The sequence below is a fragment of the Pyrgilauda ruficollis genome, unplaced genomic scaffold (genome assembly GCF_017590135.1).
Source record: "Pyrgilauda ruficollis isolate IOZ18807 unplaced genomic scaffold, ASM1759013v1 scaffold1, whole genome shotgun sequence".
Lineage (NCBI taxonomy): Eukaryota > Metazoa > Chordata > Aves > Passeriformes > Passeridae > Pyrgilauda > Pyrgilauda ruficollis.
This window is the reverse complement of record NW_024508100.1, coordinates 1,193,412-1,249,787: the sequence shown is the minus strand read 5'-3', so window position 1 is coordinate 1,249,787 and position 56,376 is coordinate 1,193,412. Positions and strand designations below refer to the sequence as shown.

Here is a 56,376-nt window from a genome sequence, read left to right as displayed (position 1 = left end):
GGGCGGGGGCGCCGCCCGCGCTGAGGGGATGCGGGAGGGCCGCGGCCCCCGCCCCGCCCCGCTCCGCGGCTTCTGTGCGGTGGCGGGGTTGCTAATAAGCGCTTTCTTCACCTTTTTTCCCTCCCGCAATAAATCGTGGGCTTGGGGGTTTTCCCACCCGCACGCACAGCCCCCCAGCCAAGAGACCCGTGTCCGCCGCCCCCTCTTCGTGTCCGCCGCCTCATCTCGCTGCCGGTGCCTTCGGTCGCCCTCTGTGCAAAAAACGAGGTCGAGCCCCTCAAGTTACAGCGTTTGAGCTGTTTTTATTGTGTCTTACACTCCCAGGAGCTTTGGAGCTTTCAGGCTTCTCCGCAGCTGTTTTAAGGAATCATCATTTTTGTGACCCGACGCGCCACAGAATGTGTAAAAAACCCCAAAAAGTCTGGTGTAGTTGTAGACTCGTGTAAGCGGCTGCTTGCCTTGAAGGGGAGGGGAAACGACCTTGCAAACCCATCTGAGCATGGCCTTAGGAGTCACAAGTTGCATGCCAAATAAAGAGCTGGAAAACCACTGGAGCGAGGAATCGTGGGCACCGGATGAGGGAAAGCTGATGAAGCAGGAAAATGGATTAAGTCATTACAGTCTGTGTGATGCTAGGAATTTAATTTTTTTTTTAGTATCTGACTTATTGCTGTGGTATCTACAAATAGTTCCTTAACCTAGATGCTTGATGCAAAACAATCAGCAATTCCAGGCACAGCAGCTGCTGATTATTAATGCTGGTAGTGCAGTGCATAACACGCTGCAGAGGCCATTCAGGAGAGACAGGGGAAAAGCTTGCCCTTAAAGGAGGTGGGACAAAACTGGCTCTGAGGTGCCATTCTCAATTTAAAAGGAATTATATGGTTCAGCAAAAACAACTGCTGCACAAGGAGATCTGAGAACAACCACCATTTTCTGACTGGTGTTTAAATGTTGCCTCACTGTAAGGGATAGATGAGCGCATGTCCTGAAGCAGGATAGTTTGGATGCTTTCAAATTTCATACAAGATAAACACAGATATGTTTTCTATCCTTAAAACGGTCATTTCTTCACAGTTCCTGTTAAACTACACCTCTTGTTTCCTACAGTGGATTGAGATATTGCTTCTCTGTTTTGTCAGCTGTTTGAGTTGTAGTCGTGGCAGATCCTTGATCACTTTTGGTATGATTCAAGAGAAAACATATACAAGTCAGAAACAAAATATTCCCTCCTCTGTTATTCCAGCTGTTGACACAATTGAGGATTAGCTCTTATCTTTAGTCCTCCTCCATAATTGCAAGCAACTGTTCGTTAGTTTGGACTCTCAGATGAAGCCAGATGTAAATAAAGACCCTGAGTGTACAGCCAGGCACGAACAAGGGTGTCACAGGGCCTGTCACAATGGGCTTTGGCCAGGAGACAATCAGGCTTTGCAAGCAGCTGCAGCAAAGATGCAGCAAAGATGCACTGTGTTCGTATTTTGAAATCTGATGGGAAAGGTGAACAATCAATCTTGATACGTGTGGTATTTTTGAGGCAGGATGAAGCATGGCAGTGGATGAGTGATGCTGTATTTTAAAGAAAGTGTAGAGGATTCTCCAATTAACAGTTAATTCTGTCAGTAAATGAGGTCTCAGTGGATTGAAGTCCCAGAAATAAGTAGCAAAAATGCAGTACGAGGAGTGCATCACTGGTCCAGCTAACAAGGCAGGGAGATCAGAGCCTGAGAGGCAGAAAACACAATCATAAGTGCCTTCAGTAACTTAAATTAAGTTGGATAAATGTCACAGGAGGGAGTAGGGCTGGAGCTAACATTTCATGAAGTAACTGTGACTCCTCATTGGGAAACCAGAAGAGGAAAAGCAATCCCTGGTCTTAAAGAGTGCCATATTATTGACAAAGACCCACGCTGTAGCAGGAGCTGTAGCATCCTTGATTTCGACACCCTTATAGCACCATGACAAAGAAAATCAGCAGTGTTCTGCTTTCTTTTCAAAAACAGAGGAGCAGTATAGAACAAGACACACCTTTCATTAAAGGGGGTAAACGAAAGGACTTGATAGGTTAAGTACAAAATTATGAGAAGGCTACAGAAGGAAGTCTGAGGGTCAGCTTGCAAAAGTTATAAGAAATAATAGCAGGTCTTTCTAGAAAAAAATCAGGGAGCCTGCTGGAGTTTGACAGCTCTGTAAGGCAAATAGATTGTTTCATACACAGAAGAAACATCTGGAGAAGATACAGCCAGGAAAAAAAGGCTGAATTTGTTTTTGCATTTGTGGATGGGATAGATGAGCATGGGTAAGCTCCAATAATGGGAAGCTTCTTTAAGGGGAATAATTAGGAAAACATGTCTTGGATTACAGTGCAAGTATAAAAGATGAAAGAACACATTAACAAGTGAGCAGCAGCCAACTGCTGAGGCCAGATGGTGTTCAACCACGAGTTGTTAAGCAGCTCAAAGTGGTTCAGGTACTAACTGCTCTCTCTGACTTCTCTCTTAAAGTTACCTCGGTGTCAGAGGGGTCTGGAGAGTTGCTCATGTGACAACAGATTTTTTAAAGGATTTTGGAGAAGATTGTAGAAGCTGTAGATGTTGAAGCCCAATCTCCTTGATAGACTAATAAGTAGAAATTATGCTGAAGAACAGAAAAAACTTAGTGGCCACACAGAAAAGATTACACATTAGGGAAAGCCATTATGGCCTTTTTAAAGCAAATTAGTGCCTCAGGAAAGCTTTATTTGAAGAAGTCAAGAAGCTCATGGATCATGAAGATTCAATTAACTGTCTATGATGGTTTCCAAAAGCAATCAGTAAGATTCCCCCCCAAGGGAAGTAAAAAACAAGGCTGCTAATGGGTATGAAACTTGGATAAACAACTGATGGAAATGGAGGCCAGTAGTGAGTTACAAAATATGTTGCTGATAATGAGCTATTCAGGGCAGGGCTAACTGAGAAAAACAGAATGACTTCATGCTATTAACAGAGTTGGTGGCAAAACGGCAGATGAAATTAAATCTGATAAATATGAAAGGCTGACATATGAGAGAAAAAAATCCTGAATTTCACATGTATACTTGGGAACTTTGAGTTGATTTTTACCAGTGAGAAAAAAGGCCTTGAGGTTGTGAAAGCTGGTTCTGTGAGAGCATCAACTCAGGGCTCAGCAGTGATCAAAATGGAAACTGAGAACTGTTAAGATTATTGTTAAAATTTGTTAAGGGAGAAATCAAGATAAAAAGTGCCATTGTATCAATCCCTGTTTGTGCCTTCATCTTTAATTCCCTGTGCAGTTCTAGCTCAAAAACAGTATGGTAGAACTGGAATAGATTAAATAAAAATCAATGCAATTATCAGAAATAGTAGGAGGGCTTTGAAAGGGATCATGGTTGACTCAGCTGGGCTTCTTCAGTCTGCAGGGAAGGGGAGATAATATCAAAGTCTATGTAAAATCTTCAGAGATCCAAATAAGGACCAGGAATCCAGACTGCTCACTGGCTTATCAGACACCAGAACTGAGCTGCAGCAAATGAAAGGAGAACTTGGAAGGTTCAAAACAAACAAGAAAAGATAGTGCTTCATTCAGTCTGTAGTTAAGCCAGAAGTCTTTGCTTTAGGATATAGTGGGCACCAAAACTTTGCATGAGCTTAAAAAGCAACTGGAAAATCATCAAAGACTCTTGATCTAACTCAGCAAGTTCTTGACTTGCAAGTTGCTGGAGCTGGAAATACATTTTGGGGAAGTACAGAACATGTTTTCCCAGTTCTTTCTGTCTTCCTGCTCATATCTGTCTGAAACAGTTGGGCTGGGTAGAGCTTTCAGCCAAGCCAATATCAGTTTTTATAGATTTAGGATTATTTTTACCTCCCAACCCCAGGTCATCCAGCTGTCAACATCTCCCCACACTATTTCTGGTTAAGTAATTGCATAGGGTTTTTTCACTGCCTTCTTGTTTTGCCTTTCCCTGTTCACTGCTTCTAGCATTATATTTAAGCCCACATGGATTTTTGGCACTGCCTACTATTTTGAGAAAAAAAAAAAACCAACTCATTAAAATCTTTAATGTGTTCTTCCCAGAAGCATTAAAAACAAATTATCACTTGTAGGTGTAGTGCCTTCCTCATTTCTGGGATAATGGAAGTTGTCAGCACAATCCCAAATACAACCAACATGGGAGGAGTGATGTTATAGGTAGTGTGCTGCTCTGGAGAAAAACAATACAGTGTATGGTGGAGAAGTCAGTGGTCCAAAGGGGTGGATGTACAGCAGGTTGTTATTCTTCAACCATCTAAGTTGGCTTTGTGAACTAATGTGAAACAGAATAGAAATATTCATACTTCCCATTTCAACTGGTGCAGACAGTGGCTTAGGACTGCTGGAGTGTAGAAGTATCAATATAAATATTTAATTTATAATGATGGTAGACCAGGTATGATTTGTGTCCTTTTGCGTTTCTTTTTCCTAGCAGAAAATATTTTCATGCAGTTCAGTGTTTTAAGTCTATTAATAATTGTACAAAGCCTTAACAGCAGAGATTGTAATGTATATATTAATAATGCATTTGCAGAGAAAAACATATTAATGCTTTTCTAAATGCTCAATTAAGCAATTACCTAATGCTACAAAGCATTAGTAACAGAGTGCAAGTATAATCTTAAAATGTTTTATGATACTGTCTAAGAGTTTTTCTAAGAAATCTAAGAAAGGAGCCAGGAGTGAAGCAGGCTTTGAGGAGAGAAGCATCCAGCCCACTGTGACAAACAGCTTTGGGAGGTTGTCACAGCTCCTCCTCTGTGGCTTGGCTGGCCAAGGACTGAACCATGGCCACAAGACTATCTGTGGTCTGCCACTTCCAGAACTATTAAATCGCAGCAGCCTGAGTCAAAAACACTTTTCTAGCTTCTTTCTTCTCCTTCTTTCTCTGTTGTCCCAGCCCTTCCTGGAAATGTCCACATTAAAGTAGAAAACTGAATCAATCTAAAACATCAAGTAAAAAGAACTGTAGATTTGTTTAGCAAGCTTTCTTTGGTATTTAAGAGAATTTTAGCTTTCTTATTCTAGAACATTACTAATTCCTGTGCAGTTTCTGCAGCAGTTATCTTTAAAATGCAATAAAAATCACTGATACAGTTTGTCAGTTTGTTCCCAAATTTGGTTTAGGCAAATCAGTAGATTTCTTCAGAGTGAAGTGTAAGCACTTATCGCCTGCTGGTTTAAATTTCAACACTGTGATTTTGATCATCCTGTTTGCTGAGTACATCCTCTGTAACCTTTGGTATACATGAAGCAGGGACCTAAAAAAAGAATTGTTGAATAGGAAGTATGTACACACCACAGACCACACTCTGTTTTGTGCCATTCTTTATCAGTTAAGCAAACTTTCAAGGCATGTTGTTTACCATTTAGTAGATAAGCTACTCTGCAGAGAAATGAGGCACATTAGAAGCATATGGTAATTTGGGTTAGAATGGATTTCAGGAGGTCTCTTCTCCAATCTCCTTAAAACAGGGTTGGCTCTGAGGTCAGACCAAGTTACTCAAGATTTTATCCAGCTGGGATTTGAAAATATCCAAGGATGGAGTTTGCACAACCTCCCTGGGCAAGCTGCCCCACTGCTTGACTGTTGTCACAGTAAAAAAGCTTTTCCTTATATCTGGTCAGAATCTCTTGTGTTTCAACTGATGCCCATTGTTTCTTCATCTTCCCACCACTGATCCCCAAGAACAGCCTCCTTCTTTTCAATGACCTCCTCACAGGAGGGCTGCAATCAGATCTCCCAAGCAATCCCTTACTTTCACCTTCATCCTTTCCATTCCTGTGTACATTTAAATGTCATAGGTTAGTATCTTCCAGCTAAGTCATGACAAGCCTGTGTTCATCCATGCCCATGCTCAGACACACAAAACACAGCCAATCTGGGGTACCAAATTCACAGGGCAGAACCATTGTTTTCACTGATTCAGCCTGCTGTGAACTGAAAAGCACTGGTGTGAAAACCATCACTCTAATCTTCACAGCAGCTTTGCTTGCGGTGAACCAGATCTGCAGTGATCGGAGCAGTGAAGAGTCCAGCGAGGCTGTGATTGAAGGAAACCTCCTGTCCCTTCCTCTTGGCAGCCTCCAAGAGCACTGCTGCTGACTGAGCTGTGTTCCAGATGAGCCAGAGGAAACAGACACTTCCTTAGTGTGAGGAGAAGAATGGCAACTTGCTGTGAGTACGGCTGAGCTGCCACAGACAGTGAATGGATAAAACAGAGAACTGCACTGGGGCCACAGCTGCCCTGCACAAACACTGGCGTGCTGAGGTGGATGTAAAGCTGTTGTAGAAGAGGACATTGCTTTTTTAGCTCTGCTTCAGGGCTGGAAGGGCTTCTTTTCAGGCAGTGGTAAGATCTGGAAAACTGAGCAGATGTGCAAGCTGTTGATTGTGTTAGTGTATTCTCTCTCAAAAAAGTTTTTTACATAATATAAATTCTCAGTTAACTCTGGGCATAACATATATCATGCATAACTGGGCAGCAATGCTACAACTGCTGAACTGCAGGTGCATCTGCAGTGCAGGTCCCAGGAGATGTCCTGAGATCGAAGTCTGTGTCTCTGCTTTGGGAAGAAGAGGATTTTTGCTTATGTGAGGCACTGAAGGGTGACCATTGACCTCCAACCAACAGAACACACCCAAACATGTCTGTTTTTGTTGACATGTGTTGCATTTTCTCTGCTTTCTGTAAGCTCAAAGGAGTAATGAGGAGGAGGAAAGAGCTGATTTAGCATTGCCTGACAGATGCAAGAGCAATTACCAGAACCCATCAAGGCTTTTCTCAACTGCAGAAAGCGTGAAGAGCGTATTTTGACAATGTGCCACAGGCAGACAGGGTCCTGCTTTGTGTTACGTTGAATAAATAGTGCCTGGCCGTGTCAAGAGTTTATGCAGGGTTTTCAGGATCTGCTGAGGATCTGTTATTGAAGAGTTTCTTTTATTTCTCTGAACTTTATAACAATTTAAATATAGTATGCTCTGCACAGCACACAGTTTTACTGTTCCATAATAGGAATCAGAGCAGGACAAAACAATTAAAAGGCTTGAAAAACAACAAGCAGATTGGAGACAGTATGAGGAACAAATCAGAACAAACACTGTGGAGACATGAGGCTGCTCTCTGGTGTCCGGAGGTGAAGGACACAAGCTCTGAGAGCATGGGGTTATTGGTGCAGCACTGGGCACTTCTCATATACTAGCCATAGAAATCCCATAAGTGATCCCTCTTCTCCAGAAACAAGGCTATTATCTCAAAGATTTGCCCCAACAAAAGTCTCCATTCTCCCACCTGTGCCAAGCCCAGCAAAGGCAGCATGGTCTGGGACCTACCTGTCTGCCATCATATGGTCAGATCATGCATGTCGAGATCATCTTCTGCTCCAGTCCAAACCATCTTTGTTATTTCTTTCTTTCCCCCCATTCTTATGCTCAGGTTTGCTTTTAAGCGGTACTTATAAAGACAGGCCACTCTAAGTCATTGTTAAATCAGATTATTTTGGCTCAGCAGCTCTGGGGAAAAGAATGTCCACTCACTTCTTCTCTGTAAATCTGGGGAGATGTTACAGCAAGTACCAGTGGGTGCCCATGTCTTGCCCTAAAAACACAGAGGTAGGAGGCAAGGTGTGCATTTACAGCTGGGGGCTCAGCTGTGCTTCCAGGATCCCCCTTCGGAGGCTGGACTCACCCGCCATCCTTTCCACTGCAGTAAGACCACCAACACTTCCTGCATGTGGAAGATATCTTATCCTGAGAGCAGAAATGAAACTGCTCTTCCCAGAGATGTACAAATGTTCAATCATACTCGCTCGCTAAAAACACTGAAGTTGTGCCAGAGTTGTGCCTGCGCCAGGATAAATCAGCACTGAAAGATGAGAGGAGCGTTGTTTGCCAGCTGGGCTGGTGAGCCAGTTCAAAACCAAGTGCCTTGAGCCAACACATGCCAGTTTTACCCTTCCCGCTGCTGCCAAATGACTTGCTTAAGATGTGGCATTTCACATGGAGAAGCAGACTTATGTGGTTTTGATGCTGTAATAGATTTATGAAGAATTCTTCCTGCAAAAGCCTGTAACCTGAAAACCCAGTTGCAGGATTGCTTGGAGGCATCTTTGGCCTTCTCTGTTCTTTGGATTTTCCATCTGTTTGTTTTTACTTTGACTTAAATTTGCATTGTCTATTATTTCTATTTTTGTTTCCCTTTTGTTTTTATTTCTGTTTCTTAAAAAAAAGCATCTTTGGAATGTGTGTTGTTTTCGAACACTCTCTGCTGCAAGGTTTGTTGCTGAGAGATTGTGGCTAAAGGCTGTGAGTTCCTGTGTGTTTAGATGCTGCCTCAGTGAAGCAGCAATGCAAATACAGCTCTGAGGCCAGACCAAGAGAAAATACTGCAGGTTTAGTCTTTGCTTTCAAAGGTGAGCTGAGTGAGAAACCATCAAAATAATTTGTGGGAAGCATGCTGTGTTTTAAAACACAAGCAGAAATGCATTTTGTTGTTTTTGTATTGTTTGCTATCAGAAAAAGGCTGTCATTCACCTCTCTTGAATATTATTTTTAAGCCTTGCATAGTAGCACATGTGATCTCCATGAGCAGACAACTACAGGACACCAGTTCTACGGGAACATGGGGAATACTTAGGATGGACTGACGTACTCTGGAGCAGGTGAATGTGGCAGCAGTTCACACTGCCTTGCTTTGCTGAGAGCTCTCTGCCTTGCAGGTACAGAAGGATGTCACAGAGTCTCTTGTAATGTACCACAAGGGCTGCCCATCCCTGCCCTGCATCACAGCACCAAGTGTGACAGAGGGACCAGAGCTTTTCCTGGCTTTTTCTTTCCCCCCAGCAGTGCTGCAGTATCATCCCCTCCACCAGCATTGCTGTTTCCCTGCTATATTCCCTTTTAGCCCATTATCCCTTCTATCCAAACAGCAATTCCCATCTCTCTGACAGTGCTTGCAGCGCTTCCTTCCGTGGCACTCTGAGCTGAGCCAAGAAATTTCCTTCTCTGGGATGCAACCCGAGGTCAACCCAAGCCCTTTTTATTTTGAGCTGAGACTTTAACTGGCCAGGAATCTGTTTGCTGAGAATGGTAGCAGAAAGAGAAGTCTTTCCAAAATGTATGGGAAATATTAATGCAAAAGAGATACTGGTTGCTAAAAGCCTTTTTACAGACTTCTTTCATTCCTCTGATTAGAGACCAGTGAGCCCTTTATTAGCCCTAAAGTGAGTTATTATAAAGAATTCTTTTTGTAGGCCTAGGGTGGTGTTTAACACTTCAAGCAGAGCAGAGCTAAGGCCTGGCAGCGTCACTACTGCAGCACAACAGGCACCGGAGCAGCTCAGTGACACTGCGGTCGTGCCTCTGAAAGTGCTTCCAGTTCACTTGTCAGGAGGTTTTCTGGCACAGCTGAAAGCAAGGCAACAGGCAGCAAGCTTTATCAGTAGGACTTTAGGGATGTCAGCCTGGCCTTTGGTGTTATAATCCCTTGTAAAGATTATTACTGTTTTAATTAGGGGTATGAACTTTTCTGTTTGCATGAGGTTTTCTTTCGCAGAGGCATCTTACCAGGAAAGCCACAAATATTTTAGTATAAACATCCTGACATCATTATAGTTTATTTCTCTCCCCAAATGGAAGTGCACTTGTGTCACTATTAAAAACTTACTGTCCTGAAGTTTACTAGTTTAAAAGCATTAGAGAAAAAGAATGCATTAACAAGCACAAGGGTGAAGTGGCTTTAAGGGAAATCCAGAATTGCTTTTTATCCTAATTTTCTGTTCCCTAATGAACGGCAGGCACTGAAGACATTTACCACCACTGTGGCCGTAGGGGCCAGGCTCAGTCTTTAAATGAAAGGATGTTTTCTATTAATTACTTTGAGTGAAATATTGGTAGGACACACTCCCAGAGCATTTGCTGTCCCTCAACAGACTGCCCTCGATGTGGTTATGTTGACAAACATGTCTACCACAGCCAGTAACGAAAAGACATTATAAAATCCATTGCAAATGTCCCCCTTGATTTTAGGAGATGTTTGATGCAACACATATGATCCTAATAATAGTGTGGGGTCTTATCACCCTGCTGCAGACCTTGCTACACGAAGGAGAATCAACGCCACCTTAAACATGCCTATTTCTCTTGGCTGCTGCCAAAGGAAGCCCAGAACGCCTGGCTCAAATATCCACATCACTATGGGAGGCCTGGAGGGTAGGTTGGATAAACCTCAAGAGAAAGCAGCATCAAATTTCAGAAAAACAAGGTCAGGCAAGCAGATACACCGACCTCGTCTTAAGCCTTGAGCAAGGTTGAGCAGTATTAAAAGACTAGAATGGAAAACTAGGGGGGAAAAACAAGCTAATTTAACTAGTCATTACAGGAACAGGGATCTGCAGAACTGGAGATGAAAAATGTGATGTTTCAGATGGCTCATGCATGAGTTGGCAGTGAGTCACCTCATCACAGCTTTTCTTCAGCAGCAGCAGCAAGCAGAAATGTAAAAATTAATCTGAGTTCACAGGGAGTCACCAGTTTGCAAACCACACAGAAGAGCCATAGAATATGGCTATTTAAATCCGATTAGATTTATAAAAGGTCACTGATAAAGTAATTGTATTCTCTAGTAATTATATTCATATCTATATATTGCTGATGACTTACCCTCAGTTGGGGAAGGTGTTCCTTGCTTCTGGTGAAAGATATGAAGAGTGAGGTGGATAACTCTCTTGGAAAATGAGGTATTTGGCTTCCTTTCAATCAATATTGCTGCTATTTAATTAAGAAGACAGAGCTCAGTTTACTTACCAGCAACATTTACTTATCCCTACTAAAAAAAGTGGAGTTTTAATACAGCAGAAACTCTTATAAAAGATCTGGTGAAGATATCATCTAATTCAGTGTAAGCACCCTTTGTGCTTCCCATCTTTGCAAATAACACAGTTTCATATTGCTTGTGTCATCCCATTCTTCACTGGGAATGAAGCAGGGACAAAGAGAATTTCTATTAAAGTCCCAGAAGTCTCAAACCATGAAAACTTCTCAGCACCAGCTTCATAACCCCCCAGAAGGGCTGGGTAAAGACCATGGCTGTTGGTATAGGTCTTGTTTTAGCACCTGAGAGGCACAACTTCATTGTCTTTTAAACTTCTAATGGCTACAATTTGTTTTGCACTAAATCTGCCATTGGTTTTCATTAAACAAAAGTCATCTAAGAAAAAAACCCAAAAAAAACAAAGCTTAAAAATTTAATGACCCATTACCATCAGTAACACACTAAAAATGGTATTGCACATGTCCCTTTAAGTGACATTTCTCCAGCCATTCTATAGCAAATTGAGACAAACCAGTGCCTTTCTCCTCTGGCTGTCTGCTTAAAATGACACCACCAAAAATACCTGCAACAACAAGACTTAGCTGGGGGACCAGTTTGTCATCTAATACCAACAATCATGTCATTGTTTTACACTTTTTACACTTGCTTTTACCTGATGCTCTGCATACAGGTAGCCAGATCCTTATTTGTTCCCCATTTTGAGGGCAAGTTGTGGCATCCCTAGGCATCAGTGATGGTCCTTGTGAAATACAGTTGTTCCCCAACAGTTATTGTGGCTTCTGTGGTAATAAAAATAATTCAGAAATAAGCCTTATCTTTAAGGATAGAGTTTACTTTGTTCAGACCTGCCAGGTAGGGCACATGCAGTTCTCTGATGTTCAATTTTGCCTCATCTACAGCTACTTTTTTTTCTCTGTGGGCACTGGAAGAATGAATGAGGAGATTTCAGTATACAACTGCAACAAAGAATCTCACCTTCCTGACATGATTTACTTTCTCCTCGCAGCTTGGCAGCGTCCCTTTGGTTTGACTGCTGTGTGTCTTCTACATTAATCATGCTGCTTCCTAGCCTGCACAGTGTACCCAGCTCTGCTCTGCTCAGACCACCATGCACGCCTGGCCCTGCTTCCAGCAGCTTTCTGGACGTGCCTTCTGTTGGCCTTCAGCCTGCCTGGTGTGTCACCCTGTACAATGGATGCAGCACACAGGTGAAGCAGAAAGTGTTTATTTTCTCTTTCCATGCTTTGGCTGCCAGCCAGGTGTATTGAGCAACCAGACTTGCAGTGAACACCTTGCTCCTTAAATCCCTTGTTCCCAGGCACCATTTCTGGGACTATCACAGCAGCAGTGACTCACTACTACCTTCTTGTCCCTCAGTTCTCTTCGTTCATGAACAAAAAAACCTCCACCAGAACCTGTTTTCTCTGTAGCAGGACCTTGCTCAGCTGACTGCACAGTGACCTGGCACTGCTTCTGCTAACAGCACAAACTGACACATAACCTCATCTCCCTAACAGTGCTGGGTCTGTAAAAGGCTCTGCTGACTCCTATCCTCCCTTAATGGTGTCTCCCAGGTGACCTTTTCCCACGTGGCTTCACAAGGCTGAGGTTTCCTCTCTGCACCTGGAGATGCTCTGCCTGCCATACCACTGGTTCATCACCACGGGCGTGGTCTGCAGCTTGTGGTGGCTGTGGTTTCTGCCCAGGTGCTTTCCTGCCCAGAGCAGCAGCCGACACTTGTCTGTTTGGCATCTGTATGGAGTGGCCCAGTGGTTGTTCCACTCCTCCTCACTCATTGCCTGTTTCTATTTCTCCTGGGGCTTTATCTCCACATGCTTGGCTTCTTAGTAAATTCTTGCTTGCTTTTCTACGTCTCCCTCTCATTTGGGTTTATGTTTAGCTTCCTGATTTCTGGAAGAGAGAGTGGATACTTGGCTGGAAAAAGGTCAGGAGGGAGCTGGAGATGGTGCCTTTATGGACCAGATGGAAAAGAATTCAGTTCATCAAAGGAACAAGGAAGCGATGAGTTACGGAGTCGCCACTTCCAGAGGATCAAGAAACACAACAAGAATTTCCCCATCCCTTCAACCTAATCTTCTGTAAGTCACATGCATCCCTCAGCAAATGTACTTATTAAACCCTAATTAATGGCGTCTTGGTGGTTTGGAAGGCAGTCTCCCATCCAGCCCACTCACTGCCATGTAATGATCATTTTGACTTTACTGATTATGTTTAACAACACCAACTACTAGTCAGGGATGGCAGCATTGCTTAAAATGATAAAAAAGTTGATATACCTTCACACCTTCTCTCCTTTCAGGGAGAAGAGAAATGCAAGTTCTTCATTAAAGTGCTAAAGACCACTTTAGTGATAAAGAGCAGCAGTAGAAATGGGGTGAGCTGAATCTGGACTAACTCAGATGGGAAGCTCAGGTGATATTTGCAGCTATAGCCATGGGTGGTTTGCACCAGTGTGCTCTCCATTCCTCTGAGGTGTTCAACGTACCTGCACTACAAGAGTTCTTAACCTGTTCCAAATCTTCCTTAAATTGTTTGGGCTTTTGCCTGCAAATTACTGAATTCTAGTGTAATTTATTTAAGGAAGGGTTAAATTGGGTTAAGTACATCTCCATTATGTACTCTTCCTGCTTTAATTAGGTCAATTTAAAAACAATTTAGAAAAGTTGCACTGACTGGTTTAGTTAATGTAGATCAGAGTCCAGATAGGATGAAAGACCAAAATAATTCATTCAGTCATCAATTCATCATTTTTTATCGCCAGATATCAGATAGTTTAAATTTATGGTTTTGTTAAGCCCAGCTGTGCTGGAGCATACATATGTGCTGGGAATTTGCTGAGCTGAATTTGAAACCAGCTTTTTCCACCATGCTGCCTTAGACTGCAGCCTGGCTAGGTTTGGTCTCCTCGTTTCTGAGGGAAAGCTTGCTAGATGTGGAATCAGCAGCCTTAGCACCAGCCTGTAACTGTGTAGCCCTCACCTGGCTCCACCAGGACACTTGTTCAAGCAAGAACCACCCTGCTTTGTGCACTGCCAACACCCTGATGGCACAGTTATTTGGTGAGGGTCCGACCTGAAGCCTAAAGCAGCCTTATGGCCTTTGAGACGGGGATGGAGAGGAAAGCACTTCCAGAATCACCTGCACTGCACTGGATGCTGGTGGATCCAGAGGCAGGAAGGACCATCACATAGTGCTTACTCTAAATTCAGCTCTCCACTGCAAGGGATAACCCAGCACCCCAACCATTAAACCTAAACTAGAAGGATTTATTACTGGAAGGAACTATTGTGCAGACTGAAGGAAAGGGAGAGACCCTTTGTTCCACCTCCTGCCTCAAGCCAGGACTAACTATGGCAATGGCATTTCTGAGTAGCTAAACCTGCCAGAAAGGAGATGAAGGTGATGGAAAAGAGAAGCTGTGAGAACCACTGGGCAGGAACTCTGGGGCTCTTCTCTCCCAACGCAGCAGTCTGGACAAAGTCAGTGAAATAACAGGCTGCACTGAACCCTGGGGCAAGGCAAAATCAGAGCGGCAGGCTCAGAAAACCAGGCAAACCCCATGTCTGGCTACAAGGGTCTGTAACATGGTCACGTTCCCCAGAAATAGAAAGGGAGACCAAGGCAGTGCATCACAGCACAGAGACATCCTTCTGAAAGCTCGTCTTCCCCCAGAGCTGTAGCAGTTTGGGAGGCAAAACCACTGAGGAAAGATACAGTTCCTTGTGTTTCAACACTGTCAGTGTCAATGGCGAAAGACTGAAAAAAGATAAAGAAAATATTGAAACAACCTCGTGACTTAAAAGATTTGGTGGTTTTGTGGTGGTGCAAAGCACAGGGACTGCATTTGTCTTGGTTAAGGTGTGGCAGGAGCAGCTCCCTGACACCGCTGTTGTGCAGATGATGTTGTGCAGTGTTATAAAATGGAAACTCTTGTTGGTGTGTATTGGGTGAAATGATATTGCCCAACCAGTTAATTGTGCAAGCATCAAACAACTGTTAAATGCCACCATAAAATCAGCCTGATGTCTCCTCACCACAGCTTCAAACAGCCCCACACAACCGGCTCAGACACAGGGTTTCATCTGGCAACCCCAGAAAAATACCTACCCTGGGTCCATAGCCCAGTAAAACTTTCCAACAGCACCACTAAAAAAACAGGGCAGGGAGAGGGTGATGCTTTCTCTGTTCCTATTTCCCAGACCTTGGCCATAAGTGATGGAAGGATTCCTGAAGCAGAGGCTGAGGTGACCAGGCTTGTGAGCCCCAGAGCTCCTGAGGGCCCTGCCCTCTGTGAACTGGCCTAATCTCTTCTTAAACCCCTGCAGAATTTTCATCACTGACAGAACTTGTGGCAAGGATTTCCTTGGTTTAATGGTTGCTGGGTGTGAAATGGTTTCCTTTTATGTGAGTAAAGCTGTTTCTTGCCAACATCCTCCAAAGGCAAAGCCTGCAGTGTCTGGGTGAGAGCCCTGGTGCTGCTGCTGGGGTGGAGGATGTTCAAACAGCAAGGATCGAGTTCCATGTGCTCAGCAGCTGCTAAAAAATCTGTGTGGGTAAGGAATGGGAATTTGGGAAATCATTCACCTGACATTTGGGCCAAAGTATGAATGAGCTGCAGGGGAAGTGAGAGGTTGCTGCCGTGGTGCACCCATCTGCCTCGGGCTGGGCATTTCATATCAAACCTGGAATTGGGGAGGGAAGCCAGAATATCCCAGGTCAAATTTTGCATGATTTTTCAGGTATGTGTTTGTCCATTGAGTGCAGATACACCAGAGAAGGAGCCTTTCCTTATAGATACTCAATAATTAAACATTACCCCAAAACTGGTAATTTTGAATTCTCAGCCAAATAAGTGTTTGGGAAAAATACTCTGGGTGATTTTTCTCTCTCCTTTCTGGGTGGTTGGATCAACTTGTTCTCCACACTCAGCCAAACTTTCCAGCTGCAATGTTTAAACCTCATCATGAATCACATTTTCCATAGCTTTCTATCACTCAGATGTGTCTTTTCCAATGCAAAGTTCTGATTTTCCATCCTCAGCAGAGCCAGAAAAGACATAGCATTAGATTCTCCCAGGAAATTCCTCCTTTGCCCCGTAGTCAATCTGGATTTAAAGGCATCCACATGTGCAGTGCCATGAGGAAATCACTCTCAGGTGCTTCACAACTGCTCATTCCCAGACTTGCAAAGGCACCATGAATAAACTGTCTTGTTGCACACAGTGTCAAAGCAATTGAGCTGAGAGGTGTTCAGGCAAATTTCAAGATTATTTGCATAGAGTTATTGCTCTGCAAAGAAATCACTGTGATTAACTTCTTCATTACTGGGAAGTAATTTATTTGTATTTATGTGCATAATTGTATGCATGCTCAGAGCTGCACAGTTTGTTTAAAGCTGGATTGCTGGGTCCAACTCTTCTATTCTGATTTCCTCAGGAATATTATTTGTATCTCAGTCTTTCATGAAAAGTTGAAGTGATGCTTCAAAAAATATGTATATTGACATACATATATAAGCACACATACATACATTTAGACCATAGTTTGGAGATAACCTGTTGTGCTTTTGCTAACAAAAAGGGACCACATTGAGAATTTCAAAATAATTCATTTTAAAAAGAGGAAGGATCCATGAGAACACAGTGTCTCTTCTAAAAGCCATAACAAAGGGTTTGTGTCTCAGCTTAGGGGTAGGACTTTTAAAAATAGCACGGTGCAGTACAAATAACCCTTCATTGTCCTCACTGTATTCCTAAGCCTGAGTGCAAACTGCCTGATGTTTCAGAGCTGGCATCTGGCAGAACCCAACCATAAAGTGTCCCTGGAGAAATTCTCATCTGCCTCCTATCTCTCCTACCTGCTGCCTGGAGCAAAACATGGGAGCACAGCATGTTGGAGAGCAAGTAAACAGGTTGGAATAGGAAGGGGATGCAAAGTGCTTGCAAAGCTCTGTGCAATAAGGGACTGGTCCTGAGAAATGAGAAGAGCTTCAAAATCTGCCTGCTCATTTGTGATTTGTTGTCAGCTTTGCATGCAATATTTAATTGAATGTCAGCTACTGGCAGTGTCTCCATTGATAGGGGTAATGGTAATTGTTTTAAACTAAAATAGGGTCAATTTACATTAGACATAAGGAAGAAGTTTTTTACAATGAAGGTGGTAAAACCCTGACACAGATTGCCAAGAAAGGGGATGGATGCCCTATCCTCAGAAACATTCAAGGCCAGGTGGGACTGGGCTCTGAGCAACCTGGCCTAGTTGAGAATATCCCTGCTTATTGTGGGGCTTGAACTAGGTAATCTTTAATGGTCCCTTCCAACCCAAATCTTCCCATGATTCTGGGATTCTTTTTCGTGCTGGGAAGGAGTAGGTTTTATTTAAAAATGTGGAGTCCCTCTCCAAGGAAGCCTGCCAGACATGGGGACACCTCACAGCCACTGTGAGGGTGTGAGCAGCACTGGGGCACTGCTGTCCTGCACACACCTCCACAGAGGGGAAGAGAAGAAGCAGCTCTGCTGCCCTCCTGCCCTTTGCTCTGCTCAGTTGGCACACAGTGCTTGCAGAGCAAGGTGGTGGGTTTGGGCTGGCTCTGATCAACCCCCTGCTCACTGCAGCTGGGTTTAGCAGGGTGAAATCCTGCCTAAGGCACAACTGAAAGAATATTTTTGAATTATGTACATATATATGTATAAATAACTAATATATATATTTATGTTATAAGTATGAAGGTTAACACAGCTGCTTGCGTCGGGATCCAGACCAGCAGTGAGGAAATGGGAGCAGAAAGCCCTTTCTGCCCTTCTGCTTTCCCTTCCTCCTCCCTGCTGAGCACCACCCATGCTGTGCCCTAACTCAGCACTGGCATTTAAGCTCTGGATTAAGTCGGTATCAAATCCTCATCCCATCTTCCCTTTTTTTAAAAAGTTTGATTTGTCTTCAAAAACAGCCTCTGCAAGCCCTGTCCTGTCCCCTGTCCTGGCATGTTTTAGGCCTAGGAGGTGATTTCAGACAGCTCTGACAAAGGAGTGGAGGTTTGAGGGTTTAATTAATGAAAAGCAGTGAGGGCCAAATCAACAGCAGGACAATCAACTGCACATCTGTGATATCCTCAGCATGTGTTGACTCAGAGCCCAGAAATGGGAGACAGGCACCATTGGAGGCGATGCTTGAGTCATGGGTAACCTGCTGAGAGGTGGTGGGAAGGATGGGGATGCAGCCAGAAATGTTTCAAGGGGGACAATAAAGAAGGTGCAGAGGCAGCAGGACTGAAGGTCATTGGGAATTCAGGACATCTCAGCCTTTGCTGACCCCACTCTGATGCTGTGGAGAGCTGTGTTGCCTATCAGCCCTCTCTGACGTTACCAAGGTAAATTTCATGTATTGATTTATCCCAGACAGTAAAACCTGACCTCTGGGTCCCACATTTTGTTCTAGAAAGTAATAATTAACTCACTCATCTCACACTGGGTACAAAGGCCTGGCCACTTTTTGAGGACTGGGGGAGCCAGGCTCACCCAGCAGTGCAGGGGAGTTTGGACAGGGTGGACATTGACCTTCTTCACCACAATGAGCCAGCATTTGCTATTCACATCTTTAGCAAAAGATTTTCCAAGCAGGAAAAAAAGTAATCCTTACCTGGGAAAGGCACTGCCTGGCAGCTCCCACCAAGCCAGAAGAGTGGTGACAGGCTGGGGTGGCTTAGGAAGGCAATGGGTGACAAAACCTCTTTGTCAAAACTGTCAGCAGGAGGTTGTTGGCCACAAAAGTGGCTCAGGACATAGTCTACCTCATACACCCATGGCTACAAACCCACTTGGTTGTTTGAGCTTTTGTGTTTTGAAAGCCTATGGTATCTGGATTTCCATCTTTCCATTGAAAAGAGGTTTTCTGATTTGCCCATCAGAAACTCAGATCATGAGTTGTTCTGTTCATTCACCTGTCCTTTTCAATCTTCCAAGGTCTTTACTACTAATTAAATGTGGTATTTGCTTCTTTTTATTATTAATGATGCCAGATATTTATATTCTGAGGCTACCTGATACCATAATATTTATTAAAGGTAACACATTTGGGTTTACTTTGTTTTCTGCCTTTAATGATCAGAATTCTTATGGTGAAGACCTTAATGGTAACCATCACAGTACAAAACGTCTTTAAAAAAAAAAATCCGAAATGTTTTCAAGGAATTAAAACTCGGAGAGAATTCCCCCAACACCCCATGACATAAAAGACTGTTACCACCACAGGAGTCATCTAAGCTGAGAAAAAATAGAAAAGGTCAAGGGTTGCACTCAATGATCTTGGAGGTCTTGTCCAACCTAAATGATTCTATGAATAATTTTGAACATTTCCTTTAAAAGAATACCCATGAATCCCAGGAGGATAAAATACTTGCCTGACATGGCTTTGTAGGACTGTGTGGAACTAAACCCAGCTGCCAACTTAGAGTCCCAGTCAGAGGGGTCCTGGGAAACACAGACCCCAGGGCTGTAATGTTGGGATTAGCTGCAATGGATGAATCCCAGCCTGGCTTTACACTCCATGGCCTGACCAGGTGCATGTGCCATCAGTCATTCACTCTCCATGCAGGTCTCCCATTTCATCCCCAAAATGAATGAGAGGACTCATTCTCATAAAGAGCTTAGTGTGGAAACAGTTTGGTATGACAGATGTTGGCAGGAAACAGAAAAAAGAAAAACCAAACTAATTTCAGTTCCTTGAATTTGACACAAAGGAAGGGAGGGACAGGTTTCAGTGTTGATAAGAGAGGGAGAAGCTTTTGGGCAGCACAAGGGGAAGGCAGCAGTGACCTGTGCCCTCCCTGGCAGCAGCACAGGGCACCGCGCTCCCCCTGCCCAGAGCACCAGCCCCAGCAGCAGCTTGCACAGGCCAGCATGAATCACAGGAGTGGTAACCCTGTCATGGCCTTCTGGAAAGGATTATCACCACCAAGCAAGGGCGAGGCTTTTGGGAAACTGGGGTGCCAGGAATACAGCAGAGAAATGCAGTTAAGCTGGACATGGTTAAGTTTGACCTGGCTGGAGATGCAAGAGCTGTTTGTCCAAGCCAAAGCCACACCTATGAAACCTCTGCAAGTGGAAGGTAATGCTGAGAGAGAGACTCTAAAAGCACTGCCTGGGGAGGACTTGGCTTCCAGGGGCCAATAGAGAGACCTGAAGCCCCTTGATGACAGAGTTGGGTCAATGAGAGCCCTGTGGTGGGGGTAAAGGGGTAGATCCTCTCTGTGCTCCCACCACATGCTTTGTTTCACCCAGTTGCTGCTGGCCTGTTCAGCTGGAGCACATCCATGGGCATGATCTGTCTCTGATGGAGGAAGATGAGTTTGTTGTGATTTGGGTGTACCAGAGATAACTGAGCAGATCTGCATCATGGTAGGTGAAGGTGTGGAAGCATCAGCACCTTAAAAGAGCTGTTTCAGCAGCTCTTTCCTGCTCAGAGCTCTGGACCAGTCCCAAAACATGAGGCAAAGCCAAAAGCTTCTGCCTGAGCTTTGGTGTGGAAACCCAGAGCACTGGGAATATTTCTCTGTCTGCTCTGGGGTGCCCTGATCCCCAGGGGAGCACTGACTTTGCCCCTCATTCATGGAGAAAGTTTCCCACACTTCAAGATAGACTGGAATCCACTAAAGTGTGAAATAGATTATAGAGAGTAGTGTAGCTGTATGACTTGGTGACAAATTTAGCTTTTGGGATTTTTGCTATGTTGTGGATGGAAGCAAGATGGAGGCACAGGGTGTCATCCTGGGTTTCTTCTTCATGCTTCTTAATGGGTTTGGGTGGCATTTTGTAATTGGGCAGAAAAGTCTGCATTGTGGGCTCTGTGGGATCAGTTATTGGGTTAAAAGGGAAAATAATAGGTGTCAGTTCTTAATGGGATAGTTCAGCCTTAAAAGACCTTGTAACAAGAGATTGTGGCCATTTTGTGCCTTCTAATGAAAAGCTGCAGAACTCATGGCTGTGAGACTGTTTTACTGATAATAAATACTGAGTCCGAACATGAACTATCATCTCAAATGCCTTCAATCCAGACCCAGAGAAACTGATACTTCAGTTACTATAAAATTACATAAATTTGTCCCCAGTGCTGGTGTTTATGCAAAGAGGGGATGAAACTGTTCCTGCCCCTCTTGGTACCAGTCTGGGTCCAGCCTCAAACTCCTGCCTGAGCTTTTAAAAAGCAGTAATTCAGACTCTGCTGTCTTTCCACTCCTGTAAAATCCAGTTCTGTAGCTTAACCCAAAATTAAAGATCCATTAAGTCACAGTTGATTGCAGTGGCAGGCTGAGGGCACTGCTCTGGTTTGTAGCCTTATTTACACTCAGAAGGCTACTGGGGCTAAAATGCATCTCAAATTCTGCATCTTCCAGAAACAACCCCAGCTCCCAGGCAGAACAAATACAGTATAACAGAAAGCAGAAGAACCCTGTATCAAAATGTTGCACAGAGCATTGATTTTTTTTTTTATTTTTATTTTTATTTTTATTTTTATTTTTTTTTTTCCAAGGGACAGCCCTGGGATTTTTCTGCAGAGCTGTTGTGCTGCCAGCATACAATTTGCTCTACTTGCCCTTTTGGTTTTAATGTCCCATTAATAATGCATCTCTGTATTTATTGCAGTTTGCATTACTGTTCCACTGTTACTTCTTGATCACTCATTATTCTGTCTGTAGTGCCAGGCAGGGCTCCAAAACCCAAACAACAGCAGCAGTGTTACTACAGACCAAGCCATGAGCCCCACCAGACCCAAAGCAGCTCCACGGAGGGGGATCATTTATCTTCCCAAAGCTGGCAGGGCACACTGCACCTAGGAAAACAGGAACAGCTCTACATCCTCTCCATCTCTGTGATCAGGCCTAGAACTTTTCCAGGGCAGTTTGGACAGTCAGCTCTGTCGAGGGATCTAAGCCAGGAAACTGTAAAACATCATTAATGAGCAGCTTGCTTAATCCTGGCTGTGTGGCCTCCAGTGTAACAGGAGCAGGAACAGGAGCAGACTGGGGATGGCTCTGGCTGACAGCTCAGCTCAGCAGTGCAGGCCTCTGTGGAGGATGCTCTAATGATGCTTCCCTGATCAATTTTGCATTCTCAAAAATGCTGCTCAGCTGCCCTTTGACCTTGCAGCCAGCAGGGCTCTGTGGGTACCTTCATTTCCCACCCTACAGCCCTCTGAGCACCCCATTGCAACCCCGTGGAGCTCAGCATCCAGGACTGGGTATCACAGTACTGGTGTTCAATTCCCACTGGGAGCATCTTCAGGCCTCCTCAAACCCATATTGCTCTGTAAATCAGAATAAATATGGAAAGGCAATGCTGAAGGAGCTGGGGGGTTGCCTCACAGGGGAGTTACAGTGCTCACAGGGCTTCATAACTCTCTTATCCCTGAGGACTTACCACCTCTGTCATCACAGGAAAATGCCTTAAATCCTGGAAAAGACCTAATTGCAATACTGTTTTGAGGCAGGATTTCTCTCTGCTCTTCTGTATGAGGCTGCACAAACACAAGGAGAAAGGTTTCTCTGGTCTTCCAAGAAAACTCTAGCTTCCCCTCTCTGCCTCTGGGAATGGAGCTGACCTCCTTCTGCCCTTGTCCCTGTGAACAGCATGTTCTTTCCAGCAGCAGCAAGGAGTTTTGGAGCAAGAAAATAGAAATTTTACTGTAATGGTGGTTAGTGCACTCTGGAGGGGGGTTTGAAGCCCCCAGGGCACTGCAGAGAGCCCAGAGCAGGGCTCTCACAGGCATGACCAGACACAGGTCACTGTCTCTTCCCTGGGTGCACTGTCAAAGAACTCACCTTTGCTCTCTCTTAATTGTATTATCCACAAAACAAAGCAAAACTCAGGGGTCTTTAGGTTGAAGCATCACCCATGCTATATAAAACAGCAAAGCAAAGCAGGGACTGATGAGGCACAAAGTTCCTGCTGTTCCCCTCCAGCTGAGGGTTGCCATGCAGGAAGCTGTGGGAAGCAGAGCCAATTCTCCCCCACCCCTTCACATCCACCCCAAAGATCAAGACTGCCACTTTCAGCTCCAAAACCTTCAAAACACTTTTTGGATCTCAGCCCTTAAAGACAGTTCTCACAAGTTCTCCCATCTGACCTAATCCCAGAGAAAGATTTTTGTTCTGGCTTCATCCGCCTGCTGCCAGCCACGTCCTGGAGCATGGCCTGGTCACCACAATCTGACCTTGTGGGAAGCGTCCCTGAGCTGCCACATGCTCTCCCACTTGCCAAATTCCTCAGCAGATGAGGTTGCTTCCAGATTTCAGCACTTACTGGCAAGCATCGAGTGGTTTGTCCAGAAAGGCTCCGAGTGATTAAAGATCTCTGGGAGCTGTGTTGTGGCCACTGCCTGGTTACTGACCTACACAAGCACAGCAACATGGGAACCAGTGACCTGGGAAAACAAACTTTTCTGCTCCCTGGCTTCTAATATTTAGCTTTGCTTTTTGAGATGAAAGAAGAACTAATTCCTATTGGTATCCGTTCTCATTGCCCAATTTAGGAGTTTTTAATCATTTACTGAGAAAAACAAGCCTTCTATTATGATTAATTGGACTTGAACACAGCTTGCATTCCAACTCTTGAGCAAATAGAAGCTGATTCACTGTTACCAGGACACTGAAAACATTTGTTATCTCTGTCTTGAAGGTAACAAATCTGCATCAGCAAGTGGGTGTGAACCACAGAATCGTTTGGGTTGGGAGGAACCTTAAAGCTCATGTCACTCCAGCCCTTTGCCATGGGCAGGGACACCTTCCACTAGACCAGGTTGCTCAGAGCCCCATCCAGCCTGGCCTTGAGCATTTCCATGGATGGGGCAGCCACAGCTTCTTTGGACAGCCTGGTCCAGTGCCTGACCATCTTCATGGGGAATTTCTCCCTTACATTTAATGAAAATCTCTTTTAGTTTAAAACTGTGCCCTCTTATCCCATCTCTATTTGCTCAAACATCCCTCTCCCTTATTTATACTCCCTGTTAAGTATTGGAAAGCTGCTGTAAGGTCTCCCCAAAGCTACCTGCTCTACAGACTAACAGTCCCAGCTCTCTCAGCCTGTCTTCATAGGACACACAGGCACATCTGTACAAGCAGGACAGAACCCACAGCTTATGCCCTGCTTGCCAAAGCACACGGGACCAGATGGGGATCACTGCTTCCTCTTTCTGGCTGAGAAACTCCGAGTTCTCCTAATTACAGCTTTCAAAAATTCACTTCCCCAGCTTTCATATCTTCATACACTCAGCAGCCCATCCCTGGAGTGCACATTCAGTCAAGCTTATACCCTTTAGTTTTCAGACAGACTGACCACTGTTATTAATGGACAAAAAGAAAGGGAGAAAATTTGGAAGTTGCTTTTTCTTCCCTCATTCCTCCCGTGTTTTCACAGCATTGGGATATCCTGGCACCCTGAAGTGCAGCAGGCAGCCAAGAGAAGGGATGGTTCCCTTCTTCCAGCTTTTCAATTGTGATCTCCTCCTCTCTACAAAAATCATATCTACTGCTCACTCTTTGGGGTCCTTTATGCCAAAAGTGACTCTCATTTGTCTGTTGCAAATAATCACAAAGCAGAAAGAGCCCCAGCCATTACTGCAGCCTTTTTCCACACTATGTTTGGGGGTAGGTAGTTCACACTTCCTCAAAAAGCACTGTACAGTGAGAGCAATGAGTGCCAGGAGGAAAACAGACACTTTAAAATAAAAGATCTAGATGCATCAGAGGTTCATAGGAAGTGAAAAGAAAGTAAAGTTTCCTAACCACATGAAGCAGGACTTTTTTATAGCCGTTTTCTGCACACAGATGAATTCTAAACAAATCCAAATTCCTTTCTCAGAAAGGGCAGTTGAGATGATCCCCAAGCCAATCTGCTCACACCAGGGACTAAGAGCAATTGCTACCTCAGCTGCTTCTCCTTCATAGTATAAAATAAGCCCATTTATATGCCAAAATATGTACCTTTCTCCAGCCTTGGAGATATGGTCTCTCATCTGAGATTGTGTTTCTCCCCTATCACTTTTGTCCATGAACAGGGACAGCCACCCACTTCCTTTTTCTATCTAAGATGTTGTGTTTGAGACTTTCCTACAGTGCCAATTCTTTCAGTACAATCAAAATCAGGTTTTGGATCCTGGTCTATGCCAATATTTTAAAGGCAACTCAACACTGAAAGGGAAAGTTGGATCATCCTGCCATAGCCTGAGTCCATTTTCCAAAAGGATCTAGCTAAAGAACCATCAGTTACTGGGAGCAGCACTGAGTAACCACTTCACTTGAATGAATGAGTTATTTAGATCAAACTGTTCTGAGCACCAAGGGATGCCACATCTCCAGATAGGAAATGTGGCATGGATGCTCTTCACTGCAGGACTGTGAACATTTTTTGTGGATCCCTCAACAAACAGTCTGTAGCAGTACAGATGTAACCTGGAAGTAAAAGCCTTTTTGTACAATGTTTGTTCTTTCCCATCTGTTTGCTGAACTGTACCCAACTCAGTCTCTCATGATTCTCTGCTGAATGAAGTTTTTGACAAGTACAAAGCAGGTGCTAAGACTGGAGAAAGACACAAGGAAATCTTTCACAGGGATTTCCGAAGTGAAACTGGACACCTGCTGAGTTAACCCATTTGTTAAGCTCCAGTGCAATTGGCAGGACATGTGACACAGCTCTGAGAGGCTGAGGCAGAACAGAGTTAGTCAAGAGACTCCACAGAGGCTCTTTCACAATCCTAAATCAACATGTCCCACTATCTGATCTGATCCCCTTCAGTGCACCCCATGGAAGTGGCCTTCCTCTGCAGAGGTACCGGTGAGAATAATCAGGCACTGAGATCTGTTGGAAAACTTGTCTAGATTGCAGTGAGTAAACTCCAAAGAGCTTTTAGCTACTTGTGTGCAGTGCATCCTGATTAAAATAGAATATATAAATGAGTCTGGTTTCTGAGGAGTTGCAAACAGCCCTGGGTCACATGATTTTAACAGCCAGCAGAGTCAAAAGTGAACGCCCCTTGGTAACACAACCACATAATACAGCATTCAGAATATTTCTTCACAATTTATTTTATTAAATAACCTCTTTGATACAGAATATTTAAGCAAAAATAGTTTAAAATTTCTGTTTTGGTAATTCTTACAGGAGTCTTTTGCATAGTCACTCCTACAGCAGCTCATGTTGGCATTTAAGGAATAAAACTTTAGCAAAAATCAAATCTCTCACTGTGTGAGATCTATTCTACCCCAAGAAGTTAAAAGAACATTGGAAAATGCCTATAGAAACTGTGAAAACTCTGAATTCCACTCTTCAGCTAAAAGAAATTTAAGAACTGTGTCACAGACACATTCTTCTTAATAAATGAAGCAGCAGAATAGGAAAATGCATTCTCTGAAGTTTATACAAGTTCATGTCAGTGCATCCCAGGGCAGCAAAAGGAGAGGAAATACCTCGAGCACAATGCTCCAATGCAGTGTTGAGGTTCAGCACAGCAGTGCCCAGCTCCACCTGCCAGTCTGGAATGCTATTTCCAGTACTGGAAATCTGTCATGTTAATGACCACGTGGCAACTGGCACTACCCCACTCTGATGTCAGACAGCCCCACAGAAGTCAGACAGCATAAACAGATTCTGCTTTCACTTCTGCCTGCCAGAACAGCTGCACAGCCCCAGACTAACTCCTGCATTTTATTCTTTTCTATATAAACAACCTCATTTTCCACATTGATGAACTGTAAATAAGTGTATCTTTGGATCAAAAGATAGCTCCTATACTCATTAAATAGATAAGGCTCATTGGGTATCCAGATAAGGAAACCTATTGGCACAGGAAAGGCATCTGGAGACACAGCTCGTGCCCTCACTGCGTAGCTGTGGAGCACGTGCAGCTCTCATGATGAACATTTCAACCAGATCCTCGGGTTCCCACCAGAACTCTATGCCAGGGGCTGCTTGAGGTCAAACAAGCCAGTTCCTCCTTTGACAACCTTTCCAACCACCAGGCAGGCCGAAGGGGATCGCAGCTCATCGTGGGCACCTGCAACAGAATTCACACAAAATCCTATCAGGAGGTTCCCAAATGTTTCTCCAAGGTCAGTGCTGGAAAGAAACCATTTTGGTTCATGTGCAAGAAGCCATCTGGTTCAGCACCCCCAGGTTCAGAAAGGTTCTGCCACCTGCTGTTCACACTGAATTGGGATTTCTGGGAGTTTAGAGGCCAGAATTCTTTCTAACGCTCCTACAGCAACTATTATCTCATTCCCATCTTCGGTCCAAGCAAATAATTAGGCCACACATTACTAAAATCTCCAGATTCCACATGGAAAGACAAAACAGTCTGAATTCTAAGAGAACACAGATTTGACCTTCCAGTGGACACATCCTGGTGACTAAATAGGTCACTAAAAAATACATGTGAGGCAAAACCAGAAAGATTCCCTTGTCATTGCTGCCTTTTTCCTTTGTTAGCATGAATCCCTTTGATGTGTATTTTAAATCCCTCTGGCTAGATATGAAGAGAACTTTTCACTGGAGAGACATTCCCTGAATTCCTCTGATTTTGTGGTTACTCACTGTAGCGAAATAGTGTCACAGAAATTTGGAAGCACTCCAGATGACATGTCTGGCTGGGATTCTTTTACTTCCACTGTTTTTATAAGCATTCAGGCTGGTTTTCATTCATCCTAACTACAGCAAGCTGAAAGTTTATCATTAGAGCAGTAGGAAATCGGAAATAAAACTGTTAAACTTCTGCTAGGTCTGGTTATCTTTCTTCCACTGAGCAAAATGTACCCAACATTGCATCATGCAGAGGGTGGGGGCAGGAGCATAGACAGCACTGTGTATGCCATGTGCTCCCTGCTCTGATCTCAGCCACAGCTGGATAATTAAATAGCTGCTCCTAAATGTGTGTCAGCTGAAGAAAAAAAAAGCCCCTTTGTTAGATGGTTAAACAGGACAGTCCTGCTGCCCTGTTTGCTCATGTGATGTGAACAAAGAGTCATTCTCTGAGCAAACAGCCCAGGGGATCTCTCTGCTGATGCAGTTTGCTCCCTGCACAAGGAGCTCTGCTGAGCAGCCTGTGCTCCAACAGCCCTGCTCACCTCAGCTGTGCACATCCTCACAAGCCTCCTCCTCCTCTCCTTCCTACTGCTCAGGGCTCCTTTCCTTCCACTGCTTCCTACTGCTCAGGGCTCCAGGGCTCCTTTCCTTCCCACTGTTTCCTACTGCTCAGGACATCAGCCCTAGGCACCCTCACAGTGTCTCTTGAACTGTACAGTCAAGTTATCAGTTACATTAAAGCAAATTAGATCCAGGCTGCTGCAATCCCCATTATGACTGATTTCCAGCGTGGTGAAATCATTAACTCCCTCTGCTTGCAATCAGTGCAGTTGCTGCCAAGCCACCCTGCCCTTCTGTCAGCGTGCACTGAATGTCTTCATTCATAATATTATCCATACATTACATTTCACTTGGCAAAAACCTCCTCTGATTTAATTTCTAAGTCACTATGTGATACAACAAAAATCCAGAGGGTGAAACTGAGTGAGAAACATCCTCTTCTCTTTAATTTCACCCTGGATTTACACTTTTCCTTTACAATTTTCAGATTAATTAAGTCAATTGTAACCAATGCTGTTAACTAAAACCCAATTTTTCTTCCCAGAAAAAGTATAAAACAGCATTAGCAAAAAGGAACTCAGTGATAGAAGTATTTCTGATGTCAGTGCAAGGCAGTTTCAGACAGGAGCTGAAGAGATGTTGAGAGCTCTCCCCATTTGTAACTGGAAGGACACAGCACAGCAGCATCTGCAAAGCAAGCATCTGACTGGCAAGTGACAGAAACCAAGTCTGTTTGCAAAAGGGAGATGTAATTAGTATCCAAAGGCTGAGATCATAGAAGCTTTCAAATGACAGACTTAAAGCATGAGGCTTTTTGATAGAAGGCCTTAAATGCAGATGGCTAGTGCTGCTCCAAATGTCCTAAATGATCCACACAGCCCTGTGACTCTACACCTTCCAGAGAGACAACTGAGGGAAGGAGGATACTCTTGGGAATCCCAAATGGCACCAAAAATCTACCACTAGAAAAATGAGTCTGACTCTTTGTCTTGTTTGAGGGAAAAAAGCAAAGATGAAGTGCTAAATCAGAGTAACAGCCAGGTCTGTTCTCAAAATAAAATGCTGAATAGTAAGGCTGGAAAAGATATGGAAGTTATAACATGGGCACAAAAACAAAGCAGAGAAGACAATTTTAAGAGTAGAGACAGAAAAAGGCAGATTTAGTAGTCTGTTATAAAGCTTAGCTATAACATATCTTAACAACCTTAAGGTTTGTTCTAAAAATGCCCATCTACTTCTTAAAGAAAGGAGTCACAGACCCCACAGATTACATGTGGGAGCTGGCTTTATTTAAGCTGACAGAATTTTACTAAAAACATCTGGAACATTTTCCTAGGCGAGGGCTTATTTAAAATTTCTGCCTCTGGCACTTTTTTCTAATGCAATTATGCATTACTCAAAATACTGGGAAGTTATGACAGAAAGCAAGCATATGTGAAATGCTGCAGCAAGAGATCTCAAACTAAACCATTTACCCATTATTGTTGCATCCTTCAAGAATTTGTAGCTGGTTTCAAACGTCATCTGTTGCAGAGGGGAGGAGTTGGACTGAATTCCAATGCGATTCAGTGGTTTATAAATTCCTTCAAAACACATGTAATCTGCCACAAGTGAAAGGTGTCGAGGGTCTACCACAATTCCTGAAAACACAAGCAAGACCAATCATCAGAGCATTCAAAGGCTAAGTCTGTGGGGCTTTTTTAACAAATCAGGTCTAAATTAAACCCTTTGAATCCAAGCAGCTTGGAGAACATCTCTATTAACATTCTTCTGGCAGCGTGTCTCTGGTTTAACTGCTCCCCTCAAATATCCAAGAGAGGCAGATCTCACTCTAATACAAAACAGTATCTCTCCAAACTGAAATGACAAGAATGGGAAACTGCAATGTCAAGAATGCTGTGAGGCAGCAGAGTTTCTCTACATAAAATCAGCAAACGTCTGCACCATCCTTGTTTGCACAGGAGGGGATGACATCCATCCATCTGGGAGGGACAGAGCTCCTGCCTCTCACCTGGTGGCCTGGATTAGCTGGGCCCCAGGGTCAGAAAGGCTCTGATGTCCTCTGTGCATAACATCAGGCATTCACAGAAAAAACCCTGTTTAGGCTAAAAAAAATGCACTTATTCCTAAATAACACTTGTGGACTCAGTGTAATGGGGGTCATTAACAGCTCTGTCAACATTTACTGAGCAGCTCTTGAACAACTTGAAGGTCAGACCATTCTGGGCCGCCAGCTGGCAAATCTGTTTGCTATAACTGCTTGCTAGAATTCCCACTGTATTAATCTTCCCTATTTCCAATAGTTCATTCCATAGCAAGACTCCACTCCAGTGAGTGCCTATGAAGTCATGCAGCCTCCCCAGGCTGGGCTCTCTGAATCATCTAAATGAGAGAAGAACATTCAGACAATGCAGTGCAGCTGTTTTAGGAAAGATATAAAAACTCAGGAGCCTAGATTCCCATCATTAAAAAGGCAAAGTGAGGCAAGGTTGATCCTCCTCTCAGGGCCACTGCACAAGTCTAACAGTTGGCTTCCTCAGACATTAATAATTAATTGGCCTGAAACTTGCAGCTTGCAAAAGATATACCAGAATGGAGAATAAATTCAACCTCACCTATTTCCTACTGATTAAAAGAAAACTAATAATTAACTAGCAAGATCTTCACAGAAGACTCTAAAATAATTAAAAGAATGAAAACCTGCAACCTAAAAATAGGCACATAAATGAAAAAATCATGCAAGACCAAACTGAAAGGATGTAGCTGCATTTTCCTATGTTAATAGTATCAAAGACTATAAAAATACAAAGAAATCCTACCATATACAGCAAATACATCTTTTATTTCCTTTATAATCACTCTCAGGGCTGATTCAATTCCATAATTCTTAGCCATGGCATGGATATCATTGCAATAAAGTCTGTTCAGGTCCAATATCTGAAAGCAGAAAAAACAGAGATACAAGTTAGGACAACAGTTGCCCTGTATTTCTAAACAACTTAAGCTAAGACAGACTTTTTTTCTCCATTTTTTCATGAGCTTAAGCAGCACCAACAGTTACAGAACAACTAGCAGCAGCTTAGTTGTCAAACACAGAGAAAAATGATTCTGAGAATTTGTGTTAAGCAGCATTAAATAGATTAATAGGAGCACTGGAGTCAAAATTCACCACAGGAGAAAATTAACTGAAATCACAAAAAGCAAGCTAACAAAACACACCAGAAAACAAATTAAAGTCTTCCAAACAACACAATGCAATGCTCAGTGTGTCTCAGACAGCCAGAACTTTTAGCAGAACAGAAGATGCAGATTAAAACAATCCTGTATTTGGAGAGCTATGGGCTAGATGGGATAACAGAACTATTCATCTCCAAGCACTGCAATTCATTGAGATGGAAGAACTCCCTCAAGTAACATTTAGAGAGACATGAGAGAGAAGAATGGTGTGAAATCATCTGTCATTAGGCCCTGGCTGCTGCACAAACACTGATTTGCAAGCTGCCCTTGAGAAAAGGCTCCACTGAATACATCTGGGGATAAAAAGGAGGAGGAAGACAGTTCAAGAGCTGAAAAGGCTACAAATCACCCCTGAGAAACTGAAATGACATCCATCATCCACCATCTCCCCCAGAACACAGAACAGCATTGAAGTCTGGGATTAGAAATGGATTACACACATCAGAGTATTTGAAGAGCTCTGCCAGGTTTATCCCTTCTGTCTGGAGAACAGATTCCTTCTCTCCCTCCTTGCTGGTACTCTCGTTCAGCAGGCAGCGTGTGATGCCCTTCACCTCGTGGATCACCGTGCTGCGCGCCAGGGATGCCAGCAGGGAGGAGAGGTCAAAGTACACCTTGGTCAGTGGCAGTGCCAAGGAAACCTGATGGGGAAAAAAACCAACACAGGGTAAGGAGGCTTGGACACCAGGCTCAATGACCAGCACACTTCTCTTCAGGCAAAAAGCTGACAAGTGGAATTACCCTCGTTGTGTGTTAAGGAACATAAATGTCTGACTGGAATTAGAGGTGAATGATGGTAATGTGAACTCCCCATCCCAGGATTGTTCATCCACATTGCTTCTGAGGTCTCTGAACTTACAAGGACAACTTTTGTTTTTTTGGGTTTTTTTTGGGTGGGACAGGTATATGCTTGTTGAGGTTTTTATTTTTTTATAAGATGTTTACATTTTTTTCAACAGTTCAGCCATCACTTTTATTCATCAAGGGCTACACAGCAGACCACCATATACTAAAAGATTAAAACACAGTAAACCTGTCAAAAAATTGTTTTTAGAAAAAGTTACACGAGGTGTTCTGAAAATGAGAAATTACTAAAAATGCCATCAAAAAATACATTTGTTGTGCCACTTTCTGTATTCATATGGGATTCCTGAGACAGAACAGCAGCACTGCACTGAAAAGAGCCATTAGATATGGGAGCTACATGCAACCACGCAGAGATGTTCCACCTTACCTCACACCAAAGCTCATTCTCGGTGTCAAAGGTGTAATCCTGAATGGATGGGTGGCTCTCCACAACAGCGCTCACTCGCACCTCTGCTGACTGAAGCAATCTATCTTTCCCTTTTTTAGTCTGAGACACAATGGAAAGATGCTGAGAATCTTCACCCTCTGCTCTGTTCTGATCCTCTTCAGCACCAGGAGTGCCTTCTTCTTTTTCAGATTCAGCCTCTTCATCTTCTGGATTCTCATTAACGTTTTCTTCCCCATTCTCTTCTTCGCTCTCATAATCAACCTGCAAAGAAACAACACTGTGTTTATCTGAGCCAGAACCTGTACAGAGACACAGCACACCAGGAACAGTTCAATTCTGGAATGTTCTTCACTGCTGAGTTGCAAGGATCTTGCCCCTACGGCACAAATAAAATGCAATTTTGTTGTAAAGAAAATAATACAACAGATTCAGTTCAGTCTTTATTTCTTTACAATCTTACCATTATTTCTTAGCACAGTCCAGGATGCTACAGGATGTTGAGACTGTAGCAGAATTTAGTTTGCTCTCCCTGTGACAGTCCAATTTCTTCCCATAATCCAACTCTGATGATGGGATTCCCTCAGGATTTTCAGTTACCCCACTCTCTTGCTGAAATTACAGCACTCCATCTTTTAAGAGCTGTTTATGAAGTACTGAACACAGAGAAACATGCAGGGAGACTATTTTTTAAGAATCACAGTAAAGTTTTAAAAACAACTAATAGCATGAAATTAGCAAAAGGTAAAGTTAAGGTGAACTTCAGCACAGCCTGACTGCCAGACACATCCACCCAAATGCCTGAAGAACAAAGCTTCAGAAAAGTGCCAAATGAAATCTCTTCAGCCCAAAGCTGACACTTTACTATCTCCTCTCAAGTAGGGTTTTGTTTTTTTCAGCATTTTGTTTCAGTGGAAGCTTTCCTTCCCAAGTCAAACAATAGAAGAAATAGGGAATTAACGAGCAGAGCTGAGCACCTCTAAAGTCATTACCTCTTCTTCCTGGTTCTTTCTCCGTTTTGTTTCTGTAGCATCACCATCCCCTTCATCAGCTTCTGCATCAACAATGTTCTCTTCATCCTCTGCCACAGCTTCCAAACTATTCACTGTCTAAAATTCCAGGACAGACAGATCATCAGGCTGACTGCTAGTCAGTACCAATAGCATCAAAAGGCTTCAGCCAAACATCTGGAATTTAACAATCTCTTGTTCAATGTTCTACCTTTACAGAAAAAATAATTTCTGTATGTCCACTACTATAAAGAAATGAACTCATACTCCTGATAACTTCAACATTTAACAAGATGAATGCCTAGAAGATGGATAAGCTGTCACTCTGCTTTGACAGTCCTTGATGGGAGAGGAGTGAAGGAACATGCAAAAGCATTTCAATGAACAAAGGACCTTCCCCGAAGTTTTGACAACCACTGCTCCAACAGGACTGATCTGGGAGCAAGCAGAGTGATATGCTTTTGTCCCAAAGAAACTAAAATGAACAGGCATTTTCAGAGTACAGTCTTAAGCAAATCAGGATTTAATACACAAAAACTTTAATTTCCTTGTTAATTTTATGAGAATGCAATGACAGTTTATGTACAAAGTATTTAAGTAGTAATTTAGTATTCACACATTTTGTGTGCACTGAAACATGCTACACTTTTCCAATTCTGGTTCTCAACAACAGTGAAAGGAAGTGAGGTGTTTTTCAGGTGATGTTTCTTTGTACCTTGTCTTGGTCATCATCTAAATCCTTCCGAGTTGTCTTCCGAGTGCTGACTTCATTAAAAGACGCCATCTTTGTAGTCTTCCTTTTAATTGCTTCCAGAAGAACTTTAAAGAACCTGACAGAAGAAGCAACTCAGAATGTCAAAGCTCAGCAGTGTCACAGAATATGTGAAGTTGTCAAAAAATTTATCTATTTTGGTTAACAAGCCAGTCAATTCAGAACAGGACATTATTCCCTGCTGGATGCAAAAGTACTTCTAGGATAATGCAAATAATTTTTCTCAGCTCTTTCTCATTCATTTCAGAATCAAAAGGTTGGTGTGATCTCTGTTACTGTCACAGATGTACCTGTGCATCCAAAGCATAAAGTTATACACTCACCTGGATATAAAATCTGCACATCAAATTGACATTCAGAAGAGATGGTTCATTACTGGACTTGAATAATAAATTTGCCAATTTTATTCAAGATATAAAAGCAACTGTGTAAATTTTTTCTGCACATCTACTGGAACTGTTGCTCTAAAAGCCACACCAGCTGTAATCAACCACATGCAAAGCCCATAAAAAGGCAAAAGAAGAGCAAATATTAATGTATCTGAAAACAAACTCACCTTGTTTCCATGAAGTGCAAGATCTGCCTGGGCTTCACACACTTCTCCTCTCGGTAACATTCGTGGGGCAAGAAATGGAATTTGATTTTGTAGAGGCGATGCTTGTTCAGCTTGTGCTTCACATGCAGGGATTCCTCGATGTCCACTTTCTCCAAGACCTACAAAACATTCCCAAGTAGGACTGTTACTCCTTTGATGAAGACATTTCATTTGTTTCCTGCAGTTCCAGTGCTTTCCACAGGAAACTAGAATTACACAAGGCTAACTGGCAAACTTTTCTGAAGGCTTTGCTCCTGGGCAAAAGGACTGTACCCTACTGCACTTTTAGACTTAGTCTTCCCAACAATTAACTCAGACAATACTGGAAAAGCCTCACCTCCCACCCAACTCCTTCACAAGAGATTACCCTTCTCAGGGGCCCTACAGGTTCATTTTACTGACCATGCTCACAGAGCAGGACAGTATTCCAGCATACAGCTAAGTTTTAACTTAACAAAAGTCTCTGATTTTTGCTGCTTTCAACTCGCAAGAGATGAAAAAATAGAATGGGGAGGGCATGTAGGAGAGCACAAGGGTGCACAGCCAGGAAGAGAGGGAACACAGAACACATCCTGGTGTAGGGAATCTCCACAGAGACACGTGTTCTGCTTCTATTGACTACAGCTATTTGTGTGAGATTAGGAAGGGGAGGGGGACAGACAGAAAGGTATCCATCTGAGCTGTATGTCAATCACAGCCAGGTTAGCTTGTCTCCAAGACAAAACAGAATCCCTCCAATTCTACAGACAGAGGAAAAGGTGCTTGAGAAAAAGCCAAAGACTATGGCATAGCAAACTACTGATGAGCTCAAAGAGGAGAATTTGTTTTGCTGACTCTCAAAGGATGCACTGAAAAGGAGGCTCACCTCAGCCAAGCACACTCTTGTGAGCAGTTTCTTAAGCTGTTTCACCTTTTTGAGAGCTTTCTTGGTATTGAGCACAGGAACACTCATCATCGGTGTTTTAATGTTTGAGCTGGCCACCATCAGTATTTCCCTCAACCTTTACACAAAGAAAAATCATTCCAATTAAGCCATAAAAGCATTATGCAAATCAAATAATTATCTGGGTTATTTCATTAGGCAAAATGCAGTAACTGGCAGCTCCACCAAAGCCATGTGCACCCAGAGCTGCGGTTACACAGTGCTGCTCCTTTTCTCTGTTCTGACTCCCCACCAGGCACAGCACAGCAGCAGCCCCACTGCCTCAACTGGATTATTCCCCAGTTATGAGGAGAGATGATAATAAATTGTCCAAGAACAGAAGGATTAATGAGGTCATGCTTCCTTGTATGTTTTTCCCCTCCTGTGCTTCTCTGAAGCAACACAGTCCCCTCCCACCTAAGGCATCCCACACTCCCACATGAGGCCAGGTCAGGACCCACGTTATTCCAAACAAATTGATGATTTGGTGTAAATCAGATTAGAGTAAGGAGTCTTCACAGATATTTAGTATCTGGAAAACAAACCAAAACAACTGGAAAATTGTAAAACATTAAAATATTCTCAACAGGGAAAATTTACAAGTACACTGAGGGACTGTTCACCCTCAACATTCACACATATACCTTCTAGTGAACCTAGCACAATTCTATACCTTAGTGCCTAAAATAAAGGGCCCACTGAGGACATGGCTTTCTCACCTTGGAATACCCAATGTGACATTCATTTCACCTCTGCCAGCAAAGTGGAAGGTGTTTAGAGTCATCTGTGTTGAAGGTTCCCCAATGCTCTGAGCAGCAAGAAGCCCCACAGCTTCTCCTGGGTCACAGAGAGAACGCTGCCACTTTAAATACAACAGATCCTTTAATCTGGAGACAGGAAATGAGAGGTTTAGCTCAACATACAAAATAAACTCAGAAGAGAATGAATCATTGCTCAGTTCAATGAACTTACATATTTGAGACAATTTCTCCTGGTAGCTCACAGATAAATATGCTCCAGAAACTGTAAAATTGTCTATCCCCATCTGATCTGACAAACACAGCCCATTAACACAGAACTTGGGCCTTGGCCAAACTGTTTTAGTTCTGCTGCCAATTCTCAGAATGTCAAAAGAGAGTCCATTTACTCCCACTTGCACTTCCTAACAGCCTTACTAACCCCAAGGTGCATCAAGAGCATTCTTTGTTTTCCAAGATCACTAGAAAAGTATTATTTTATATGTATAGGGACAGCATACATGTATGTATATATATGTATGGGGACAGCATGCTGCTGTTTCAGAGAGGCTTGGAAAATTCAGAGCAGCATGGAAAATTCAGGTTTGGAAGGAACAGATAACCAGAGCCTCTCCATTGCACACTAAACATGTTTAGTTTTCAAGAACCATTTTGAAACCCACTACTTAGCTTCACAATGGCCACAACAGAAACAAGGCTTGGTAAAGACTTCAGTTTTAGCAAACTTGCTCCAAAAGGTATTTTGGATTTTGGCACAGTGCAAAGAAGGCACTCAGAGGTTTTTACCTATCAGAAGAAAGTGCTGGGTGCATGTAGCTCCGGCTGTTCTCAGATTCCCATTTATTGATATAGCCTTCAACTCCCTTTTCAAATGTTTCTGAAACTGATGCAAAATAAGTATCTGGACGCCAAACCCCAAGGCTTGGGTCAGGACACTTATTTGTCTTCTTCAGATACTTCCTTTGTTTCTTCTCATCAAGCTCATACCACATCTTCAACAACTGAAAATAAGAGGAGGTTTTTAGGCTGGCTGGTTTACCCACAGTAAGACCACAAGCAGCAGTGAAGGAGGAAAGGACAACCTGTGCAGAGTGTAAGGGTGTACACACACAGCAAACAGCTCAGCTACAAATATGGTGTTCTCCTTTTTCTGATATTTAACACTTTTGAAGTCAAATTATTTCAAGATTCTTTACGTGCCTAAAAATTTCCCAACTTATGTATCCACAGCAACTACTGCAGAAAGCAGTGAAATAAGGCCTCAAAGAACGATTTTAACTGGGAGTGAACACCCTCAATACACTTAAACCTTTGCTTGTAGCTGACTCTCACCTCACCTGTCCAAAGCTGGCATGAAAAAGGAGCTTATTATCAAAAAGTGTCAAGAGCAACACAAATTCAGCACAGCTCAATAAATGAACCTCTGATTAGTAAAAACAGCCTTTGAAGTCAAACTCACAGAGTCATCTCTCAACACCTTCAACCTGGAGTTTCATGCTCACTGCCCAAGTTCCACCAGGATAAATTCCTTGTGACAGCAAGGCTGTGAAGCAGGACCTGTCTGCATTTTGTGTCCATACACACCATCTTCATGAGGCTTAAGCAAGAGTATTTTTTGGAAAAAATAGGCAGAGCTGGCTCAGCTCCCTGATCTTTGGTATTCAAACAGGCTCTCATCCAGCTAGCAGACAGGTGTCCATGCAAGAGAGATTTGCTTTGTGTACATGAAAAAACCAAATAACTCACCAACAGAAAGAAAAAAATCCCTCAAACTATTCACAAACATGACTTAAAAACACATTTCTAACAACACACTGATCTTTGTTTTTAACCCCTTCCCTAGCATTAGGGCCCTCAGACTTTAATACATCCCAACTTATCACCCACATAGTTGACATGATTCCTTTAAAAGGCAACTTATTTAGTTAAACTGTGAAACACTGTGGAATTCACAGAGCAATTAAACAAAAGATACTGAATTCTGTAACTTCTTTTGAAGGGCTTAATCAGTTCAATTGCCTCTGTGTTACCTGTAAAGTAGCAGGATCTCTTCCATTCTTTATTTCACCTCCTGGAAGCTGTGCTTTCAAACTTGCCAATTTCTTTTGGGAAAACAACAGAAAGCCTCCTTCTCTCTGCACAGAGTTTTGGTGTCTGGCTCGCCACTTCTTGATGGCTTTGAACTGCTGGTTAGCTTGGTGAGACTCCATCCTTGCTAAAGCTTCATCCAGATGGTTTGTCTTCTGGATTACCTGTAAGAAAGTAATTTGTATGATTATTCTTCTCTCTATCCTCACTGTAGCAAACTGAGAAGGTCATCTGCTGTCATTGCTGTAAAGCAATTTTCAAATTTAGTTTTCAACCCAACTGAGACAAAACCCTTACAACTTTATGTTATTATCACCACTCTGTAATCAGCAGTGGCGATACTGGTAAAAGTTAATCAAACTTGACAGACTGAAAAGTGAAGTCATCTTTGTTAAATTCAAGTGCAGAGTTACAACAGACAGTGCTTGGTGCTCTGCTGAAATTGAGACTGCTTCAATCATGCTGCAGACTTCAGATTGCTTCCATATTTTGAATACAATGGCAAATAAAATTGTACATTAGTCTGAAAGTAACTGAGACAAACAAGTGTTGCCACTGGCTCCCTGACAGATATGCCAGATGTTAACCATGTGTTTCAGTCTCCCCTTTACCCCTCATAAATACTTAAGATTTAGGTGTTCTACCTCATAGTTTTCTGCAATGAAAGGAAACTGCTCAGGTTGCAAGAACTGAGTTTTAGGGATATCAAGCCCATCTTCTCCATACAGAAACTGCACCACGCTGCCATCGCTGTCTCGTACAGTCAGGTCATACTGAACTACCAGTCCTTCCAAATGTTTTATGATACACCTATTCCAGAGGGAAAAAAATGGGAAAAAAACAAAAGAGAAGAAAAACGCTGTTAAGAGGCTACAAAGCAATGAGAATGATACAACTCTAACACAAAAACCACTATTTTCATCAACATCTTAAGTGTACTTAAGGGCTGATCAGGAATTCTGGAAGCAAAAATCCCATAGACACAACACTCATGTGAAATGCTTAATCTGTAAAGCTTTCAGCATGCTGCTCCCTCCAGCTTCCTTGGACTATCTAACTTTAAATGAAACAGTAAATTACTCTCCATTTCTGGTGTCCTGCTTTAGCAGTTTTCTGAAAGAAAGGGGCATCCCTCCTTTAGAACTTGTCACTGCCCTCTGACACAATTCAAAAGTTCCATTTTCTTCTATATATGCTGGAGGTGTTGCTTGACTAAAGACAAGAGCCACTAATTGTGGCCAAGAAAAACTAGAGCTGCCTGAACTTGTACACCTATCTGTATTTGTACCAGAAAAAAAGATTTTTGCAAAAGGAGAACAGCTGCTGCTGTTATGTGCCAGAGGTAACTTTGAAATTATAATGTTCCAGTTGATCTAGTTCTCTAGAAAATTTTACTTACAACAAACAGCATTCAGAGTATTGTATAAAAATCAAATACAGTGAAGTTAATCTAAGCAATACAGGCATTTAGAGTCTACAAAACTTTCTCAGAAAAAAAAGAAAATCAGTCAACCAATAAAAGGACCTTTCAAAGACTCCAATTCCAAAGCAGGCCTCTTACCTTTGCAGGTACCCAGAACGGCTGGTTTTGACAGCTGTATCCACAAGACCTTCCCTGCCAGCCATGCAGTGAAAGAAGAATTCCTAAACACAAGCACAATACCATCAGCATCCTGCTAATAAGTGCATTGACACTGGCAATTTATGTTCTTCCTCAAAAGCTTCATATGAAACCAGGGTGAACAAAGTCCATTTATCTATAATTGCAGATACTCTTTATTAAAATACCAAGACTTAAATAAACTTCAATATCAACACAAGCAGTCTTAAACTTACAGAAGGTCTGATTCCAGTGAGAAATCTGCCAGTCACAAATCCTCCTGAGCTAGGGGAAAAGTCATAAGGTTGGAAACATGGCAGTGATTTGCCAGATGCCATCAGTGGGGGTCTTCGGCCTTCCAGCTCAATCTGGCCCAGCAAACAAGAAATCTAAATGTGGGCAGGAAAAAAGGGAACATCACTTTTCCATCCAGCTTTTTGTTCACATAAACTTAGTGATTTTTCTTGAAAAATACAGTAAAAAAAGTCAAATGTTCAGTAAATGCTCTATAGCTCCATGTGGACTTGTTCATGAAATGTTCCAGCTACTGAGGGGCAGAAAAGGCATGGAGATCTCACCTGGCTTTTTAAAGTCATTCCAGTACCCTGACTCATCCTCAACATTACCTCAATACCACATTCTGTATACTTATTTTAACACAGAAACGTGAAACTAAAAATACTGTAGATATTTTTTAGGTCCCTACATTACCCTCACCACCTCTCAGCACTGTACTAAAAACAGAACAAAAACCTCAACCTAAAATGCTCTCCCTTTTGAGCTGTGGTCATTCTCTCCATTTTAGATGGCATTTTTATAGAGTGTCTCTTGCTTGGTGTCTGTGTTGCAAATGGTAAAATGAAAATGTATCCTTCCACTTCTACCAAAACCAAAGATTATGTTGTTCCTATTCAGAAGTTGAAGAAGGAGAGGGTAAGTCTCCAACAGAGGCCAGGAGAAGTTATTTCTCCTACAATAGGTTTGTTTGTATAAACTGTAGCATTCTTTCTCAAAAGCAATTCTGCTATTTCAATAAACCCTCATGTTCTGAGGAGTGATTCAAAAATAGCTTATAATAAACACTGACTCTCTTCCATCACCCACTGAGGTCTTTATTACATTCTTCTTGCGTTTTTCCATGCCAAAGTCCAGACTGAAAACGTTGCTCTGGTATCAGATATCCCCACAAGAGCTTCCCAACAAGAGTTTATATTCTAGGACACACCACATCAGCACACATAGCTGCTAAGCATTTTCTGGTGTCATTACCTGCATTGTGTTTACAGTGGATCCTTTGGCTCCTGACTGCACCATCAACTGCAAATTGTTCTCTGGAAAGCTCCTGTGGAGACCAAGGGGCATGCAAACCTACAGAGTTGTGGGGGAGTGAAGGGAACAAAACCAAACATTATTCCTAAAATAATAAACCCAAGAAATTCCTGTGGAAGGCTTTAACAAAGTGAAACAATAAGGAATCACAAACATTCCTATTTATAATTTCAAAAGCATCTTGAATATTAAACCATCTTCTCACTCAGGGAGGACAAGGCTGAGGAGGAGAGGCAGCATGTGGAGCCCCAAGCTGGGGACAGATGGAAAGCTTCATCCTCCAGAAGAGTCAGGCACTGCTCATCCACATTCATTAACTTAATAAGAAAGTTAAACAAGATTAGCATGCATAGATGCCTCAATGCCAACCTTGTTGACTTCATTGTTGTAATTGTTTACTTCCTCCTTGAATTTCATATCAACCATGTTAAAATCCCTCTGGTCTTTGCAGAGATGGGCATCCTGCCACTTCCCTTGGACCTCCTCACATGATGCTGTTTCTGGCAAATTAAGAGCAGCTCTAACGGCCTGAAAGTAAAATATAGGAATTTTTAGGTGTTAAGCAGGCATGATTGAATAAGGCAGTATTTCAAACATTTTGCATTATGGAAGAAAAAATAAATCTGCAAAACAGACTTACTTCAATACCACTCTGCCTTGACCTTTCAATGATTTTTTTTCTTTTGTGGTCTGCTTCACGTTTAACCAAAATATCTTCAATCCCTGTTAAAGAGGAGAGACAGAACACAATGGTCTAAACTGAAAAAAATCAAGGAAGGAACAACATTTGGTGTCAGGGATTTTGAGTGAAGAGCTGGGAAAGAATGATGGTTAGATTCAGCGCCTGCAGTTGACAAGAAGAAAAAAATCTGAGTAGCTCCTGGCTCTTTAGAGAGCCAGAGAAGTTGTAAGTCATAAAAAAAAAAAAAAAAAAGAGCAACATCAACTAAGCAGTAAGAGTGCAAAATCAACTCCCTAATTTAAGGAGTCTTAACTTCAACAGTCTCTAAAAAATCTAAAACTAATGCTTTATGGACCAGCCACATCAAACTGCTTTTTTCCTTCCATCCACATCAAACTTATTGTTGAACTATTAGATGAACTTTTCACAATCTTAGCATTGTGAAAGCTTTTCTTAGCTTTTTAAAAAAGATAAATTAAAAATACAGATCCTTGAGATGACAGGACCAGGGAACAGATTAAACACTGGAACCTGAACTCCTGTGAGCTGTTTGTGAACAGTACTGTCACAGACACTAAAATAGTCACAAAAATGGCTGTGTCAAAACACCAAATCCCAAACTCCTGCTCCAGTCTCACTTTTCTTCTGATATTTTAACTGCCCAGTGGTCCTAGGCTTGTTATCTTTTCCTATCTAGCTTTTGCACCCTGGCTCTCAGGAGCCCTGTGAGTTACTCAGTCACCTTCCTCACTCCAAAAGAGGCCCTCCCTTTTCCCTGGCTCACAGCAGTCTGTTGGTCCCTCACTACTGCTGAGTGTTGACTGTGTCTCCATAACTCATATAAATTTGAAAACCTGTAATGAAAGCTTTTCAAACTCATTTACCAAAAGTTTTACAGTAAAATGTGATATGCAAGGCTTGATCACCAAGCCCTTGAAGCTCTTTCATCTTGTTTAGTCAGCTGTTCTGCTTTCTATGCAATAATTACTTTTCAGAGAAGCAAAACATGAGGTTTTGATCGAAACAAAATTTCAACACAGGACATATTAACTGTGTACACTTTGGCTAGGCAGGACAGAAAAGAGAAATTGTTGGACATACTCAAGACTCTTTATGCTCCCTTTATGCTTAGAAGGCCAGATATACACCGATAAAAAAAAAAAAGAAACAAGATAAAAAAAAAAGCCTGGCAGCCAGCTATCCCACTCAAGGGCAGTCTAGCAGAATTTAATTCACAGAATTAGCATGTATTATGCCCAACCATGTCTGGTTTAGACCTCAGGAGGTGCTGCAGGTACTCACCCATGGTGAATCCCCTGTACAGCTGCAGGTAAGCAGTGAAGAGGCGCCCCAGACACGTCAGCACCTTCCCACTGGTTTCACCCCCATAGATCTCATAGCAGCAGTGGACCAGCCCATAGGCAGAGCTGCCAAAGTGAGCTTTGTCCAGCACTCCACACAGTAATTCCCCATCTTTGATAATAACCTGAAAAATAAAACACAGCTTTGAATCAGGAAAACAGAAATTTTAATCGTACTACGACCTCTACAGGTTTTTCCATGTAATCTATGTGAAAATTGGTATAGGTTTAAAAAGCTTGCATTTTGGTGAATGGTTAAATGTGGCCAGATTATCTGTAGCAGAAATGAAACTTCTAACAGCACCTGCATTTTTCCACCTATAAAGTCTGACAATGAAGACACATGGTCTAACAAAACCAGATGGAATCTACCTCAGTCAGGACCACAGAGAATTTTTCCTGATTCTACCACCCACTTCTGGCAGTAACTGTTGCCAAATATCTGCTTCTGACTTTGTCATCTGCCTTGTTCCCTTCCCATTCTTTTCCTGTACACACAATTTTAATACAACACAGCCCAGCCCAACCCCCAGAGTTGTTGCATACCTGAGATTCACACATTGAATCAAGATTCAGACATCCTTTTGCAGGTCCCTTCACCCAGGCTCTGCCACCAATTTTTGCTTTCCCAGTCAAATTCAGTGGAGCATGGTTGTCTGGAATGATGTTTATTAACAATGTGGAAACAACCTATAAAGAAGCAGGATGAGGGGCAGGAATTATTTTTTTTTTTTGTATAATCACTTTTCAACATAAAAAAATCTGGCATGAATGAGAAAAGCAATGTCCTGCATGTATTCTTTCCACTGACAGCAAAGTTTTGAAAGCTTGGAAGTCTCACAAGGCAGAAATATCCTCCTGCTACTCCACCCTCTGAAGGATCAGAGAGCTGAGACACATAATTATTCAGAAATATAAAGCAGCAAAGATTTTTACAATACTTAGATGATGTTTACATTCTTGTAACGAACTTTCTCACACGTTTCTGTAAATAATTATTGTTCTACATTCTTTTCTGGAGGAGGAGAAATTTGATGGACTGTTGGTTTGTCCAGTGTCATTGGAGAGGTGGCACTGTCATCCTCCAATCCACTGTCACTTTTGAAAATCTATAAATGTTGGAGTCAGAAGTTAAACTTCCCTTCTTTTACTTTGGAGGTTCCAGCATGTGTGGTTTTATTTCACGTCCTGGAGTGACAGTAAGTTGTGTGCCTCCAGCTCCCAAAATTACTCCCCCTGGATAAAAGCACTTAAGTAATTTCTAAAGAACTCATTACAGCACAGCTCTCTTCTGACACTCGAAGGAACAAGATTGTTTGGATGTGCTGGGCCTTCTTTAGATGAACAGAACCACAAGTGTAGAAAGAACACAGAAATAAACCTCAGAAGTAAGTAAACAGCCTTAAAAAAAAAATCCCATTTATCATGAGACAAAATAAACAAAAGTAATTTCTAGATGCATCTAGAAATAAATTTCTCTGGCAGTTCTACTTGCCTTTGGCACCAGGTACTGTTTATCAGTGATGGCTAAGGTGTAGGCCTCTGCCCTGCCCAGCTCACTCTGTGGGAAATGGGCATTCATTTCATCCCCATCGAAGTCGGCGTTGTAAGCCTTGCAGTTGGCGTAGTGCAGCCTCAGCACCTTCTCCCCGGGCAGGATGCGGGCGCGGTGCGCTTGGATGGAGGGTCTGTGCAGCGTGGGCTGGCGGTTCAGCAGCAGCACGTCCCCGTTCCTGATGTGCCGACACACCTGCCACAGAGATTTGGGTGCTGCCACGAGTGCCTCAGAAAGGACTAACTGATCTTTAAACACACATAGATTTAAACTATCTTCTTTCTGGTATTCATGCTCTGTGTAAAACTCAGAGAGAATCAAGATGGTTTGGTCCTGAACGCCCTCTGCTCGCCACCAAACAACCATTCCCCACTAACCCCCAAACCACAGTGATCAAATCAATCAGGTCTTCATCCAAACCCACTGGGCTGAACTGATACCTCCCATTATATACCCAGCCCTGGACACCCTAGACTAAGGTAGTAATATGACACAGTAGCTGAAGCAGAGACCAGGAGTCTCTTAATTTCAGCTCTGAGAACAACACAATACATCCTTATCTAAAACAGAGTTTCTCAGAACAGTCTCATTTTAATTTTTCTGTTAGCAACATCCAAACATCCACTTAAGTAATTATCAACGAGAGTATGGTAAGTTGTTTGTACAATCTAAATACTGTTATGTTTAACTCTGTGACAGGTTCTGAAAGAACTGACATCACAGAAATATTCAGAATTAAATTTCAAATCTCTGCTAAGCCTTTACGAGAGACAAGGTAATACAACAACGTAAAAACACTATTAAATACCAAAACTTTTGCCCTAGTAGCTAAATAGTGCTTTTTCAACTCTTGCAAGGGACAGTGATACAGTTAAGAAGTTGCAAAGGTTGATCAAACTGTAGCACAGAGGAGAAACAACTGACATAGAATTAGGTTGGAAAAGACCTCTAAGATCATGGAGCCCAAATAAGCCAGCACTGCCAAGGCCACCAAGACTGCTCTGCATCTTGCCATGACGAATGCCACACACTGTGTATTAGTATAATGTAAAGGAATGAAAAATGGGGTTTAGAATTTGAAAAAGCACCATGTTTTTGCTCCTGCCCCCTGAACCAGAGATGGAGGAGGACTCAGCCCATACTCACAATCTTCAGGCCTGTCTGGGGTGCCCCTGAGGAGGGGGTGAGGAGCTGCTTGGCGATGGCCTCGCGCTGGGTCAGGCTGGTGGCGCTCAGCACCGTGCGAGACCCGTCCTCGTTAATGACCATGGAGGCCCCAGGGTGCACCTTGGGGCCATTGATGACAGCCTGCCTCAGCTCTTTGACATTCCAGGGAGTGACTGGCTGAGGATAAGTCAGTTTGGTGGCAAATACCTAGACAGGAAGGAAGAGAGGAGAGAAATAACATGTTGTTCAATTTTGGCTTAAAGATCTAAAAGCCACTGATAAAACAGCATCAAAAATTAAGTAGTAAATGCAATGATAGATTACTTGAAGCTCTTGAATGCATCTCCTCCTCAGTCTACTCTAGTGCCAAATAAATACATTTCTGCTTTAAAAACCTCTACCACAAGAATAGAAACAATATTCCTTTCACTATTTTCTACTGTGGTATAAAACTCAATTAGCAATTAAAGAAAGCAATCATGGATTTAGATTCTGCAAATAAGCCAACAAATACAGAGAAAAAGCACATTATCATCAGGTTCACTATTTTCTGCAAAGACAAGATAACGAAAAACAGTTTCAGGCTTGTTGTCATCTCCATGTAGCCAAAAATCCTTAAGGATGGATGAAGTTGGTAACATCACAGCCTTCTCTTAAGCCTACAATACCTAAAAAAAATACCTTGTACAAAGACCACAGGAGGAACAGGATCTACTTTTGAAGTTTCCACCAATTCCTACTCCCACAAAGCAAGTGCAGCTTTTTCCTTTTTTTTTTAAAAAAAAAATCCTCTTTCTCAGATGTGGTATTCTTGTTTTGTAACAGTAAAAATCTCCTGCTCTTCAGTGCTCCCTTCCTTATTAACACTGGGCACGAAAGAGTTCAGATGAGTCAGAAACCCTCTAGATTTTAATCTGCTCCCAAATTGCCAGTAGTGCAGTTCAGTCCTCAGCTGCACCAGGAGGACACAGTCCTTTATCCATGCTCACCATGGGGATGCCAATCTCGTTGGTCCCAATGTACATGTCGGGGCAAATGACGGATCGAGCAGCGAAATCCACGCGCTTCCCCATCATGTGCTTGCGGAACAGCCCTTCCTTCTTCTCCAACAGCTTGGAAAACAGAAGGGAACAATTAAAACCTGCAAGCACGTGTCATGCTGTTCTTGTAAGTTCTTCTAAGCCTTCTGATGTCTACATTTTTGTAATGGAATTTCTCACACACTTTTCATGTAAATAATGATTGTTTTGCATTCCTTTCTGGAGAAGAGAATTGATGGACTGTTGGTTTGACCAGTGTGGTTGGAGAGGTGGCAATTTCATCCTCCAATCCATGGCCACTTTTGAAAGTCTATAAATATTGGAGTTAAGAAATAAACTGCCCTCTTTTTACCTTGGACATCTCAGCTTGTGTGTATCACTCATTTCGTGTCCTATTGCGACAAATATGGAAAACCAGATGGATTCTTGCCATGATGAGTGGCATGAAAATGCCCATGTACTAATCACAAATAGTTCACTTTTTTCTTACTCCATCAGCTTTTCTTTTTTAATTAAGACTCCACCTGCTACCCACCTGACGAATACCAGGGTATTTTTCTGTTATCAGCTTGTCCATGTCACTGTCAAACACAATGTTGACATGGCTCTGGAGACGTATCCAGGCGTTGTACAGCTTATCTGCAATGCTCTGTCCTGGAATTGTGGTCAGCACAGAACGGTCCAGAGGTTCACTATCCTCTCCTGTCTCCTGCAGAAACAGAAATTAGAAATTTGGACAGAACAAAAAATATCTTCTACTTACTTACTGGTATTAATTACAGTATTAAATATAGCAAAAGAAACATTCACCATTATTTTGCACTGGTTGTCAGTCCATGTTAGGAATCACTGTAACTAGAAAATCCTATTCTTAGTTAAAATCTCTTGGATTTACATTATTTTTATCACTTACATCACTTTGTTTTCAGTCTAAAAGCCACTAAATCAGTCACATCCAAAATTCACTGACATCCTGTCAAATGTTTTAAGAACAGATCTCCATCTAGTGGCTACATTCTGAGTAACTAACAGTGTTTCCAAAATGTTTTACACTGAAGATGTAAATCAAGTTCCCCTGAAACTGAGCCCAGTGTCAAAGACCCCTCAATGATACAACTGATGAACAAATATGGAATGAGGCAAGCTGAATGCATTATTATTTACACAATACAACTATGTGAACTGTCAGAAGCAGACAAATATTGTTACTAACTATATTATTTGTGAAGTTTTGCACCCTACTTAGACATCAACTGCCAAAAAATAAACACTGGCTCCACAAGGCTTAGAAGCTGAAGTGGCCTTTTCCCCCCTCTTTTCATGTGTTGAGCTGCTGGCAAAGTTTAATTGTGAACTGTTTGTGCTGTACATATTTAATTCTCTAGAAACAGGAGCCTGTTATGTCTCACATACAAAAATCCATGGCTAAGAGGATCTGAGCAAAATGTTTTTTCCTTTTACCCCAGGTAGAAAACAGCAGAGGGAAAAAACCAAACAAGGTATGGAACATCTCCACCAGCAGATATTCCAACCTCAGGCAAAAACTGTTACAGGAACAGCTTAAACAGAAGCCTTCCTGAATTCAACCCACCCATCCAAAGAAATAAACAATAAGACAACCAGTAACTCTTACTGTTTGAATTTCTTCTGTAAATTTTATTGGCTGACACTGTTCTTTGGCCATGAAAACCAAGAGCTTCCTTATCAATTGGGCATCTTTCATCACAGCCTGCAAGTTCACAGTCTGCCCGTTTGTGAACAGGCGATCTCCAAGGCGATTTACAGGACGATACCTACAGCAAATTAAAATCACTTCAGAGGATTAAACCCACTCAAAAGCAGCATGATAAACCCCAAATAGTCTAAGCTAAATCTTCAGTGCATGGAAAATAATCCAAACCAACAGTGGGCATTTATAAATTCATATATTCTACTGGGACAGTCATAAAAGATGAATGATCCTTAACAAGAAATTCTATCAGTACTATGCAGTTACAATATTCTATAATCACTTAAAATACTAATACTAAAATATATGTTTTCCATAACTACTATTTCAGTCTTCTAACTAACTCACTTGAAGTTACACTAGAACTTATCAACTACTAGTGTGATTTTTATTATTTAAACACTCTACTGACACTTAAGCAGACCAGTGTCTGTACTACAGGAGTTTGGATCTCCAACTCCTGCAAAGGGTGCACTAAATCCTGTGATTTCTACAAGATTTTGGTGGAATAAATTTTACCTTGAAGGTGGAACCACAAGCAGATCTAAAAAAAACATGTCTGGACTGAATCCTGAACTATCATTGGGATCCATCCCAGGGAAGAGATAACGAAGAAAGAAACCTAAAAAGAGACAAAAGAAATATAAACTCATTCTCATTGCTGTTGTTTGGCTATCCAAACCCCCAGATGCACTTGGTCAACAAGTTAAAAGAATCTGCTAAGTTAACACTACTGAGCTTGTTTAAAATAAAAACATTCAGACACGGTTTAGAAAGAATTGCCACTCTTTTTTTTTGACACATATGAAGTATTTTAGAAACAACTCTGGACAGAAATATAGATTATAGCAAATGGAGAAAGCAAAACTAGAGGAATAAAGGTTCCAGTAATGGACTGTGACTGATTCACAAAAGTGCTTTGGTTTCTCCTGGCAACTGCAGACAGATTCAGAGTACAGGCAACCCAAAAGAGAGGCTGATAAACACATTTTCAGTCTTTAACCAGTGTAACTGTGGGGTGCAGCACCATAGGAAATCACAGTCTCTGCAAACACCTGTTGTGATTTGTGGGGACCCACAATTTGAGAATAAATTATCAAAGTATCAACTGAATCCAGGTCTCTGCATTCACTGGCTGCCAGTCCTCCTGTCACAAAACTTATATTGCAGCCAGAAGCCCTTAAGGCAAAAGGCAAAGATTTGACCAGGAGTTCATACTGGAACATTTGCAGATTTGTCCACTAAATAGTACAAAAAATGAAGTAATGTTGCTCTTCACAACCATTACCTTCATTCTTCCACAGAGCCAGGATGTATTCCTTGGCAGTCATTGGTGTCAGGTATCCTCTCTTCCCTAACTGGCTTTCATCAATACCTGAAAAGTAAAAAATAAAATTAAACTAAAATATTTATGGAAAAAAAAATCTCAAGACATTACTCTGAAAGGTTTTGGGGGTTTTTTTGCTTACAATGGTGCTTCTAGCTCAGAGAAGGAATGGAAACACAAAATATACATACAAAATATACTGGCTGACACCTACATCAAAATTATAATTTAAATGTTTGCTTTGGGAATATGAAATTAAGTAAAAAAGAAACCATCTCTGTGCCTAGTGAATATGAATATAAATAACAGAAATAAACGTATTTTATCTAAACATCTAAAGTTTATGCTTTTTTTGACTTATAGTGAGCTGGAACCTTCCTTCAAATGATCTCATCCCCTGACCAAAAAAGTCTCGGCCAAATCAAGTCTCAGCCTGCAGCTGGGGAAGCTTTCAGTGGGGTTCAGGCACTACCAGGGAGGTATCAAGGGTCCCATTAAATACTCAGCTGAAGGAGACAACAGCACCATCCACATTACAGGTGAGTGTCTGGCCTACCTCTGCTTTGGAGAGGAAGGAAAACACATGGCTTTGTTACTAAAAAGCAAAAAGATTAATTATTTTCAAAACAAAGCCAGAGATTTTAGCTCTCAATTTCCACAACTCGATGAAAAGCAGTTCTGCCACGACCTCAGACAATTTCCTGTTCTTCTTCTGGCTTAGATCCAGAAATGCAATTATTGCACACTGAAAGTTCAATTCTCCATTCACCTAGAAAACCTTTCCATCCCTCAAACAGAAATGCATCAATGCCAAGGCTGAAGGTACTCCTTTTGGGACTTTGTGCATAGCCTGTGCATGGTTATCTAACTAACTGTGTGATCCATCCCAGCTCAGAATACAGAATACTTCCCATTTGGCCTCTTCAGCTACAGCTCCAGAGATTTAATCTAGTATCTAAATCAGAGAGTAGCAAAAAAAATAAACTCTACAGAAACCTTTCCTAAGGGCTAAATAACACACATAAATGTCTGCTTCAATTCTGTCTCATTGTGTAAAGGATCAAGGATATGAGAAGGAAAAGGAGGTTCAAATTTATTCAAACAATAGGTTAATTAATCCTGGAAAGTGCCACCTACTTTCTTTTTTGTCTTTTACTCTTCAAGAGGAAATTCATTCACAAGAGTTAGGATAATGTGATTTTCTTTCTAAAGTTGGTCATCTTCCTCCTAATTAATTTTACCCGTAGTTACCCTGTTTAAAAAATCCAGCAGAAAATCAGCTACCTGCCAAAAATGAAGTGCCCCAAAACCGCCCTAAAGCTGACAAAGATTATGCTGTTGTACTTCCTTTCCTGACACAGAGACACTTGAAGCTGCAAAAGCACAAGAGGCTCTCAAACAGAAATTTAATGGAATTGGGTTCTCTCTGACTCTGAGCTTACTGGTTTAGTTATAATCAGTATTTTTTATAAATGAGTTCCAAGTGCACAGTCACTGCTAAGAATCTGTGCCCCTTACATGCAGGGGAAAACTGCAAACATATCTGAGTAGAAGACAAATATTTCACCTGCTGTTTCATCCAGAATGCCTTCCTCTCCTGACTTATGGTACACTGTAGAAGGATAGGTTACTGTCAGCTTGCTGTTGTGCTCCTTTCGCACCAGTGATCTCCTGGATCTTAAAGAGAAAAAAAAACCCAAACAGGACAGGCAGACAAAAGGTTAATATAAATACAGCATTTAACTAGAAACCAGCTTCCTCATGTAGTTAAACTCACTTGCAGTTTGGGCATTTCTTTGAAGCCATGTGTGCTTTCCAGAACTGTGATATCAGTTTATTTCTACACTCACACACATTTTTGACCTGAAAGAAAAGGAAAAAAATTAAAAATAACGATTATAATTTAAAAAAAATTAAAACATGCTATATGAAGAATTCATTAACCATTACACAATTAACATTACAACACGAACATTATTAGTATCAATGCACACACATCCATGCACTGATTAATTCATGCCTTGATCTGTAGTGTTCTTTCATCATCTTTGCTGGAGGCATACATCCCTCAGTGCTCTCCAAGCTCCTTTTGCAATTTATTCCATAAAGTCTTTAATTTTCAAGTCAGTACTGAAATTTAAAGCTTTTCTCTAATGATGATTTAGGTAAGTATAAAAATGACAAAAACCACTTCTTTTGACAGCTCATGAATGTATGATTTACAGAGTGCTTAAGCATAGTTTTTAAGCAAGTGATCAAGGAATTAAAACTGGCTTATAAACAAATCTGTTGAATGACCTTAGTAAGTATCTTCTTCACCCACCTTTACTAACCAAGTATATTAAACTACGTTTAAATGGAAATTAGAATTCAATTACACAAGTCTTCCTAAAAATGTCACTGTAATTAATTCTGCAAGTTTGCTGGATACATGAGTTCTCAAAATGTGTTCTGCAGCATCAGAGCAGTATCAGCATCTGTGGGTGGTGTATTGACAGCAGTATCAGATTCTAATATGGTATTTACACCATCAAAACACTTCCCTACACAGACATTTCCCTATTTTTCAGAAATTCAACAGTTACACTAATGGAAAATAAAATCCTTTTAAAGTTTAATTTCAGATATTTCCCTCAAAAAGCCCTTAAACATAACACAGTTCAGAACTGGACAAAATCCAGCACCTACAAAGTCAGGCTTTGCTCTGCACATCACTTTTTTAAGAGGATAAAGCCCAGGATCTCAGGAGAAGCCCTGCCTGTACTTACATTTGAGCACCGATCCCTTATTTGAGAGCTCTGTAACATTTCCTGCACGTGGCGATTCAACTCTTCCTCAATTTCTGAGCCTGTTGCATCTGCACACTGCTCTACAAACTACAAGGAACAGAAGAAGAGGAGTTGGCAGAGAGCTTTACAGCTGTGAGACCACGAACTGCAAAAGGGCTGGAGCACCACACAGTACTTGCCCTGTTCAGAACGATTTCGAGGTCGTGGACAGCGTGGAGCAGCCCTTTCTGCAGCACCTTCAGCTGGCTCAGCAGCAGGTGAACCACAGCTCGAGGGCAGGTCAGCATGTGGCAGTTCAAACAGGAGCCTCGGATCAGAAGGTACAATTTCTGGAAAGGAAGGGGGAAGGAAAGGTTATCCTGGCAGATGTACTGGCTTGCACAGTAAGGAAGTAAATGCAACTGTTTGGACTTAAAGAGAGTGCTATTATAATTGGGAAATTAGATTAATGGTTCATTTTAATCATAAAGAATTTGCTTGAAAAAAATTGATTTCAACCAAACTCATATGCAAAGCATGATCTGTAGATAAACTCTCTGCAGGCTGTCTACTATCAATGCAGAGCAATCCCAGTGTAGGGAATAATGTGCATTGACTCCATGATTCAGAAGGCTGAACAATTGCTTTATTAAACTATACTATATTACACTAATACGATACTAAATTACAAACTAAAGAGATGCTATACCAAAGAATACTAAAGAAAAACCTGTGACTGTCTGAGACAGGCAGGACACAACTTTGACCCAACTGGCCAAGGAATCAAAAGAACCTTCACCAGTGTCCAGTAACAAATCACTTTGGGTAAACAATCTCTATAACACAGTCCACATGTGCAAAACAAGAGCAGTGAATAGAGATAAGAATTGTTTTCTCTTCTTCTCTGAGCTTCTCACTGCCTTCCCCACGAAAAATCCTGGGAGAGAGTTGTGCCTGCTGCTCTCTGTGAAGAGAGCTGTGGCCTCAGATACATTAAACACTTGTGGTATCTACAGCAGCTCTGGGACCCAGGCTGCTCTCACACTGTGACTACAGCTCCTGATAGCTCACCCCACAGAGGACAATGTGGAACCCAAACCCTCACACTAGTAAAATGAAACATCCTGGTCTCAATCCTACCAGATCCTTCACACAATCATGTTTTCCTCAAGGTCTGGGAAATTATCAGTTGGTTTTATTATTTAGCACAGCTCTGTGTTATTAATTAACACAGTTCTCTCACTCCCCCCGTGGCCTGAAGGCTGGGAATTACTGCTGCAGGATTTTAATCCTTGGTCAATACAGTTATTTTACTCAAAGCTGGAACAAGGCTAGAAGTGGGTACCTCATCTAACTTTGGCCACTTGAAACTGAGGTTTTGACTCTCAATTAGTAGCCTGTGCAAAAGGCAGCTATTGTAAATGGTGAGATGAGCACCTCAAGAGGAAAATTCATCCCAGCTCAGGTTTGTTAAAAACTGGAAGAGTAGACAGCTGTTCACGTGCAGTAGTTGTTTAAAGGAAATGGTAATTTTTGCTGTGCCATTCATTTAATTAAAGCATGACATCCTGCAGTCAGTCACACACTTCAGGATGAACATCCCCCCTCACCTGCCTGTCAATATTGAGTAAAACAACAACAAATGCATACCTTTCAAAAGGTCTCTTTGTATTGAACTATCACGACACAACAAAGCTTTTCTACTACACCTGCTGTTATTACACTTAAAAGAGAAAACAGATCTTGGCACCTTTACTGTTTCCAAGGACTACATGAGAGCTCGGGCACCACCAGCCCTTTCCCCAGCAATAATTGAGTGTACATACATCGAAGAACAGGGGGTTGTACACAGGCAGAGGCAGCTCTATGTGGCCAAAGTGTCCGGGGCAGTTGCTGAAGTTCTGCATGCAAGTGGCGCACACTTCCCTGGAGTCGGGGGGTCCCAAGGCCAGGTCGTAGAGCCCATTCACAGCGGGATTGCCCACGTTGTCCAGGTACTGCGGGTTCGTGATGGGCTTCACGCTCAGCTTCCTGAAGGGGAAAGGAGAGAGCAAAAACCAACCGCAGTGAACAGGAGTGTAATACGCACTTGAACGGCATAACTACCATGGGCATTTAGGATCTGTGTGATCTTCTCAATCGATGAAAACATCTTTCTGAGGGTATTTTGCGAACGCGATAGGAATTTGTGTATTACTGATTTCATGATACAACGAGCAGAATCATTCATATAGCAGCAAATATTTCTTTTACGTGACTAGCCACTCTACTAAGAAATCACATCACTTTGTCAGTGTGTCCCCTCGAGCGGTGCGAGATTTTGTATAAAACTCGGCTATACCGCCATCCCGGCGGCTGGGCCACGGCCCAACTGGACTACGTGTCCCAGCATGCCGCGCGCCACAGTACACCGCTGCTCCCCAGCACCCTGCCGCGGGGCACGCTGGGACTCGTAGTGCCCAGCAGCACCCACACAGCTCGGGACGCACACACATGGAGGCTCACCGGATCTCCTCGGCCGTGTACATCCCGAAGGACACCCCAACCAGCCGCCGCCACGGCACCACTTTGGGCGGCCTCATGGCGAACGAGCAATTCTTTCCCGGCCGACAGCGGCTCCCGCTCTCCCTTTGGAAGCGCCGCGCCACGGGCAGCACCACGCGGTCCGGGCAGCGGGGGGGGGGCGGGGCCGGGCGGTACCACCGCCGCAGAGAGGCGGTACCGGCGTCTCCCCCGCTGGAGGAGTGGTGTCGTCCGCCTTCCCAGAGGCCAGCGCGCCGGGGCGGCATGGCGGCGCGGCGGGTCGGGGCTGGCTGCTGGCAGCGGGCGCTGTGGCTGGGCCGGCCGTGCCGCCTCCCGGGCGGGTTGGAGAGCTACCGGTGAGGGGCTGCCGGGAGGGAAGGATCGGGTGGTGGTGGAGGCGGCACCGGGGAGGAATCGACGGACGGGCAGTGCTGGGTGTGCGGGGAGTGAGGCGGGAAGGGCTGCGCAGGCGCAGTGCGCGGTGGCTCGGCGTGGTCGGGCGGCGTGGCAGGCGGGAGCGCCTCTTCTGGGGTTTTTATCTGCTTTTGAACGCCTTTCCCGGGGATCTTCCCTCATTTGGGACGGCTCGAAGTCTCCCCGAGAGAAAGTTCGAGGGTTTAAGCGATTCCTAGAGCTGAGTCTCACGAAAA

At 42.6% G+C, this 56,376-nt stretch overlaps 1 protein-coding gene across 1 annotated transcript; it reads right to left on the bottom strand.

The window, feature by feature from the left end:
- Positions 1-25,942: 25,942 nt before the first annotated feature.
- POLR1A (RNA polymerase I subunit A) lies at positions 25,943-56,077 on the bottom strand. The gene is given in 34 exon segments (XM_041481745.1): positions 25,943-26,926; positions 29,487-29,651; positions 30,831-30,948; positions 31,689-31,889; positions 32,483-32,764; positions 33,493-33,609; positions 34,226-34,340; positions 34,839-34,996; positions 35,743-35,878; positions 36,519-36,686; positions 37,344-37,558; positions 38,588-38,809; positions 39,290-39,455; positions 40,207-40,289; positions 40,482-40,634; positions 41,515-41,613; positions 41,944-42,102; positions 42,215-42,297; positions 43,559-43,742; positions 44,164-44,360; positions 44,849-44,866; positions 44,989-45,367; positions 46,319-46,546; positions 47,329-47,451; positions 47,915-48,088; positions 49,013-49,172; positions 49,628-49,730; positions 50,397-50,483; positions 52,003-52,112; positions 52,213-52,298; positions 53,204-53,311; positions 53,404-53,553; positions 55,030-55,234; positions 55,709-56,077. Coding segments are annotated over 34 exon segments (5,337 nt in total). The 5' UTR covers positions 55,993-56,077; the 3' UTR covers positions 25,943-26,825.
- Between the last annotated feature and the right edge of the window lie 299 nt (positions 56,078-56,376).